Here is a 58,782-nt window from a genome sequence, read left to right on the forward strand (position 1 = left end):
TTGAAGAGTCTTTTGAGGTTATTTTAGAAACTTTTTTGGGTTTCGTCTACAATAGAACCCTCTGTCAAAAGGGCTCTAAATGGAACCAAACTTTTTTCCCAGAACCCAAAAGGTTTCTTAGAAAAGGTTCCTTATGGCGACCGTTGAAGAATTCTTCGGGAAACCCTTTTTTCATCCCTAAATATTTCCCACTCAGTAACACTCAGGCGTGACCCCCGGTGGTCTGTTTTCAAATGTTTGCATTTTAGTCATTTAGCTATATACAAGACGAGTCTCAAGATGTTGGATGGTCTTCATAATTTGACATTCAGTAAATATAGCGATACACTGAAGCTCAGTGGGAATTATTATTGTATCTACACTCTGACAAAAAAGGGTTCCGGAAGGGTCTCCCATAGGAGAACCCGTTATGGTTTCAGGAACCACAGTTTTTTGGTCAACACTTTTGGGTTCTATTTAGAATCCTTTACGGAAAACTATATTATATATTGACCAAAATATTATTATTTTTTTATGCGTTCTCCTATGGGGAGAGCCTAAAACCCTTTTGGAACTCTTTTTTTCTGAGAGTGATTTTAAACGTCTAATCCATAATCCCTGTTATGCCAGAATTTGCCGACATAAATTAAGTTACCTCAATAACAAATTGGATTTGCTGACAGCAACAGCTATCAGCCCTATTCTTTCTCTCTATTGATATTACTTTCTAGTAAATGTAGTCTGAAGGCACTCTGACCTATACAATACAAAATGCTGAGATAGCATGAGGTCAGTAGGTATACCAACCAACTAGTCTACCAAACTGGGGTCCAGCCTGTCTCTTATACACAGAGAAGAAGCAACCACATAGACCTCCCGATATGTAACGCTTGATGACTAACAGAATTGCTGGCAGTAGCCCTGCCCTGCCCTGACCCATTCCTCCAATCAAATGTCTACTTCAACTGGTGCAGCAGTTCACAACCACTGAAACCAACTTTACCAGTCTGAACAATGGTTTTCATTCTCCACTGGACACTAAAACTAAATCACGTTGTATTTGACATCTAAAATGACAACCTGATCCCTTCACAATGGACTACTTGGGGCCAAAAGTCATTCTCCCCAAAAAGATAATGACTTTTGTTTTCCAGTTGCCCTGGCACTTCTCACAAACCGGTCACATCACACTTCCCGCCGAGTTGTCACCACAACTGGTATTTATTGTGAAATGTGACACGATAGAAGTAGAAGTGTTTTTAAAATGAGGGAGGCTTGGGAAGTGAAAAGAACAGCAGTGGTAAACGTTTAGGTGAAGGGTTGCAGAGAAATGCGTAGAGAGTTCAGTGTGCCACTGGGAAGTCTGGAACGTGTCCTTCCTCATGTGTCCTTACAACTCGTTCTTGTGACTCTGTCTCACAGAGTCTTGGACAAGGATACTGTGAACAGTGTGACCAGAATGGAAAATGCACTGCCCCCACTTGACAATATAGTCAATATTAATCTAATGCAACCATGGTTTCCACACAGATATTACCAACAATCTCTTATCTGTTCCCAGAATGAGATAAAGAGGGTGATTAGAATTTATGAGCATATCTGTTTCCCAGCACTAGGGTATCGTTGAGGAGAAAGGGCACTAGAAACTCTACAGAAATACTGTCGATTTTAAAACCAAAAAAAGCAGCTGGTTGAACCACAGCACCCTATGCCAGGGGCATCAAAATCATGCCACGATGGCCCGACCCCTGGACGAACGCAAGGCGGTCCGCCCCTAAACCCAACACACTCAGCCCCTTGCCACAACACTCACTGACTTGGTATGCACCCCACGAGGAGTCTGACCAATGAGGTTAAAATGAAATCTGAAACCGCTGGCGTTAGGCAATGTGACGTTTGCCTTGAATCAACCCTGAAAGTGAGTGAAGTCACACGCTCATCACCTCAAGCTAAATCAAGTGTCTGAGGGGGCAGCTTTGGTAAACTGGAACGGTACTTAATGATGGCAATGTGGGGGTTTCCCGGAGGGATGGAGGTCAGGGCAAGGTGTCCACTTTGCATTTGGAGTCCAACGACAGCGTCCGCAGTTTTTTCTTTTTTTTTCTTTATATGAGGACACATCATTAATCATGATTATTATTATTTTTTTAACTTGGTCAGAATGTACCTATTCATTCATCTGTGTAAATTATGTGGGCGTAGCCGACAAAATCAAGACAAAGGACCCTTCAGGAAGCAGGTATCAACAGTACTTTGGAAAACCAGGTAAGTGGAGTTCCTCAGTAATGAGTCACCTCAAGTGGCCCATCCAACAGAAGGGTGTACCACAGACACCAGAATCAGGAAGAGTTCTATTGCCAAGTAAGTTTCACAACAAACAAGGAATTGGTTCTGGCATTGGTACAGCCATTTTGTACATAAGAAATAAAAATCGTAAGAATAGTGGACTGAACATAAAAACAGTAGATTGAGAATTAATGAATGAATAAAAGTGCAAGATTTGAGTTGAGGGTTGTGTGTGTGTGTGGGGGGAGGGGTTATAGATTTGTCCAGTTGAGGGTTGTGTGTGTATGTGGGGAGCAGGTTATAGACAGTTTGGTTCAAGGGGCATGTTTATGAGGCCTACTGTTGTAGGAAAGTAACTGGCCCTTCGTGTAATGAGTTGGACAGCCATGCCCTACTCACCTGCCAAGCCTCTGTTAGGGCCCCTCCTTGACATGTCTGGCAAATGTACTAAGGTTTTGGTGTTTAGGGGTTAAAACTATTATAAAAAGGGCACCCAAGGTGACAGTCAGAAAAAAATCCTGCCTTATAATTGTACGCTGTGATAGAGCAGGGGATCTAAATGGGACTATAATGAGCTTGATAAATGTTCATAAGCTCATTTCCCATTTTGATAGCTCAAAACTTTAATTACTGGGCAACTTCAACCTCACGAGGTCTGCCTTTGATTCATTTCTTACCACCTCTTTCTTTCCAGTCCTGTCCTCTTTTGACCTCATTCTACCCCAGTCCCTTCCTACTCTAAGGCCAGGAAATACACTTCCCCTGGTCTTTGTTTGGTCTGTTTACTGACGTTGCTTTTCGAGGGTAATCTCTCTTTCAGTCCCGTCCAGTTCCCCAGAAGATATACAGCATTCGTAGACGAAGACCTCACCTCACACAGGAAACCACTGCAACTTATGCAGAATGATCCAGCCTCTCCTTCATGTTACTTCCCGCTGGGCTTACAAACGGAAGTTGCCCTGGCTCAGTGTGTCCGCTAAATGACTAAAATGTAACCATTTAAAAATGGAGCGTCTGGGGTCACACGTGAGCATCGCTGAGCGGGAAACATTCAGGGATGTATTCCCATAACCATCTCTGAAATGACCATCCATCGATGCCAGCCCCCTTCACCACCTTCCCCTGCAGGCCTCTGACAACTCTGCCGTGATAGCGGAAAGGCTACACCTGATGAGGGGAGGATACCGAGTTCTTTCAGACTGACATTGGCCGGTTGCCTCGCCCTGGGACTCTACAGCACGGATAGAATATTTTCCAGCTCAATGCCAGAAACTGGGAGTGATGATTATCGGGATTCAGCTTGATGGTCTGAGGTTCCGCGGGTGAGACCACAAGCACAGCTTTCGACCGGGGTCCATACAGGCATCGTTTCTCTGGGTCTCGCCGTGTGGTCAGGAGACGGTCCTGGGGCAGTGTTTTTTCTGGGCCTTGTCATGTGGTCAGGAGACTTTCCTGGCACTGCTTGTAGTTCCTGAGGATGTTTGCCACAGATGAATAAGTCAGGAGGAGGGCAGTGACACAGGGTGTGTAACAGATTTAATGTAGGAACAAATGTATATGTATTTCTATCGTTGTGGGGACCAGAAAAAATATTGAAATCCATGTTCCATATCATCCAACCCTAGCCCTGACCTTAACTTAACCCTCACCTCAATAACCTAGCCTGTATGCTTAAACTTAACCTAACCTTGACCAAACTCTAATCCAAATCTCAATAACGCAATTGAATCAATCAAAAAAAAAATTATAAAGCCATTTTTACATCAGCAGTTGTCACAACGTGCTTTTACAAAACACTCAGCCTTAAACCCCAAGGAGCAAACAACAGTAGTGTTGAAATGTTCTTTATGTCTAAAGAAAATGTTTATCTTTATGTCTAAAGTTAAGCTATCCCAAATGTCTAACCCTAAAAAGAAACATAACTTCTACCAAGTGGGGGCTAATAACCCTTGTCAGGACTGGTTTGTCAGGTTTTAATGTCTTTGGGAGAACTTCTGGACATCTCATGTAATGTACATGTAAATCCAGTACACACCTTGGAACACACACCCACACGCACACATCCAGTACACACCTAGGAACACACACACCCACCCACACACACACATCCAGTACACACCTAGGAACACACACACCCACCCACACACACACATCCAGTACACACCTAGGAACACACACACCCACCCACACACACACATCCAGTACACACCTTGGAACACACACCTACACGCAGTTCCACACCTATTAACAGCGGAACATACCAGACATGATCGGTAACTTTAGATCCAAAATGCCACTCTCTACACACACTGCACTTCCGTCAACGACCCATAGGGGCGCTGTGGGGAGTAACATGCCATTAGGAACACCTAAATGTTGGGCAGGGCGTTGAGACTGCTATACGTGATATGTGTATTTTAGGATCTGTGTTGACCTAGGAATTATTGGACCCATAAAACTGTTACACATGAGAAATGCTTATTTATCAATTCAAGCAATGATCCAAGAAAGACACTTCAACATAAGAAAAATGCATATTTACGAATTTATTTTCCAAATGTAAACTTCACTAATTCATGCATACAGGTTAAGACAGCACAACATTGTTTTGTACAATCCTGTTCATTTTTCGTATTTTGCATAGGACACAGTCGTCACAAAATATCATTGTGTTTGGATCTACCGAGTAAAAAATAACATTGTGAAGAACAGCAGAGAGAACAACATCAGACACGTCAATAATTTGTATATTTAAGCGTACATTGATGTACAAATGAACCTGCACACTCGGGATACCTCCACACAGTTTTTTTATTAGAGCTGCATATGGTTACATTGCAGCGTAGCTGTGGTCGGCAAAGACAAACATGGAAACTGGCCAAATTTGATCATAGTTTAAGTATAGATTCTACAGATTTCATATTAATTTACAACCACTGGTGCGATGACATCAGGCTAACGACTCTACCACAGGCAACTATTGGTAATGTAGAAACAGGCTTTCTCAATGCACACAAAAAACCCCGGGGTATTCAGCCATTCAAGAAGCACAAACTTAACTCTGCTTCTTCCTGAAATTGCAAAAAAAGTTATCACAATGGGACGGTAGAAGAACTGGTTTGGGTTATTGTTCTACTGACGGTTTGCAAAGTAGGAAAGCAGGGACCGGACTTGAATGGATCAGACCAGTTCGGTTAGTTCTGATAAGTTAATGGGCGAGGACAGATGGCGACAGGCCCATTCAGTCGTATCGGACGTAATGTGTTTCCCGCCCACCACCACATTGACCTTTTGGGCGTTCGGCGTGTGACCACCTGAGCCCGGGCGGGCCAGCAACGAGGATCATTTAGTAGCTACACTGGGCCACATTGTCCAACCAAGCGGCGTAGCCTCATTTCAGATTTATTTTCACCTGAATCAAAACTTCAAGCCTCATATTTCTCCTGGCAGCCACGGCTGTTTGTACATCTGCCCGATCAAACGAGGTGTCAACAGATCCGGACCAACCAGGAGGAGAACCACAGCATTCCTACCCGTTCCAGTCGAAAAGAGTCCAGAGGAACTACAATGTAACCCCTCATACAGACTTCAGCAGTCCTAGTTGACGAATTTCACTGGACATCAGTCTCGTGAAACGGGACCTCTATTTCATTTTAGAAGTGCACTGCTTTTGACCAGTGAACTATAGACCACAGGGTGCCGTTTCAGACCACAGTCATTATTGGACATCAGACCATTAGTCAGTGAGACGGTGTCTTGCTGAAGTGCATACGAAATCATGAAGTTGTAAAGACCAAGGATAATGCTACTGCTTGAGCTCTAAAAGCAACACAACAAGGTCATCATTAGAACATATGGGAAACATGTCTTCCCAGACCTCCTGTTATCTTGTGAGTTCTCAAAGCCTCACTTCAATGGTAGTATAATGACTGGTGCTATTGTACCCGAAGGATCATTTTGTTCAGCATGAGCAAATTGTTCTGAACCCACTTAAGAAAAATTCTATTAATTTGAAAATCAGGATTTTTGGACACTCGTACAGAAATGGTTTGATGTCTTTCATTCATTAAGTTCCCACACACAGGTACCCCATTTATACCTGGTTCAATGGTGTGTTTTTCCTGATCTTGTCCAGATTCTGATAATGTACAAATGTTTAGATGATGAGGATGATAAATAAAATTACAAAATATTATCTCGCTGTCATCCGATTTGTAAATGGACAAGATTCAAAGGCGCCATTCCAGATCTACTTTAAAATATGACATTTGTCAAGGTGGAGAAAAAGCCTATTCATGACTTGAAAACCAACAACTCCGTGCAAAGCTGTGTGGTTTTACAATTAAATGAATAAATTGCTAATGTGTTGTTGTTGGCATTGGTGAACGGGCAGATAAGTAAAAATATTTTTTACTGCTGCATCAACTGCTGATTGCCCCTTTAACTGACTAGTAGAAAGGTCAACATCAGAGTTTTATTTCGGTTTTGATGTCGCAGAGTTATCACTGTCTGACAAAATCTGGACATGATCAGAACAAAAGGCCCATGTTGGAAGCGGGAATAAACAGGGCCTGAGTGGCATGGTCTCAAACAGCTACACCTACTGGGAAAAGCCCGTGAAGCCACAGTAATAGCAATGACATTCTGTGTTATTACGCTGTAACGAAGCGGCGTGTAATCATCAACAACCATCCGTACCTGAGGACTTTGGTGATTATCAGTAATATCTGTAGGCTTTGCTGTCAAATTCTATAATAACAAGTACATTTATTATCAGAAGGGGCTGTGGGGCTTGTTGTCAGTTACTATGATTATAAGAGTGGGTATAGAACATCAGGAAAGTGGTTTATGACTAATAATACAACCACATAAATCCACGCTATGACGCCACCCAAGTCTGACATCATGTGACATACAAAAAATTATTGTTATATCGTTGGCTGACATTATTAAAGGACATCAGTTCCCTAATCATGTACAGCCCTGTATCGGAATGACAGATCTCCAGATAATCAACTCCTGAGGTCGGAGAATGTCTTTAGTATGACCAACTGTCATCTTGTTTCCAGAGAGTAACACCACTAGATCGGCGCATAAATCTGCTAGCTAGGGATAAATTCATTATTATAAAGAAAAAAAAAAAAAAACTAAACAAACTAAGAAAGAGAGCAGAGGTTGATAATGAATCTATTACTTATAAGGTAACATGAATCACAGTCAAAAATAAAGTACAGAGTTCAAAATAAATACAATACATTAAATGATGGTGGATCAAATAAATTGGATTGATAATAAGTAAGCAGTACATGGCATGAATAAAACATTAAAGTCCTTTGGAATAGGAATTCACCTGTAAAGAGCATGTCGACATTCTACTACAGTTGATGGCTGTTATGGCTGCGTAACATTCTGAGAGGAAAATGACGCTTTGTCGAGCCGTATGGAGTTCTTCGGTTTCCCCCCAACGTCATTGGTGCTAGGCAGAACCCTTAGGTAGGGCTCTTAATAGAACCCCCTGTGAATTGTTCCACCTAGAACCCCCGATAATGGGTACCAAGAATGCTTTTACCCTTTTATCTAAGACGTTTATGCAACACAGACCATGTCAGAAACAGGACACACTGTTATAGATACAACCTTGTGAACATGACAGGAGACAATGAGTCTGTCATCAGTGAGATTGAAGTAAACACGTTTCAGTGAAGAGCAACGTTTTACATATTTGAGCTCTGCATCTTGTTTGAATGTCCTCACACAGGCATTGGCGACTAACAGAATTGTAAAATGGTGTTCGTGCTACACCGTCAAGGATTAATATAGCTGGGTTTATTATGGAATGATTACTAATTTGATTTGTTTGCCTTTGGCACGCATTTAAATCCTATGAAATCAGTCATACACCAGAATCTCAAAAGAACAACAGAGCCATTGTGGAGACTGTAGACTAATTACTTAATATTCAACTCCAAACGGGGTCTAAGAAGAAATGAAAGCATTGCATGTAGCGAAAATTATAAACCTGAAGTCTTTTTTAGAGGAATAAATGTTTCCTCCAGTTCTTGGGAGCCACAGTCATTTATTTTAGCGGCATGAGTTTGACCTTCGCCGTTGTGTGTTCACCTCCTGGATAGAAACTCTGAAAAGCCAAGAATGCATATTCTGAAAGTCATGGCGGAGGACATGTTGAATTGTAAAATATGCTCAGCCGAGATAAAAGGCTGCAGGGAGATAGTGCATTTTACAGCTGTCGTTTCTATGGTTACTCATCAGTGTCTGCAAGAGTATGAGATGACAAATAATGTTCAGAACAGTTGGGTTTAATTTCCTCTGAAATGACAACTTCCTGAATTAGGTCCCTGCTACATCACTTGTTTATCTTTGTGTAGTAGACAAGATTTACAGTCTCCAAGGAACCATGAAAAATGTTCTGACATCATGTTTAACATCAATCAAGAATGAGAACAATTTAATAATGTAGCAAATCAATTAAGAACCTGTGGACACGCATCAGTGATAATAACGAAATGTACAAAACACAAAATATCAACGTAGCAGTTTCAATAAAAAAAAATCAAATACTCATTATTAATAACAGAAAGCAAGAAAATAGGATTGAACTCTAACAAACCAATGTCTAGTCAATACAATAATCAAACTCTACAGCGCTGGTCAAAAAACACACCTGGCATCTCCCAGTTAATTCTACACAACCTAGCTGGGACTTCAGTTTCAAAGGGGTATGTTTCAAAACGGATCTCTTTGCCTCACTGTTTTTTTTTCCACTGTTCAGGTTAGACCATCTTATGTTAGACGGCCAGTAAAAGGAATATTGTGTACTGGAAAAGAGGGAAAAGGAGCGGCATGAGAGGATCCGCTTCCTGAATGAATGCTGACACTGACCTAGACTGAAGAGATGAAAGAACTACAATCATAACTGAATTGACTGATAAACTGTATGTCTGTCTGACTGTGCAAACTGTTTCCGGAGATGAAGAGGTATATGGCACGTTCTGACTGAACGGACGGACCCGACTTACAACAAACTGAGGTACTGTGAAAGGAGGGGTTTAGTTTGGAGATGAGGCCTTACAATGCATTAGACCGATAGGACGACTGCATCCCACAAAGTAGTGCGGAAAGTTTTAAATGTGCACAGTGTATATTGTATGTGAAAGACAGAAAAGTCCAGTTGGTTGATGACCATGTAATTGTAAAGGTACCTGGCAGCTACAAATACATTTAAAAATGTCCTTGCTCAGTTAATGCTTTATGAAACAAGTTATTTGTGGAACACGACAGGGCTGTCCCTCCACTTCTGTCTGGTTTTAGTATACCGCGGAATTCCGTGATGAGTCAGACACAGTGGGCTGAACCAGCCGTCTTCAAACGGTTAAAGGACAGTTCTAAGAGTTGTTCCACTGCGGTTTATGGCTGGGCTAGCTGGCAGCCTGCAGGAGTGATGCCGTGTGTTTTCATAAGGGGTGTTTTTTTTATGGAGGCGAGGGAGAAAAGCTGATTCTGGTTTCTTTTAGGTGACTGGGAAGAGAGAGAGGCCCATGGGGAGGCTATGGGCTGGGGGAGAGGGGGGGGGGCTGGGTCAAGGGGACAAGGCTGTCCATTCACAGGCCCGGCACCTGTTTCCTTCCTCCTATGAAGCGTTCGTAGAACTCCCTCCAGCTGGACTCACTCGTCTCCGTGTGTGATGAGCTGCGTGTGTGGGTGGGTGTGCGTGTGTTTGTGTGTGCTAGCCTGTGTGTGTGTGTATGTATGTGCGTGTGTCTATATGTAAGTAAAAGTGTACGTGTGCTTGTGCTTGTGTGTGTGTGTGTGTGTGTGTGTGAGAGGTTAGCCTTTTACTGAAAGCCAACTCTGAGGCATGCAACCAGTCCCAAGCCAAGGACCTCAGCTTAGACCACGGAGCTAAGCTAAGACCCTAAACAAGATTTATACAAGAGGAAGCAGAAACCCCTCAGACTATTTTGAACACGGGAGCATTATTTTAGCCTGGCCATAATTTACAGTACGTCTTTTCATACTGAGTGAAGACATAAGCACCACTTTCCTGAAAGCTAATTCGGTCCTCTATTCTCAAGACGACTATTCCTGAACATTTCGTTGGTGGACAAAGAAACGTTGCCGACGGAGCATGGAAACCCGCCCGTAGTTCTGTAGAAAGCAAAAAAAGCAATCGGCAGTGAGGTCACGTCTCAGCTGACGCCTCACTCACAACATGCTACGCCACTTTCGACCCGGCCCAACGGAGCTCGGGTCCAAGGTTTGCACTAGTTAGGGCATGGAGTGGCATTTGGGATGCCATCTTTTATTTTCATCAGTACGATCACAGGGAAACGCCGTAAAATATAACAACATCTTTATGAGAGGGAGTCCACAGTCTGTTTATAGTGATGAGATAGCGCTAAAGCAGCTGTAAAGAACATGCTGAGGTAATCTGCTTCCTACAGCTAACTGAAGTCAACGCGACTTTACACGGCTATAAACCGAGCACGGGGTTTGAGAATGTTGTGAATCAGAGGCAGGCTAGAGACAGTTTTAGTGGTAGACTACAGGTAAGTCCACACCCAAAACGACACCATAGCACCAGCTAAGTGCAGGACTTTTGCACAGAGCCTGTTCTAAAGTTGTGCAGTACATAGGAACAGTGCGCCACTTGAGACAAGGCCTAGTTATGAAACCTACGACTTCACGTGGAGGCCAATCGGATCGTCAAGTTTGAGAGAGAGAACAACTGCTGAGGAAAGAATTCTCAGTGCATCTGCAGGCAACCCACCACATGACTTGTTTAACCGCTACATTCATAAGGAGATTTTCACTCCTTGGCACTGTTCATCCTGCGTGACTATGTCAAGTTTCTGTACGTCACATTACTCAAGATTAACCCAGACTATCAACTGGTGTTTCCCGCCACGAGTGCCTATACTGTTCCCTCAACGCCTGTCGAGCTTCAGTAAGTCCATTCTCAGTGCGTCATTCTGAGGTAACCGAGGGGTGCAGTGTCAGGATTAAACGGATCCAAACCGAAAGAAATGGACGTCTCTCAACATGCCTTTCCTTGATGCCTGTCAAGCTTTCTCAGGGACATTTAGGAGCTGAGAGGGGGGTGAGCCAGTTTACAGGTTCTCAATGTGATCTCAGTGGGTGTTTCCTTTAACAGATTACCAGGGATAGATAGTTTTTTGATTATACCACAACAGTTCTTATAGGGATTCTTATAATCACCCTGCTAATCTCTGTCTACACCACAGATGCTACATCTCAATTTGATCATCCAGTCATCGCAGAACTTTACCTACACAGGTGACAATTCCAGACCTTCAGTGCATTCCAGGTTTAAAGAAGAATCAAGTGTTTGTAATTTCCACTTTAAAATCTCAGACATGATTTGCCCTACTACAGAATCACAATGGTTGGGAGCCACTGATCTACTGGAAACCAGGGACACTACAGATGCGACAAACATCATCAAGCATCTGACGCATTTGTGCAATCACATTGGTTCGAGGTGTCAGAGATGACAAGGGAAGCAACCACACACCTTTGCCGACTGAGGTTATGAAAGATCATATCTGACGGGGCGCTCTACTACACACTCTTCTTTGAAGACGCTTTATGTGTCACACACACACACGACTTCCTGTTACTGTGGTTCCCCGACACAGTCATGCAGCTCCTATCCAGGGCCCCTAGCCCATCTGCAGGCGGTGCCTGACTAGAGTGCTGAGACCATGGGCTGAAATATGTTAGAAATGGCTGATGTAGGAAACGGACGTCAGAGATATGGGCATGGAGCAGCTCAGTGTCCAACTACTATGTTTAGTAGAATGGCTTTCAGTCCAAGAACTGTTCCTATTTGCTCTCATGTCGTCACGATATAAATGAAATACAACTGTTAGAATGACTATTTCCAATGTTTCTCTGTGAAAACACAAATTTGTATCTATGAGGAGAGGATAGCAATTACATTTGAGTGTAAGGCTGGTTCATCTGTGTGTGTGCGTGTATGTGTGTGTGTGTGTGTGTGTGTGTGTGTGAGTCTGCGTGTGCTTGGATGTCTTCATTTTGTTCATTCTTTCAAGCTATCAAGGCCTTCCCTGAGCAGGACAGAAGATTCAACATGGGTTGAATTTCAGGGTAAAGTGATGTCTGTATTGTGCAGTCAAGTTAAATGGATAAAGAAATAAACTACTTTAGAATCCTGAGCTGTAAATGTGTTCCCCATAGCCATTTCATTTAGCATCCCATTCAATCACGTCTTACTCAACAGATTCTGTTTAACTTTAGGAACCAGAAATTAAATGAAACAATCTTAACAATCTGACGAGAGGCTTTAAAAACAAACTGTACATAAACATTTCTATACTACGGAAATATCGCCATCTGAGGCATTCTTTTTGTCTTTTTCTACTAAAATGATTGCACTAGAATACAATAGGCAGTATAGTAAATGTTGTACAAGACAGTACTGTACAGCAAGCAGACAAAGCATTGGCAAAGGTAGCTAGGAAACTGTGCAATACACGTAATGGGAGGTCCTAGTTAGGACCCTACTGACCAAAGGAACCAATCAGAGTGGTTGCTGGGGGTGTGTGGGTGTGGTCCCACTGAAGTCAGAATTTAGATTTTAGAACAAGGTACAGGTGATCCGTTCCCTTGACAGGTTCCCTTCTACCACCACTGTCATGGTAAAAAAGACTCAGTGAAACTGGGTTATGTCCCTTCAGCGGATCCCTTCCTTTGTCCACTGTTACGGCTCATATAGGCTACATCCATTGAAACACCAGAGTGGACTGAGACTTTCCATGGGAACCCGGTGGAAAACCCAAACCCTGCAGTGGAGAAGGTCTGAAAGAGACTGGGGGTGTGTCCTGTCTGGGGGTGTGTCCGGTCTGTGGGTGTGTCTTGTGTGTGTGTGTGTGGGGGGGGGGGGGGGGTCTATGTGAGCGTCGGAGGCGGAGCCTGAAAGTGCTGGAGGCGTGCTTTAAGGCGAGTTAGCTGGGCTGAGGGTGGGGCTGGGGGTGGGGCTCAGGGTGGGACTGGACGCGTCGGAGCGGCTGTTGTAGTCGCTGAGCGATCCGGGGTGCGTGCCACCACCAACCACACCCATCCCGCCTCCGCAGCTGTACGGCCTTTTCAGCATGGCGGGCTGGAATTCAGAGTGGCGGCGGGCGTGCTTCATCAGGTGGTCGCTCCGCATGAAGCGCTTTTCGCAGAGGGGACAGCCGAACTTCTTCTCCCCGGTGTGGGTGCGGTAGTGGCGAGCCAGCTCATCGGAGCGGGCGAACTTCTTGTTGCAATCAGGCCAGGTGCAAGGGAACGGACGCTCACCTGAAACATGACGACAAGGAGAGACTGGATCAATGTCACTGCGAAGTTAGGAGTCACGCCTGGCGCAAGGAAAACGTGACTGAACGACAAACTAGACAAGACATACAGGCCTGCGCAGTACAACACGACACACAGCTGGCGGTGTTGTGTATGTTGATTAGGATAACGTCTACCCACCACGTCTCCTTAATGCAGATGGAGATTTCAGGGGATTGGCTGGATTTGCCATCTGATTGGCTAATTTGTGTGCATATTTGTGTGTGCTGTTGTATCCCCACTCACAGAAAACATATAAAAAAAAATAACAAAACAAATTCTACTTAAAATAGATGTTGTGTGTTTATCTCTTCACAGTGTCTTATTGTGCCATGAGGTTTTTGTTTCGATAGTCTTTCAAAGGTCCTTTTGCTGATGGAAGAGAGCTTAAAATTATCACTGCTCTATGCAATAATGCGCAGTGCCATGAGTTTGTTTTAGACTTGAGGACTGTGAAGAGACCCCTGGTAGAATGCTTTGTTGGGTATATATGGGTATCTGAGTTTTTTTTATTTGTAGAAAAAACATATTTTTGGGATTTGTAACATGTTACAGTGATATTTCTCCCAAAACACAGAAGAGAAACCGTCTGTCTCCGGGGAACCCTGAGAATCCTGTGGCAAGAACGAGCCTGAATAACTAGAACAACTGACACAGAACATCTATTCATGACACGTTTTGTCAATTTAATTTGACCATGACAACTGCAGATTCAATGTTAACCCCCAGAGTTTAGCCTCCTCGGCCCGCTCAATGCTCACACCCTTTAAGAGTAACTCTCGTTGAGCTTCAGTTCTACAGAATGTTTTCAAACAAATACAGGGCTCTTTTCAGTTTTAGAACCAGTATGTAGAACCAGGTTGTTGTTTAAATCGACTCTGTTACTATCGGCAACCCTTTGTTAAGAGTCTCAGTGAGCTAACTGCTCACCACGCTGTCATGTAGAGTGAGTAATCATCCAACATCAACATACTAACTTCTTGCAATACAAGTGGCAAGTCATTTTTAAAACTATTAAAAAGTATTGGGCCAAGATAGCCACCCTGAGCCACCGTACTGTACATCTCAGACATTAGAGAAGCTACTGATGAACACTGTCATGAACAACAATGTATTATAACATAAAAAGCTGCACTTAAATTATATAATAAATCTCCAACTAGCGTCTTATCATTGTTGAAGTATATGAATGTATGCTTGTTTATGTTCAGATAACAAATTCATTCAAACCATGACAGTAATCAGCCAATGGGCTTACAGTAATTCTGTCCTCTATGTCTATAAAGAGGTACAGCCGGAAGTTATTTGAGATTAAGTGAGATGAGCTCAAGTTTGTAAGACCGAGTCTGTAACATCATGAAAACAACTATGAAATGGTGTAAAAAAGTATTGAATTACTCTCTCCCTTGACAACCAAGTACGCGATTATTATTTCAACCACTATAAGAAACGGCTGATTTCTAACATTATCCATTTCCTTTAGCCAATCATCAATTATCTAAGTAGGTGAGGTACAAGTTCAGTGCTTTTATCTACATGCATACTGACATTTTGTCATTTTTGGACAAGTGTAATTGTATTTGGTCAAACAATCCTCACAAATAGGAGGCAGAAAACCGATTGGTTGGCTGTTAGAATTCGTAAAGGTGCACTATATTTGGGGGAGTTTTTATCAGCCTGGAGATCTGACCTTTGACTGCTGCACTCTTGTTGACCTCACGACAAAGAGCCAATGACAGTGAACGTAACCTCCCTAGCGACTGTAAACACTACATCCCTGATACCTGCTGGGAACACAGCCCTAACCCTATTCCCCACATGGCTGTGGTCAGTAGTACAGTGTGTAGGGAATAGTGTGCCATTTGGGACAGAAACCCTGACTGAATAGGGGGAATGTTGTCTCACTGACGTCCTCTGTGACCCCAGGCGATACTTAGCATGCACATCTAGCTTGGTACAGTCTCCTGACTGACATTATCTGAGAAAGCATCAGGGGAAATGTAGTTTCGGGTTATGAAAAGCCATGTGTTACTCACGGAGAGAACAGGCAGTCCACAAAACCTTTACTATATACATTACCTCAGAAATGGTTTAGCATTTTTACTTCAGAAACTTGCTTAAAGGGAAAAAAAACACAACCATGCTCATAAAAAGGTTGTGTGGACGACAGATTAAAATGTGTAGATAGAAATGCAGAATGCTTCTTCAAAGGGGGAAAACGTAGACAATGAAGCCTGGTTTTCCAGCCAGTAGGCCTGTAGTTACAGCAGTAAATCTCACATAGCAGGTTTAAAATGGTCTCTTATGGAGTTTTGTTCATGGCCACCTCAGTCTCAGCCTCAATCCGGTCCGCAATTCAGTGGTTCTCTCCACTCCCACATGATAATGATCTCCGCGACACAGCGCTCCTAGATCCCGTTCCGCCGCGCTCCTATCAACTGTCACGGTGCAGGAGAAGCAGCCCCCCTATTTACACGTCACCCCCGCCCTGGCCCCAACCCTCCCCAGGTTTCCCTCACCCCTCCCCGTTTGGCAGTAAAACTGTGTTTCAGCACAGTGCCACAGGAGACCAGATGGCAGACAACAAAAGAACACCACTTTACTTTTCCTGCTCAGCACTTAATAGCCGGAGTTCCAAATGGCAACCTATTTTCTGCACTACTTTGGACCTACACGCCCTAATTACGCCACTAGATAGTGAATGAGGTGCTGATTGTGCTAGAACCAAAGCACACAATAGCGAACAGATAATCTCCATTCCATCAGGTATATAATGTAGGCCTTTAAATTATCGAAAATAAAACTGTACGCTAAGCATAACAGACTGAGAACAAGACTTAATTCATTTGGTTTATGTATAATATGCTGTCTTTGGGAGCTAGACAAGACCACGATCTGAAGTCATGAACTTACCTGACATCTGAGCTGCAGACCCAAATAAGCGGACCAACACATTTGGATATTGTTATTTCACTGTCTTTTGGGATAAAACTGTCCCCAGCCAACTGCATTGCTAGGTTACAGGGATCAGGGAAGGCAAAGCTAGACTCCCTAGGCTCAGAAATGTTCTCAAGACCAGGGGGTTCTCAGTCTGACAACAACTCAAGATTAAATGGATTTTGGCTAAGGGATTCATGGAATTACTGGGTGTACAATACAGCGTATGTTTTTAACCCCTGGGCAACATGGGTCTAGAAGGCTCAAAGGGACATTCGATTCACTGTAAATGACAATTTAAAAGTATGTTTTCTCTCTGCGTCATGAAAAACTGGTTGACTAAAATGTTATCAGATTAAAAGCTGCAGCAATTTCTCTTTGCTGTCAGCAGGTCGGCTTTTGAAATGTTCCCTCCCAGCGCCCAAGACCAGGTTTGTTCAGACACGCACTGCAGAGGTCATAGTAAAACTGCAAAAGGCACAGTAAAACTGCAGAAGTCAAAGTAAAACAGCAGAAGGCACAGTAAAACTGCAGAGGTCATAGCAAAACAGCAGTAGTCAAAGTAAAACAGCAGAAGTCATAGTCATTTTTATATAGACAGCATTTTCTTTATCTCACTCAAGTTCTCTACTTTTAATCACATTACAGGGGTCCAAAGCCCTCCAAAACCTTAGACAAACCCCACTCTAGAATACAAGCATACACACACACACACATTTCAGTAAGGCTCAGACGTCCACGATCTCTCTGTTCCTTCCACAACGGACAGCTGCCATCGTCTCACAGCGCCGACTGGTCATGCCAGCTGCCACCAAGCTTCTCCGGCCTGACTCATCCTGGCGACACAAAGAGCCATCAGGTGATTACTTGAACATCAGACCACGCCCCCTCGTACCGGCAGGCACAGGTAACAGGTGACACGCGGGCTCCGGATGACCTTAAAAACCCAGCTATCTTTTATGCCGGCGCCAATGACAAATGACACCTTCTCCACTACATAGAACACTCCTATCCATAGGGATGTAATACAGGAGAGGTGCACTGGAGGGAATAGGTTACACAACAGCACGCAACTTCATTATTCAACAGCCTCTCTGAGGTGTCTGTCTCGGGGGAGGTGACGGGACTGCTGGGATATCATGATATCATGACTCACGGGACACACTACCAAGTTAGCATGGTCGCTAGGTTGCACAATTCCAGGAATTTTTACGTAATTCCATGTTTGTTTGTTTTCTGGTCAGAAGACTACTGGAAAACACAGGAGAGAATGAGCAGGTTATCTGGAATTAACCGTGTACTTCTGGGAAATCTGCTCCGCAGGCTTGACACATGGTTGGGAGCAATGGGGACACACGAGATAACACAGAAACGAGACAGGAATGAAACCTGGTTGGAATGAGGGACACGATGATCCCATTTATTCATCTGAACACACAGCATTGTCCTGGCAACAGCTCTGTGCGTTATTCCACAGCACGTATGAGCACGTATCTGCCCAGCTCACATCTTTCTTTAGCCAGATAATCCACTCAGCAACATCTGTCACTGTTATAAAGGGGGTGCGGGGTTCCATAATCTAGGTCTCTGGATGATGCTGTGGCACAGCTCTTAGACTGCTATGTTTCCATGAGTTTATTGCATTTTATTCTTATTGTATTATTTATTAAATGTCTATATTATACATTTTGATCTTTCCCCCCTTTCATTGTTTTTAAAGCGTATTTGCATTTTGAAAGTCATTTTAGAAAAGTAAACTACACATTTCAAAGGCTTGTTAACTTCTTTAGGTGTGAAGTAATTAGTATCTTGGTAAACCTTCCTTTCAAAGTAGCTTTCCCAACTCTGCTGGTTATGAGTTATGACTGGTAACTCCAGAGTTACAGGGACAAGGGGCTCATTACTTTAAGTACAGGGTGTTCTTCATCTGTGGATATAGAGACCTGGAACCAACATGAGTGTGGCGAGACGGGGAGACAGTCCCCTATGGTCAGACACTCCCACAAGGCCAGACACATCCAAACAGTCAGACACACCCATATGGTCCGGAAAACCCAGCTGGTCAGACACACCCACATGGTCAGACACACCCACAGGGTCAGACACACCCACACGGTCAGACACACCCACACGGCCAGACACACCAATATGGTCAGAAAACCCCACATGGTCAGACACACCCACATGGTCAGACACACCCTCACTGTCAGACACACCCTCAAGGTCAGACACACCCTCACAGTCAGACACACCCACACAGTCAGACACACCCACACAGTCAGACACACCCACACAGTCAGACACACCCTCACAGTCAGACACACCCACACAGTCAGACACACCCACACAGTCAGACACACCCTCACAGTCAGACACACCCACACAGTCAGACACACCCACACAGTCAGACACACCCTCACAATAAGACACACCCACACAGTCAGACACACCCACACAGTCAGACACACCCACACAGTCAGACACCCTAGTGATTAGTGCATTGGGCCAGAACCCGCAAGGTCAGTGATTTGAATTCCCCAGCAGACAAGGTCAAATAGCAGGCATTTACCCCTGAGCAAGGCCAAATGACACATCTTAGGACATACAGGAGCAATCCTAACTCCCATATGTGGCTACAGATAATGTGTCTGCTAAATGACAAAAAAAAACATGAATGCAAAATGATCAGACACACCCACTTGACCAGACAGACCCACAGGGCCAGGCACACCCACAATGCAGGACACACCCACAAAGCAGGACACACCCAGGCAAAGGCAGCCAACTGGCTCCAGACCCGGAGCAGTCAAACCCAAACAGAGAGCAGCACACCACTCCCACTCTGGCTGCGGTTCTGGAAAGAAGGAGGGCGCTGGCAGCGCTCGGCACGCGCTAAACTACTGACTTTTGTTCTGCCCTGCCTCCATGCCACATTGTACCCAAGTCCCAAATGGCACCCCATTCCTCCATGTAGTGCACTACTTTTCCAATAGGGCTCCATGAAAAGCAGTGCGGCACGTAGGGACTAAGGCGCCATTGCCTATCTCTCCACTGTGGCTCCACTCCGCCCAGATCATAAGTGTTATTGCCTCAGAACAACTGGCTAACAATAAAAGCCAACGAGCGGGAAATGTCCCAGGCTAACAGTAGGCGATCTTCCCTGTCGTAATTACACACAATCAGAGCGGGATGGGGATAGCTGTTTCGGCGACAAGACAAGAATGCGCACATACGCACACTAACACAGGCACACACACTCACGAGCATGCGCGCGCGCGCACACACACAAACGCACACGCTTGCGCGCACAAACACACACAGACACACGCTCACACACTCAAGGACTATTGTTTACTGGTCAGGATGGTACAGACAGCAGATCAGAACAGCTCTCTTTGTCCTTGAGGAGGGAATGGTGGGGGGGGAGCCCCAAAGGAAACACAGTACTTTTGCACTAGGAATCTGGTCTGGAGTGGTGTAACTTCTGCAGGGAATAGGGTGCCCTTTGGGGCCAGGCAAGGCCATTGGGGCCACAGGGTCCAGGACAAATGGATCAGCAGAGTACCAGGCAGCTTCCACACGTTGCTGGCCAACCCCTGACAAACGAACAACCTTCTAGAAACACATACATTGCCTTGTGTGACCTCTGTGAGAGTGTGTGTGTGTGTTTGTGTATGTTCCCTGTGTGTTTGTGTGAGTTCACTGTAGGTGTGTGTTTGTTTGAGTTCGACATATATGCGTGTTTGTGCGAGGTCCCTTTAAGTGTGTGTTTGTTTTATGTTTTCCTTGTCATTAGAGAACAAGGCTCCTTGATGACGTCTTAACTGCCTGATAAGAGGCCCTTTTCTGGATCTATGCCACGGCAGGCAGGCACGCAACAGACACGCAAACACCCGCGGAAACACACAAAAACACACACAGACACTTAGACACACACATCCTGATGTAAGAGTGTTACCATGGAAGTGGGTCAATGTGTTCATTCTAAGACTGCCCCAGATGAATTCCTCCCTGATCACCCCCGGCCTTGCCATTCTCAAGCCTGAAATGTATGTATGTAAGTGTGTGTGAGTGAGTGTGTGTGTATGTAAGTGTGTGTGTATATTTCAGTGTGTGTGTGTGTATGTAGGTCTGTGTGTATTTTAGTGTGTGTGAGTGAGTGTCTGTGTAAAGTGTGTGTGTGTATGTAAGTGTGTGTGTATATTTAAGTGTGTGTGTGTGTGTGTGTGTGTGTATGTCTGTGTGTATGTTAGTGTGCGTGAGTGAGTGTGTGTCTGTGTATAGTGTGTGTCTGTGTAAAGTGTGTGTGTATGTAAATGTGTGTGTATATTTCAGTGTGTGTGTGTGTGTGTGTGTATGTAGGTCTGTGTGTATGTTAGCGTGTGTGAGTGTCTGTGTAAAGTGTGTGTGTATGTAAGTGTGCGTGTATATTTAAGTGTGTGTGTGTGTGTATGTTAGTGTGTGTGAGTGAGTGTGTGTATGTAAGTGTGTGCGTATATTTAAGTGTGTGTGTGTGTGTATGTCTGTGTGTATGTTAGTGTATTTGAGTGAGTATGTTTGTTTTTGTGACTTGTCAGGACATTTTGTCCCCATAACTATACTAAAACCTGAACAAGGTGACTTGTGGGGACATTTTTCATGTCCCCACATTTCAAAAGTCATTTTCTGGCTCAGGGTTAAGTTTTAGGGTCAAACTTTAGACTTAGAATTGGGGTTTCTTTAAGGTCCAGGTGTTGTTGGTTAAGTTTAGGGTTAAGGTTAGGCATTATGTCTAGGTAAAGTTTAGCCATAAATGTTACTTTCTTGAGGTTAAGGTTAGGGTTAGGGTTAGGTAAGGTTAGGGTTAGGTTAGGGTTAGGGTTAAGGTTAGGGTTAAGGTTAGGGCAAGGGAGCATGGAATTTTGTTTTTCTGGTCCCCACATTTCACAAAAACCAGTCTGTGTGTGTTGTCTGTGTAAAGTGTGTGTGCGTGAACAGGTTTTACGGTATGAATGGGGACAGAAACATTCCTATTTAGGAAAAAGCTAAACACTTTTGGCTTACGTGTTAGGTTATTACAAGGTTATGGTTTGAATTTGGGTTAGAATTTGGGTTAGGCATTAACGTTTAGGTTTATGGTTAGGCTTTTCCAGGTTTTGATTTGTAAAAATATATTTGTTAAGTGCAATCAAGTCTACATTTAGATATATGCGTAATACGTACGTGTGTGTGTGTGTGTGTGTGTCTAGTATCTTATTAACTCTACCATGGCCAAACAGCAGAATCTCTCCATAAGCCTAACTCATCATTATGTCAGAAGATGTCTAATTTAAATGCCCTAATTAACACTGAGAGGCTGTGTTCGTCCCAAATAGCACTCTATTCCATACTTAGTGAGCTATTTTTGACCAGTGCCCATGTAAACTTATATTTTATTCTAATATCAAACAAAAGGGATGAAAGAAAAATACATAATTCTGCATTCCGAAAATATATTTTTGGGCAAAGTAAAACAAACATATTTCCATATTTTCCATATTGGGAAGTAGAGCACAGAATGTAGAACGTGACCCAGGTTGTAAGGCCAGTCAGACCATAGGAGGTAAAGTAGCACAGGAAGTAGCACAGGACGCCACACTGTCAAACCATCTGTATGGAGTTCAATGGTATGTCGACATAGTTTAGCCAATTAAAATACTTTACTGTTAAATGACATCAAATTTAAATCGGAATGTCCATGATAATCATCCAGCAACAAGCTCCAAGTTCAGAGAAGGTTAAAAGATTACAGACCAGCATCGGAGCCGTTCACTAAATGAAGGGTGCACTTGTAATCTTCGGGTCGTTGGAGGTTTGGAGTCAGCTCCAAGCAAAGGCTTACTGTTGAGACTGAAGAGCAATCTCCCAAAAGATAGAGTTAAACACCCAGCCACGTCAGACATCCTGCATAAGTCTATGAAGCCTATAAAAGTAGATTGTAATAGCACTTTATATAGAGGAGAACATGCTGACATTACAAAGCACACAGAATATTACATTTGAGAAACTGGATACATATCAGCACTGTAACAGTAATGTTGTTGGACTGTGAGGGGTTTGTTACAGTAATGTTGTTAGACTGTGAGGGGTCTGTTACAGTAATGTTGTTAGACTGTGAGTGGTCTGTAACAATAATGTTGTTAGACTTTGAGGGGTTTGTTACAGTAATGTTGTTGGACTGTGAGGGGTTTGTTACAGTAATGTTGTTGGACTGTGAGGGGTCTGTAACAATAATGTTGTTAGACTATGAGGGGTTTGTTACAGTAATGTTGTTGGACTGTGAGGGGTTTGTTACAGTAATGTTGTTGGACTATGAGGGGTCTGTTACAGTAATGTTGTTAGACTATGAGGGGTCTGTAACAGTAATGTTGGACTGTGAGGGGTCTGTTACAGTAATGTTGTTGGACTGTGAGGGGTTTGTTAAAGTAATGTTGTTGGACTGCAAGGGTTTTTTTACAGTAATGTTGTTGGACTGTGTGGTGTCTGTTACAGTAATGTTGGAATGTGCGGGGTCTGTTACAGTAATGTTGGACTGTGAGGGGTCTGTTACAGTAATGTTGGACTGTGAGGGGTCTGTTATAGTAATACTGTTGGACTGTGAGGGGTCTGTTACAGTAATGTTGTTAGACTGTGAGGGGTCTGTAACAGTAATGTTGTTGGACTGCAAGGGGTTTGTTACAGTAATGTTGTTGGAATGTGACAGGTCTGTTACAGTAATGTTGGACTGTGCAGGTTATGTTACAGTAATGTAGGACTGTGAGGGGTCTGTTACAGTAATGTTAGACTGTGAGGGGTCTATTATAGTAATGTTGGACTGTGAGGGGTCTGTTACAGTAATGTTAGACTGTGCGGGGTCTGTTACAGTAATGTTGGACTGTGAGGGGTCTGTTACAGTAATGTTAGACTGTGCGGGGTCTGTTACAGTAATGTTGGACTGTGAGGGGTCTGTTATAGTAATGTTGGACTGTGAGGGGTCTGTTACAGTAATGTTAGACTGTGCGGGGTCTGTTACAGTAATGTTAGACTGTGCGGGGTCTGTTAGAGTAATGTTGGACTGTGAGGGGTCTGTTACAGTAATGTTGGACTGTGAGGGGTCTGTTACAGTAATGTTAGACTGTGAGGGGTCTGTTACAGTAATGTTGGACTGTGCTGGGTCTGTTACAGTAATGTTAGACTGTGAGGGGTCTGTTGTTAGCTTGTTTGCAGTACAACGATACAATAGGCCTTCCTGGCATTCAAGTACTAAACTTTGTGAATTATGTGTTTCTATCTGCTACATCGTGTTAAAGTGATGGTGTGGGTGAACCAGAGAAGACTTCAGTGAGTCAGACACACACACACAAACAGACACAAAGAATCTCTGTGAGTCTTTGACTCCTTCAATCTCTCACTGCAGTGTCCTTATTATGTCTCACAGTGAGGGGGATGGCACTGTGTGTTGTGTGTACGCGCATGTGTTGCGTGTGCGCGTGTGTACACGCGTGTGTTGTGTGTGTGTGTTGTGTGTGCACGTGTGTGTTGTGTGTGCGCGTGTGTTGTGTGTGTTGTGTGTGCGCGTGTGTACACGCGTGTGTTGTGTGTGCGTGTGTGCTGTGTGTGCGCGTGTGTTGTGTGTGTTGTGTGTGTGCGTGTGTTGTGTGTGTTGTGTGTGTGCGTGTGTTGTGTGTGTTGTGTGTGTTGTGTGTGCGCGTGTGTTGTGTGTGTTGTGTGTGCGCGTGTGTACACGCGTGTGTTGTGTGTGCGTGTGTGCTGTGTGTGCGCGTGTGTTGTGTGTGTTGTGTGTGCGCGTGTGTTGTGTGTGTTGTGTGTGCGCGTGTGTTGTGTGTGTTGTGTGTGCTGTGTGTGTTGTGTGTGCGCGTGTGTTGTGTGTGCTGTGTGTGTTGTGTGTGCGCGTGTGTTGTGTGTGTTGTGTGTGTTGTGTGTGCGCGTGTGTTGTGTGTGTTGTGTGTGCGCGTGTGTTGTGTGTGTTGTGTGTGCGCGTGTGTTGTGTGTGTTGTGTGTGCGCGTGTGTTGTGTGTGTTGTGTGTGTGCGTGTGTTGTGTGTGTTGTGTGTGCGCGTGTATGCGTCACAGGAATCATGAATGGTGTAATGCCAGTAGGCTGGGTATAGAAACAGACAGTGCCTCCGGGGAAGGGAACATGTTACACATTCACTGTTGTCAACCCAACCAAGGCATTCCTACTGACATAGTGAGGAATCAAACACGTCTTCGCCTTCACACACGACCCGAAACAAAACTGCAGGAGGGCTCGTCTTTCGTGCTAACTGCTTAACCACAGACCATATACTGTACTGTTTATATCACCGACAAAATATAGATATATTTTGTGTATACAGCTAGCTATAACCAACAATAGCATGGAAAGAACAGAGAGAACCACAACTAACAACAACAGAAACAACAAGACGATGTAAACAATACCAGATGTCTCGTGTTTACAACCGTCCCAGTCTCCCCTTCCTGGCTGGCATTCAACACATGCACTTATTCGAGAACCACTTAAGAGCAAAATCAATGAGAACTTGCTGAACAGCCTCACCGCTAAATAGAATTAACCCTTTAGTCTAACTCAGGGTTTCTCAAACTATGGGTCAGGACAGAGAATGGGTCATGGGCCATTTGAGGGTTGAGTGACATAAACACACACTAAGATAATTTATAGTGGTAGTTTTAGAAGGATGGCTCTTTTCTCTATTTAAAAGAACCTTCTTATTCATTATCTGGTCTGAAGTGTTTCCCTTTGGGAATCAAACCCACAACCCTGGCATAGGTTTCTCTACCAACTGAAGTACACCCAAAGTTGCCATACACTACTCTGTACGATGTTGCTCCTCCCTGGTCAGGTTGACTAATTAATACATTTTTGATTTAACCTTTATTTTTTCAGTGGATGCTCTCTTCCAGGAGTCACAGTCCTCGGGCATTGACCTAGAACCACATTTATTTTCGGAAGTGTGAGGAACCGACTGAAACAGAGCTAATGTGTGCTTGCCAAATCTCGGGGTTCTACAACGTTAACAGAGTATTTCGTAGGGGAGCCTGATGCTCGTTAAACCCAAACATCTTAAAGCGCAACAAATTACACAGCAAGTGGCACACTGTCAACCATGGTGTGGTTGCCAGGCAGCACAAAGGTCCAATTAACTGAGCCATCGGATCTACAATGGCACAAGTCCCAGCAGCCAGTTGCCTCTGTAACACTGGGGTTTTAGTGAAACTGGCTCGGAGGAGACACACAGCGGTGTTGGTTCCAATGAGGGCCAGCCTAGTCCCGCACTCCCCACCGTCCGCCACCACCCCTCCATCTGCTGAATGTTCCCTTTCTTCCGCAGTGACATGGATCCCAGACCATCTGATTCATTACTGTGTGTGTGTGTGTGTGTGTGTGTGTAAAACAGCCCGCCTACGCGCGCGTGTGTGTGTGTGTGTGTGTGTGTGTGAGCGCATGAGTCCAGGACTCTGAGTCCCGTCCCACTACATGGTAAATACAAAGATCCAGAGGACAGAAAGATCCCTCTGTGTCGGCCAGACTGTGTCATTCAGACGATATGTGCTACTGTTTCACACCGCCTGGCTTCTGTTTGCCTCCGCCCTGTGAAGGCGTCCGCCTGTGAAGGCGTCCGCCTGTGAAGACGTCCGCCCCGTGAAGGCGTCCGCCCTGTGAAGGCGTCCACGCGTGAAGGCATCCGGCCTGTGAAGGCATAAGAGGCTTCCTGTTCCCTGACACAGGCTGGCATCAGGGGCTCTTTGTCTGTGTGTGTTTGCGTGTGTCTGCATGTGTCTATGTGTGTGTGGGTGTGTGTGTTTGTGTGTGTCTGTGTGTTTGTCTGTGTGTGTGTGTGTGTGTGTGTGTGTGTGTGGGTGTGTACTGCATGTCTGCATCTGTGCTGCCAGCGTATGTGGTTCTGCATGCATTGTGCGCGCATGTCTGTCAGTCGACACACAAGCCATAGCACGCCTACACACACACACACACACACACACAACCCCAGCATTTTTCTCCCATCCAGCTGCATAGCGGAGCCCAAACTGGGTGCTGCTGTGTGACACAGCATGAGAATGAATGGGCAACTTCCTAACCGTCTCATTAGGACCACGCGACAGCGGTCTGAATGCCGGGCCTCAACTCAAGCCGGGACTTCACAGAGCCTGACCTACATCCAGCTCCTTTAGCCTGGCACACTGTGACAACAGTCTGCCTTGTGGCAGTGCACAGGATACCATGGAGCTCCATAGCGATGGAGGGCAGAAACACCGGGACAAAAACAGGCATTTGGCTGTGGGCGGTCAACTACTAGGTCTGTTAACAACTCCCACCCGGAAACCCACACGCCCCAAAGCCAATCACGTCCCTTTTGTTGGCAAAGAGAAACACAACAAATTTTTGTTTGCGGAGTGAAAGGAAAAATGTTATCGTTTTGGAGCTACTTAATGGCATTTCTTCAGATGTTCCATGTCTTAAGCGTTCAAACTGAAATGGAGGAGCTGCTTTTGTTTGGGGGACCTCGTTCTGGGTTCTACATCCGCCTTTGAAAAGAGGTATGACAGATGTTGGAGGTTTCTGAGAGAGTGCTTTGTAAACAGAGTGGTTCTCACATTTTTTGGGTACAACTACAAAGATAAGTCCTAAAACTGTCAGCAGAGGAAAAGGCAAAGTGAAACACAGCATGTAATAATATATGTGTAGCTGCTGCTAGTATATAGACTGTATTCCCATAGTCCAAGACAGATACCTAATATTTCTGTAAAGGAATCCGATCTATCTTGATTTTCAGTTTCCTTACTAATTCAGTACAGTGAGGTTAAAATGATAACTTGAAATCAAGACAAATAACAAGATTTTCATAAGGACATGCATCTAGAGTAGTGATTTCAACATAACTTACAGTATGTCTGAGTGGTATGACCAATAAATATAACTGATTCATTTTTTTGTGTTTTTCCATTTAGAACAAATTCCTGGTTTAACAGTAAATGATTGGAACTCAGTGTAAATAGACATGGACTTCATAATAGCTGCAGAGAAATGCAGCCCTTTTTCATCAGCACGAAAATGGATAGTACGATGTTTCACATTATCTCAACTAGAACCGAACCCCATGGTCACAGTACCCTGAGTTCCACCATGAAAACGGCCCCGAAAAACCCAAGCAGGAATCGGCACTCAGGCCTAACAGCATAAACAGGGTAATTAAAAGGGAGAGTTCAATAAACAAGTTATTATCCAGGGCTCTGTTATAATCATTCGCCAACAGTGTGGTTGGACTTACCGTGCTGAAGCCTGGTATAAACCCTGGGTGACGCAAAGAAGAATACAGCCGTGTGTTCACCAGTGACTGTGGAATCTTTGCTATGCTGAAGAAATTATTTAGAAACTGGCCTGTAGTTGTCAGGTTTACTAGAGTCTCCGGCCTGATTGAGTAACAACTCCAGAGTTCTTTTCCAGCTAGTTAATTTTCAACTCGCCACGTGTTGTGGATCGGACATTTTCGGCAGTGGTCATTTGATCCATTAAGCCAGACAAGCTCAATCAAGCACACATAAAAGTCTATATTTCTTTCCTCATTTAGTAGGTTTTATTTGTTTTTTGTTGTTTGAAGCGCAGAGGGCCCGATACGAGCCCACACCACAATGAAGTCCACGGCGCAGAAACACCTAAGATTAACCACCGGTTAAATATTTAAAACTGGTTCAAAAGAAATCTAGGCCGCATTGCCTGACCCTGGACTCTGTATCTGTAACCTGCTACTACCTTTTCGGTGAGACAGCAGGGGGTGAGAAAGGATGAGACAGGGAACAGGCCGCACTGCTCTATTTCAGCACATCCACAAGAGAGAGGAAGAGAGAGAGGGCCAGGGAGAGGGAGGACTGATGGAGGGAGAGAGAGGGAGAGTGAGGGAGGACTGAGCGAGGGAGTGAGAGGACTGAGAGCACTGTGAGAGACAGATGGGAGGAGGTGGACGACACAGTATTCAGAGCAGGAGGAATTGCGTCTTTGGCAGGCTGACATCCACGGCGTCTCAAACGGCGCCCTACTCGCTGTACATGCAACACGCACTACCTCCCGAACCAGATCCCCACGGAACTCACCAGGCACCGGACGGAAAAACAGAGCACCACAGAGGGGAACAGAAGGGCGTTTGGGACGCGGCCCACCCTGCCCAAGCACCGCCGCTCACGCTGCCTGTTGCCGAGCAGAAACAACGCTGATCTGTCCACTCTGGAGGCGGCCGGGGGTGGATGACGCCAGGGATGAGGCCGGCATGTCATCCTAATTCCTAGGCAGTGCCCTCCTTTCGGGGGAAGTGTACTATGCGTAGCGCATGATGAATTAGGGTGGCATTTGGGAGGTCGTCCCTGTCACCTCATCCAGGCTATTTAATAAAGCTTCCAGGGCATACATGTATGTGTTTGGGGGTTAGCCATTGGGGGGGGGGGGGGGGGTGAGATGACCAACTGGCCTTTGTCTTAGAGGGTCGGGGGGTGGGCAATCATACCATGACAAAGGGATGACACAAAGCGGTAAACAGACTGTGAAACATGTTATTTCAGCCTTTGTCCGTGTGGCAGATCCCAAGCACAGGGCAGGAACCCGGAGGAATTAGGGGACCAAGGGAAGGAACGCTGAAAGAGTGGAACAGTCCAGAACTTCTGTGTCGCAGGAAAGGGGTTGTCACATTCGTGTGAAATATGCTGCCTCGGTCACAGTCGAAGCTGACTGTATAAACTTCAGCCATGGCTTGATTGGTAAAATTTGTTTTAATGAAAAAGCAAGAAGGTCCATAGCGTCCATCATGTCTCAATGTATTTCGTAATATTTCATAGGAACTGGGCCTCGCACTAACCCACAGCACAATAGTTACACATTAAATTAAACAAAGGAGGATAAAATCACTTGGCAAACTTTGTGTTTTGCCACGGCCATGTTATTTATATTTAGCTCAGGTCAGAGAAAGGCCACCCTGCTTGGAACACATATCCCGGTAATTGTTGGAGGTGTACTATCCAATTGAAGGTAAAATAATATCACTGTAGATGCATTATTTTCTCTCTTCTCCATCCAAACACACACACACACACACACACACATCCCCTTAGCAGAACGATCAGTGTAGCTCCACAGGGAACATGTCTCCTCCCATTCCTGGAAATCACACAAAGGCTGTCTGGTAACATAACCCTCCAACCTGAAGTAGCCTTCTTGATGCTGGCCTGGGTTTTATGAACCAGCTGTATCCGTCTGGATAACCGGTGCCCTCTGCACAGGTTAATGTGTCATTACGGACTTTTACAGGAGCACAAAAGCTGTAGAAGTTGTTTTCGAAGGGCCGTATTGAATCCCTGTGTACATGCTTGGGGACAATAAAACTGTTTTTATCAAGTAAGTCGTTTTTTAACGTCAACAGCCGGGTAGCCGTTATGGGGCCAGAAACATAAAACAGACGACAAATGGCTTTTATTTTTAACAGACTTCTTATGAAGGAAACGGGCCGTTCCCGCCGAGGCTCTTCAACTGATCTGAACACAGGTTTTAGATTCTCCCCTCGCCCGTCCCAACTGGCACCCGTGCGCCCCAGGCAGTGCACTAGAACCTGTTGGCACCCTGTGGGGCGCTGGGCAACGCCAAGTGCACTGCCTGGGGAATTAAGGCACCATTTGGGACACCTGGCGTGTTTTTAGATGCCGGTTGAAGGAGAGTAAGTCGGCTGCCATTAATTCTTAACTGACACCCTGAGCCGTGCACTCAGCTAACTGCTCCGGGCTGTTGTGACTATCTGTTACAGCAGACACTGTTGGAAGCTGCTCAGACACTGATTATTATTTTCAAGCAATTATCAGCAGACAGTCTGGTGGATTACCCCATTGAAACTCAGCTATGGTCCTGACTGTGCGACGGAATGAAAATAACTCGTCAGAACACTGCTAGTTACAAACGCCCCGCGCCATTCGAGCCGACTGACCAAATGGGAGGTGAAACAAAGACGCTGCAAAGTTAAACCAACTCCATTGAATGTTAACAGATCGAGTTCGGGCCAAGTGCTTAAAAGTCCAAATAATCGAAGTCGTAATAACACATTTATCCATCTTTACTTATAAAGGGTGTGTGCTTTTTGGCCACTGGTTGTATAAGTGGCACAGTAAAGCTCTAAAGGGTCCCCGGAAATGGTGTAGTGCTGTGGGTCTGTATAGGCTGATAGGTCCCCCCGTCTCATTAAAACCACTCGCTTTCAAACTTGGATTTCCATGGCTAACTAAGGCGTATAGATGATGCACATATAGAAAATATGTCACACATTCACCCCAAAATGAGAGGTTTAAAAAGAATGTTGTTAATCAAGAAAGTCCCTAACCATCTTTAATCAGTTGTTTCCAATTTTTTAAGTTATTGAAGCTAATTGGACAAAAACGAGCTTGCACTCACATTAAACACAAACACTTTTTGAAAAGATAAGGATTTACAAGCACTAAAATGGCTTTGCTCTAACAGGGAACTGACTCCTGTTTTCACAGTATGGAGTGGAAAGAAAAGTGCTGAGAGCAGAAGTGAGAGAGGGAGAGCAACAGAGTGGGGGAGCAGGGTGGGAGAGAGGGAGAGCAACAGAGTGGGGGAGCAGGGTGGGAGAGAGAGGGAGAGCAACAGAGTGGGGGAGCAGGGTGGGAGAGGGGGTGGGTGAAGCCAGAGAGAGAGAGAGAGAGAGAGAGAGATCTTCCCGGGGACAGACCGTGTTGGCTCAGCCAGGGCTGAACTCCAATGACCCACATTCTCTGATTACCCAACGAGAGGAGCGCAAGACGGAAAACATATTATCTGACCTGGGCGTTGCACTGCTCAGTCAACAGCCAGAAGAGGGAAAACGAGTGGGGAGAGAGAACTGTGGAGGGGGTTCAGTAGAGAGAGAGAGAGAGATTAAGATTAAGCCAGAAACAGCAGCAGAGAGGGAGAATTAGTAGGTGACAACTGCAAACTGTTGCTTTCACTTCCATGTTGCATAGTTTCTCTGTGTGCTTAAACAGCTGTGTGAACACCAAGCCAAATACAAAATATGCTGAAACCTCTCAACTGGAAACAAACTCCTCAATGTACAACAGACCCAGAGCCACTGACTCCACTGCTACAGCCCCAACATAAAAGACCAGCTGCAGCGTTCTTTCTTCACTTGAACGTTCAGGTTCAAACGTCACCAGGTTAAATATAATCCATAAGCTACTTAATGGACAAGATCAACAGAGCATAAAGGAGGTGCCTTGTGCAAAGCCCGGTGGCTATCCTCCTGAGGAACAGCGGAGAAGGGAGCAGTGTTTACACCAGACTAACTGAGAGTCCTGTGAAATAACCAGGCAGAATAGAATCTCTTCTAAAGCATAAGACGTGTTCCAAATGGATCCCTATCCACCCCGTAGGGTCAAAAGTAGTGCCCTATAAAGGGTAATGTCCAGGGTAATGTCCAGGGTGCAGTTGATGTGTGTTTTTTCAACAAAAGCAGGAAGTAACCTTACACACAGACACACACATAGATGGCGCTGTGTTCGGGACACTGCTGTTTCCATGTGGGCTGCTGCTACAGATACCTAACAACACGACCTTCACAGATGAACGTTGAATGAGCATACGCCGCAGACAAATATGGCTTATCAGGTGTATTTCTCTTGTTTTCAGGTTCAAAATCATCCTTAAAATGAGGTACATTTTCCTTAACAAACGAAAGTTAGTTAATACCACTTGGTTTTAGAAAATATGCCTTGAATATCAGGTAATTTGTCTTGTTCCATTGGCAGATTATTTCACTTATTTCAAGCAAATATCTCCTCAAACATAGTTACATTTTCTTATTATTTAAATAAATGTTTTGCAGCTTATATCCTGGTTTAATACAGAGGTTTGTGCAGAAAAACACACAGTCACTGGCAGACTGCAATATGCTGCTACAAATAACTCTTATGCTTAACTTTAGTTAACCTGTAAATACTGTACTGACTACAGGGAGACCATGTTCAACCACAGTCAGATTGTGTCTAAGTGGTAATTCAGCTTCAGTCTTCTCTACAAGTGGAACACAAGCTGAGCTCCTAGCCATCTAGACAAAATGTCTGCTTCAACCCATTTGTGGTGCAGACTGCAGTCTTGCTAACATGAGAGTATAAGGGTAGGATGACTCATTTTCAGGATTTCACACGCAAAGGATATGAAGAAATATTGTTATTTGAAGTGCAACATGCATGAATTTAAACCCACCTCTGCGTCACAAGACTGTGGAGAAACTACAGCGACCACACTGGTAAAATATGCTGATCAAATGACAACATTATGTACTGCTTGTGCAGTGGGCTACATAGCTCCAGCCCAGAGGACCCCTGCTGGTGTTATGTTGTGGAAAACACTCGTCATCTCACCTACGACAGCCCTGCTTTGTTGTAGCGATCATATCACTGCACTTCTCCGTCAGCATCATTTGGCTACCGTCCACAAAGAAGAAATGACTTCAAATCTATCTATTGTGCTGGAATGTCTCCGAGTTTGTTTCCTTATGCACTTTTAACCTACAAAGGAACATTTCGCTGCAGTGTCTTTGATCACCCGAGATACAGTAATCAGGGAGAGACTTGTCCTGGTGACATGAAAGGAGCTTGCACGCCAACCAGTTCCAGCCTATGGCAATTAAGGGCAATGCTAGGCTCCTAGTAACAATTGGTTTTGAGGTCAGGGGGCGGGCTGCTTAAAACATGGCTGGGTTTCCATCTGATAGTCCTTGAATTCATCCTTATAACATGCTCTATAGAATAAAGATAAAGGACATTATGTCCCCTGGCTAATCATATAAAAAAGGGCATCTGATCCTGTGGAAAGGAAGACACTTCTTTTCCACAGTGGGTACTTAGGGTCTGAGGGCGGGCCTCTGAGATCAAGGCTTTGCATATAGTGCTGGTATCGTACGTTGACCGAGCGGATAAAATATTAATGATGGTATGATACACAGCGTCTTAACCCGTGGGGGGAGAACCTGTTTCTTCTTGTGCATCTCTGGGGTTCTCTATCTGTGTTCTGAGTTCAGCTAGCTGAGTCTGTTGCCGGTCAGATGAGCTGGGAGGCTGGCATTGTGTGAGTTGGGTCTGATCTGAGGAGGCAGTGTGTGAAGCTGGGTGTGTTCTGAGGCCTGGTCTGATCTGAGGCTGGGTGTAATCTGAGTCTGGGTCTGATCTGTGGGTGGGTCTGATCTGAGTCTGGGTCTGATCTGAGGCTGGGTCTGATCTGAGTCTGGCAGTGTGTGAGGCTGTGTCTGATCTGAGACTGGCAGTGTGTGAAGCTGGGTCTGATCTGAGTCTGGCAGTGTGTGAGGCTGTGTCTGATCTGAGACTGGCATTGTGTGAGGCTGGGTCTGATCTGAGGCTGGCAGTGTGTGAGGCTGGGTCTGATCTGAGGCTGGCAGTGTGTAAGGCTGGGTCTGATCTGAGGCTGGCAGTGTGTGAGGCTGGGTCTGATCTGAGGCTGGCAGTGTGTGAGACTGGGTCTGATCTGAGGCTGGCAGTGTGTAAGGCTGGGTCTGATCTGAGGCTGGCAGTGTGTGAGACTGGGTCTGATCTGAGGCTGGCAGTGTGTAAGGCTGGGTCTGATCTGAGGCTGGCAGTGTGTGAGACTGGGTCTGATCTGAGGCTGGCAGTGTGTAAGGCTGGGTCTGATCTGAGGCTGGCAGTGTGTGAGGCTGGCTCTGATCTGAGGCTGGGTCTGATCTGAGGCTGGCAGTGTGTGAGGCCGGGTCTGATCTGAGGCTGGCAGTGTGTGAGTCTGGGTCTGAGGCTGGGTCTGGAGAGAGAGGGAGCTGTGGTGCTGGAGGGGGTGTGGCACATCCACTGCACAACAAAGAGCTTAGAGTCAGACATACTAAGAGAAGAGTGAGAAAGACCTCTCTCTCCCTCCAACTGTATTTCTACTCACTCTCTCTCTCTTTCCCTCCACCGATTCCTATATCATTTATTGTTTACAGTGGTTTTCACTTCATCTTTGTGATTTCTGTACACTGGTGTAAAATATATATACATCCCATTCTTTAGAAGTTGTATGTGCTTCACCTACTGGTAATAGATAACCTATACACACAATCACTAAGTTGAGCGTTTTTCATAAACGCACCGAGAACGATGTCTCTGCATGCTCAACTTATTCACTAGTCAGTCAATGCAGACAAGATGGGACAGTGTGATTCATCTCCCTCATTCACTGTATAAACGGTGGTTTAGAGAAGTGAATAACAGAAGAGGAACATCATGTGTTCGTAAGTGTTTTCCATGTTCGCAACGGCAGACGGTCAATAAATAACTAAAGCGCGCCCATATGTGACACGTTTTGCATTGCGTTGGCCCGCATCCAAGTTAGGGTCATACTCCACTATTCATACTCCTCATAACACTACCGGTGAAATTGAGATCAAATAATTTTATCAGGTTAATATTATACCCTGATTATTCGAATATTGTTCTCTAACACGACAAAAAAATGTCCCTTCAAGAAAGGTCGCGTGTTTTTTTATAAATGGAACTGACCTGTGTGTGTCCTTAGGTGCGCTTTCAGGTGGGAGGACTTTCCGTAAACTTTTTCACAACCTGAATAATGACATTTGTGCTTTTTCTGAGGCGATTCGGGTTCGGATCGTCCTCTGACACGTTTACCGGCTCTCGGTGCGCGACCGGCAGTGTTATGGTCGGCGGCGGCGCTCATATCGATAGGTGTGGCTGTACTCCCATCCTCACTGACTGTAGCTGGCGACACGCACTCCTCTTTTATTTTTGCCTGCTCGGCAAAATTGGTAGTAGCCGTAGATGCCTGCTGGTTAAAATCCGCAAGAATCCTGGCCACCACGAACAGGGAAGAGTTGTCTTTGACCAAGGGGTCCCACTCTTCTCCATGGTTTCCTGGAGAGCAGGAGGACGGTTCGGTTTTAAACTCTCTGTTGTCTTTAGGATGTACGATAGCCCGGCTGGACATTGACACAAGGCACTCAGCGGCGAAATGATCCATATCCTCTCAAATTGAACGCCAATGCGATAGTGGTGACATTCAAATATAATATGACAAGTACGACGACAGGACTTCCCGCAGGGTCGATCCCTTTACACTATGACGGAGGTAGCTTCGGTCTCAGTATTCTACCAGCAGAAAAACAACTCCCATAGTAGATCTAACCGGCTTTTCCATAGAATTGCCATCCATGGCCGCAAGTGGATGAAAAACCAAAACGCAAACACGTCGATAATGAATCCCCCTTCCCGTCTCTGGAGATTAGACAGTTACGAATTTAACTTTTCTTTATTTTGCCAAATGAACATACTCCATCCTCGCTACAGTTGCCTGCCTGTCTCCTGCATTGTGACAGGTCAATGTGCGGACTAGGGCTGTTTCCATGCTGTGGGCGTGGCGGCCCTAAGCATACCGCTGTGTCGTCACTGCAGCTGCTTCATCCATTGGATACCAGAGCGCGAGGATCGTGCCCTGGTTAAACTTGTAATGCAAAGTTAGCTCCGGGACATAATGTACCGTAACAGCTAGAGTGGTGACGGCTGGGACACTACCTGCTAGTAACTGCTCTTCCTTTGTATTTTCTAGGAAAAAAGGTTCAGCATAAGGAAACGGCACCAAATATAGACAATGCAATGGTGGATGACAAGACAGTTTTAGCCCATAATGTGCATTTAAGCTGCTGTGTGAGATATTAAATAGAGCATAATTTGTCTTAAGGCTTCAATGTGAGATATTAAATATTATTTTAACTCATTACGTGTGTATTATTATTTAATAAAATAAAATATCTGAAATATTTTCTTATACAACCTAGCAAATGACACTCTTTATCAATCTCTTATCTTCCCCTTCTCCCTGCCTGACTCAATTTCTCTACGTCTTCTCTCTCCCTCAACCCCCTCAACTCTTTTCTTCCCCTCAAAATCCCTCTCGACTCTGAGAACAAAGGTAGAGTTATTTTTTCTGTACTAGGTACATAACTGTATGTCCGTCTGGCTGTTTGCCTCACACACACACACACACACACACACACACACACACAAAGTTAGAACCCAAAGTGAGAGGATATCCCTTGCCCTCAACTCCCCCAGACCCAAACAGCAAATGGACTGAGACACAGGCCAGCGGCTGCACGCGGCCTCAACAACATCCGAATTCCCTGCTCAGCGCGCCACTGTTCCCTTCCGTGGAGTCTTATCACAGGTAGTGCACATTTACTGCACTGACTAGGGAACAGGGGTTCAAAGCTCTGTGTTTTTTTTTTTTTTTACAGCCTCCAGTTCTGACTAACTGGGGTCAGAGTGTACTGGCAGGGCACCCTGGGACATATGGCATAGCGACTGCGTTAACGTGACCGAGTGATGCCGTGGACCCAGGCCACCGTCAAGGGTCAGCATTCGTCCCCGGCCGTCGGCTGAGGAAACCTCCCCTCACATTGCCACACCGGCTTTTATTTTCCGAGTGCCCCCCGGGGCCGTGTGTTGTTTTGCCCGCTTGCTTTTTTTTGGCACCTTGTGAAAGATAAAATATTGATCCGTGCTGAATCGAAAAAAACTAACTGTTGACCGTCCCTCATCGGTACACAGTGTCCTTTCCTCCGGGCTAAGGTGGGTGTGGGTGTGTGTGTGTGTGTGTGTGGGGTGGGGGGGGGGGTTGGGGGTCATGTGTGTGTGCATGTAGTGTGTGTGTGTGTTTGTCTAGTTTAATTTGTTTTTATGGGAGCACACTGTTTGCCAGTGGGCATGTCAGACTGCACTGTTCCCTGCCTCACTGATGGGGTCAGAGTTCAACAGGCCTTATCAAATGAAAGGAAGTCATAAAGTAGGAGCACTTCCTGATCAGGATGGATACTGTTGTGCATCCCAAAAGATAGCCTATTCTCTTTATAGCGCACTGCTTTTGACCAGAGACTTATGGCCCTACATATGTAGGTATGGTGCAATTTGGGAAACAAGAGATGACATTCTGCTGAGGTATGGCCTGCTGGATGTCTTATGAGCTCCAATAATTATTGTTTTATACCAGTTGTATAAAGTGAAGCCAATCACAAACTCTGTAGTAAATACAATAATCATTGCTGTTAGACTTCAGGCTTTTTTCTTTTCTTTTTCTTTGCTGCCAATCATCCCGCTGTATTTGAAAACTATGTGTTTCCTGGTTTTACTTAGACCAGTTGCAAGCCTGTGCTCTGGTTTGACGCAGAACAGTTGCTAAGCTGTGCCTAGGTTTGACTCAGGACAGTTGCTAGCCTGTGCTCTCGTTTGACACAGAAGAGTTGCTAGCCTGTGTTCTCGTTTAATGCAGAACCATTGCTAGCCTGTGCTCTGGTTTGACACAGAACAGTTGTTAGCCTGTGCTCTGGTTTGACACAGAACAGTTGTTAGCCTGTGCCTTAGTTTGACGCAGAACAGTTGCTAGCCTGTGCCTTAGTTTGACGCAGAACAGTTGCTAGCCTGTGCTCTGGTTTGACACAGAACAGTTGCTAGCCTGTGCTTTGGTTTGATGCAGAACAGTTGCTAGCCTGTGCTCTGGTTTGACGCAGAACAGTTGCTAGCTTGTGCTCTGGTTTGACGCAGAACAGTTGCTAGCCTGTGCTTTGGTTTGATGCAGAACAGTTGCTAGCCTGTGCTCTGGTTTGACACAGAACAGTTTCTAGCCTGTGCTCTGGTTTGACGCAGAACAGTTGTTAGCCTGTGCTCTGGTTTGACGCAGAACAGTTGCTAGCCTGTGCTCTGGTTTGACGCAGAACAGTTGTTAGCCAGTGCTCTGGTTGACGCAGAACAGTTGCTAGCATAAGTCCTGGTTTGCATAACGTGCAGAGAAAACCCACTGTTACACCTGTTGTTGTCTTCATGCTGTGCTCTGGTTTCTCTCCTCTGACGACATGTATGACTGAGAGCTGGTGTGTGTGAATGTGAAAGCATGCTTGTGTGTGTGTGTGTGTGTACATGTGTGGGTGTGTGTAATGTGCGTGTGTTTGTGTGACAGACAAAAAGGAGAGAGAGATGAAAGAATGAGCGATTGAAAAATATAGAAAAAGAAAAACTTTGGTGGTTTCGGTTCTCATCAGGGTGTTGCCAGTGTCAAAAGGTCTTCTGGGTTGTCTTGCACTCAATGTTCCGTACAACAGGATGTGAAGAAATGGGTGTGGAGACCAAAAAGATTTCACACACTACACTTTCTAGAATGTATTGTTTTGTCTTAACTGAATAGGGATAACATGCCTTTGTGCCAGCGTCTTTTCAAAAGCACCAGTTTTCAGCCCATATTCATCCAGAATTACTTACAAGAGCAATAACGGTTGGGTGCCTTGATCAAGGGCACATAAACATATTTCTTTGCATTTTTGTCTCTGGGATTTGTACCTGCGGCCTTTGCGGTTACATTCCCAATACTTTAATCCCAGGGCTGTCTGCCAACCCATGATTTTTTAAGAAACACATCACAGATAAAAAATGTTGTTTCCCTCTATTGCATGTCAAATTGAAAATGTTTTCCCATGATCAACGGATTAAAAAAAGCCATAATTATGCATTGTTATCTTGAGAACATTGCTATCTTGAGAACAACCTATGGGTGTTTCCATTAGAGACTACACAAAATGTCATCTTAAAGGCATCGGCCAGACAAGTGCAAAGTCCTGCAGAACTGAGCTCAGGGCAATCACAGTGATGTGATTTTCCTCTTCAGGAAAGCAGAGACATCACACAGCGCGGCTGTCCCCACCTCAAAGGTGGTGAACACATTCATAGTTAGGCCATGTGGAAAAGGTGTTAGACGATGCAGAAGGCCCAACTTGGTAAGTATTGAAACCTTCAACACTAAGGTTTGCAACGACTTGATCTTTGCTGTTATCAACTAAGGTAGACAAGCTATTTTGAGTTAACCAGACGAAGGGCCGCTGGTTCAGGACTTGCTGCCTCCAGACATTCTCCTGGTCAGCTGTAAGATTTGAATGCAGAATGTCCCATTATGACGGACTGTGTGCAATTATGTGAGTCATATTTGGGCTGAAGCTACACAACGAAGCCCTGCATTGTTCCCACGCTCACGCGCAGAAACACACACACACACACACATACACCCACACCCCCACACACACACACACAGGTATCTGCACACACAGAGACATACACACACCAAGTTTCTCTTCTCCCTCTTCGCACAATGCTTTCGCACGGAACAAAACCCAGATTCAGATGCTCTTTACGCTCGTTGCATAAGAGCCGTTTTGTGGCCCCCAGTGGTGGCGGCACTGACTGGGGTCTGTGCAAGGTGGGCCCCAAGGGAGGGAGGGGGAGGGTTGGGGGGGTAGGAGAGAAGTCCCTGACAGGCTCCTTTCATTCACACAGTGTGAAGCAGAGATCAACGCTAACCCATCCTGATGCCGGAGACCGGGGACCTCAAGGGGTCTTCAGGGGCCTTCAGCCGTTGCCCATTCATGCGTCCGATACACTTACACAGTTAGGTCACTAATGAGTCCACTCCTATAGATAGCCACTGGCCACTCATGCATGCAGTGGTGAGGTAGGGGAGAGAGAGAGAGAGAGAGGGGGTGTGTTTTTGTGAGTGTTACAGAGGACCATTTGCTGAAGTGACCATGGCAGTAGTTTTAATGGGCACAGTGGGCCAGTGTTTGTCGTTTGTTATTCATCATTATGCCGGGAACTTCTCACGTGTTCAGTAACCGTTCAGGAACCGACGAAAATTGTGATTGTGTGAAATGTTTTGACTTCTGTTAAGTGGTCACATTTTCAGGAACCTTAAAAAAAAAAGATTTATCTCCTCACTTTTATAAATGTTTGGTGTTTTCCTTCACAAAAAAAGGTCAATAAACTTCACCATGAAGACAAAAAAACTGCAAGATGTGAGTGCCCACTTGTCAAAACATTTAAAGAAAATTGTTGAAATTACTGAGTGTCCTCAAGCTCCTTTCCAAGGTTCACTTGAGTATCTGGGCAAACTGCTCAAGGCACAGTCCCAAAACAGATATTGTCTCGTCCTACAGTGACAATATCATGGCATTGGAGAAAACGAAGGAAAACTAAGTCCTTATCAAATGAAAGCCCCTGTGCCAAGGCCACAGATAACATTGAAAAAGAGTATTTCCATTTAAATATGTGGTTTACAAAAAAAAATTATGCCAGGATTTCAGCATGTTGGGAGGGAAGTACATACAACCCTACGTGATTGAAACAAATCAAATCACTTATTGGTTGTCATTGAGCGGACATACTAACATCATTCCATCTGTGTTAATGTCAGCTCACAATTCAAGCAGACACCTCAGAGAAAATTAGCTGGAAGAACAGCAGTTCCCAAACCAAGCACACTTTCGGGACTGGATAGTGCTGGAGATACCGCAGGCCTTTTGAGAACTGGGCAAAACTGCTTTTGAATATTTTACCATAAAGTCATTTAACATTTCTTATAAATGATATTTTTACGATCAATTGTGTTTGATTTTCTTAATTACTTTATGCATGTCTTCGTTCAGTTTTTGGATGTGTTATTCTTGTAATATAATGCAGCAGTGACACAGACCTTGGACTCGGTTGATTTCTCTTTAAAAGTAAAGGTAAATAAATACATCTCTGTACAAGTAATGCGAACGGTTATACAAACTCATCTGACCCCCAAAAAATAATTATTTTGGAATTGGATCAAAAGAACTGTGGCTACTCCAAAAAGACCCAGAGATATTTCAAAAAAGACGCATAGATATTCCGAAAAAAGACCCGGAGATATTCCAAAAAGACCCGGAGGCTAAAGCCCGGAAACCCTAACAACGCCACTGCATCAAACTAGAAGTCCACATCAACCCCAATGCACTCAACAAAGCCAAAGCCTATCAGAGGGATCCAACTCAAAACTATCCCCAGTATTCACTGCCAAATATGGATATTGGCAAGTCCAGCTTGATGAAACGAGCAGCTGAAGAACACCATCGTAGACAGTTTATTCTTCAGGGACTGAATGGAGTGAGATCACAGGCGACACAAAAATAGAAAAAACAGTACATCATGACGGAAACCTCGCAGTTCTACACACAGCCCAAAAAGTAACTCTGAAATGCAACAAAACGAAACACAGGTTAAAGTTGCACAGGGTGACTATACATGGGTCATCTTCTCACAACAGAGGGCTGTATTCTGACCTGGAGAACATAACAGCTGTTGCAGACACCAACCCAAGTCAAGTCACTTTTTATTATCTTGCAAGGTTCAGGCCCGGCTATATTATGTGCACCAGCCGCTTAAATGGCTTACTGACAAGGACATTTGTAGAGGCTATGAAATTGTGCTTGAAGCCCCAGTTCTAAAATATCAGACCTTTTGCAGTGTGAATCCACCGAGTCAGGCCTTTGACCACCTCATTTCAACTAACACTTCAGAGTCAATCCAAACACATTCGACATGGGACCCAATGTTTCAGACTCTGCTTTGGTTTGCACGGAGACACAGGAGCAATTAGCACCTCCTGTTTAGCAATTATCACATTCTCAAGGACTTCTCTCACTGGGAGCGCTGCGTATACGACCGGTTTTGCGCACGCATACAAAAACACCATGGTCTCCTCGCTGTCGAGAAACCCGTCCCTCACCCTCTCTAACCTAGAAAATGATGTTGCTCACTTGAAAGAGATTGAGATCAGCACTATAGGGGATCTACTGTATGCAAAGAAGGGATGATTTGCATCCTTTAACCAATTGAGGGAAAACTGACTTTCTTAGAAATGTGTTTTTCCGATATCTTGAGATTAGAAATTATGCAAACACATTGGGGGAGGGGGGAGGGGCATGAATGGCGTTGCAAGCGGCATCATTGCACAACCAGACCTTGAATCTGGCTCGCTGATTAGCCCAGAGGTCCCATGGAGGGAGGTCCGATTGGCCAGCTCCCGTCTGGGTTTGCAGGATTAGTAATAAAATGTGGTTGCCTTTGACATGCTTGAGTAACCTCTTGTCATGGCTTTGGCGTCTGTGAGATTATTTGAGGTGGAATGGAAGAGAGTGTGTTTCTTCCAGCGCATACATTTTACAGTTGAGACTTCCAGTCCAGAAGGGTGTAAAGACCATTGAAATAGTCGAAATACAAATAAACGTGATGGAGGTCTAGCTCTGCCAAATTTTCTTTTTTATTACTGGTCCGCCAATATTTCAAAGATTTTCTTGTGGTGTAATGCGCCAGGGGTTAACTGGTGTACTCTAGAAGCTGCTACTTGTCTTTCTTCTTCTATTCCTGCACTTGTCTTTGCTCCTTTGTCAATGAGTCCCTCCAATTATACTACAAATCCTATTGTGCCATCAACTTTAAAAATCTGGACACAATTTCGACAACATTTTCAGTTGGAGTCACTATGTTTTAAGTCCTATTTGCAACGATCACTTGTTTTTACCACCAGCTATTGATCACACTTTTAAAAGATGGAAAGATAAGGGCATGGCCTGTTTTTCAGATCTTTTTATTGATAATTTTTTTGCCACATTCACCAATCTTATGTCCAAATTTAACCTGCATACTACAGGCTTATTCAGGTATTTTCAACTCTGCAATTTTGTTAAGACTAACTTCCCTAGTCTCCCTCAATTACTAGAAAATTCTCTGGTTGAGAACTTATTGTCAGCTCCTATAGGTGGTAGTCGTATATCCTCTGTCTACACCATGTTACTCTCATCTAATATGTCCTCTCTCTCCTGCCTAAAGATGACTTGGGAAAAACAGCAAATTAAGTTTTCGGAAGAGCTATGGTCTGAGGCCCTTGCTAGGGTTAATTCTACTTCTGTATGTGCTCGGCTAAGTCTGATTAAGCTAAAAGTCATCAAATTCATCTTACCAAAGCTCGACTCCATAAATTGTTTCCAGAAACAGAGGACTCCTGTATCAGATGCTCATTTTCTCCTGCCGATCACACCCATATGTTCTTTAACTGCCCAAAACTGACCTCATTTTGGTCTTCCTTTTTTGACTTCATGTCTAGAGCTCTGCTAATCTCCATGTCCTGTAGTCGCCGTCTTTGGTGTGTCTCACTTGTCATCCATCACGAGACAGAAAGCAGAGGTTATTGCGATTGCTTCTCTTATTGCTAAAAGGTGCATCTTGTTGCATTGGAAGTGTCCAACCCCCACTCCTACTACCTCTTGGTTAAAGGATCTGATGTCATTCCTTTCACTTGAAAAATTTAAATATTCAACGGATACATTTTATAAAACTTGGAACCCTATTTTAAATCTATACGACTCTGTATCCACAATGGATTCTGACTAAATATATAATGGGTGAGCAAGTTTTTATTTTATTTTTTATCTAGGTATGTTTTTCATACAATTGATAACATACAATTACTGTTTTTTGTTTTCTAAAGTGTAATCGCTTGTAGAGACTGCCGATGTTTTCTAATCCTCCTGGGGGTGTGGGGTGTGGGGTGGTGGTTATTCTGTTGTTGCTGTGATTCTTTTTCTTTTTTCTTTCCTCTTTTAGTTATATGTTGGACAGGAATGTGTAAAATGATAAAAGTGCAGACAATGTATTTTTTTTCTTTTATGCTTGTCTCTTTAATGGTTTAATGTAAACATTTGTCTGTATAATAAAAATTGTTATAAAAAAAAAATTAAGAAATAATACAAGGAATACAAGTGAGTGGTGCACCAGAGGCGTTAATAGGATCACAATACATTCAGGGTTTTGCCCCCCCCCCCCCCCCCCCCCCCGACTGAAAGTACAGGGTTTTGAATGTACATGAGGAAAATGGAAATGTGCATGCTAGCGGCCTACACGTCTACAATGTCATAATACAAGATCGGAAGTATAGACGAATAGATCAGGGGCAATGTATTATTATTATTTATTTTGGTCAATTTCAGATCCAGGGCTATTCATAAAAGATCTGGGGCTATAGCCCGGACGCCCAGGCCTTACGACACCCCTGGGGTGCCCAGACACTAGAGTCCAGCACACAAGCATAAGCGGAGCAGTGAGCAACAACCGGGCAAAGAGCAACAAACAGGCCAAAAACATACAGTATTGTTTGTAAGATTATTAATCTAATCAAAGAGAAAAATACTTCTTTTTTTTTTTACTCTTCCCATGAAAATGTTTGATCAAGAAAGAGAACTATTTTAGAAGGTTTTTTAAGTATAATAACCAGAGATTTGGAGAGCACTGAAAACCTTTTGCAAAATAGACTTATTGAACAGGGAGTTCAAATTGCTGTTGAAGAATCAATCCTTGCCAAACGCAACCTAAACATAGGCTTCAGTAAATACCGTGTCAGTGTGTGTTCCCATAGCAGGTTAAAGTTGAGAAGGCTATTTGTAACATTGTGGAAGGGGTTCTGAACGTCCTTGAATACTGAAGGTTCATATGATCCTGCCTCTCACACCTACCATGTTGGGTAGTCTCAAACGCAGCTTCATTTATAACAGCTTAACCATGCACAGTAAAACCTGCAACTGAGAAAACTATTTAATATTAATAAAAAAATGTATCTATTCAAACAATCCTGCACTTTTTAAAAAATAAATTGTATGTTAATATATCAGTGTTGTTCCTGCCAGTCTGTGCCTCCTTACGCCCTTTACATGCTTAAAAAGACATTTGGACAGGTGGTTGGGTCGATGTGTAAATCCAGTCTCCCAAGTCTCCAGTGCATTCAGGGCAATACAACCCTCATGCCTGACGGAAACAATCTCCTCCCCCATCAGCTTTGGCTAATAAAACCGCATTTCTTACTTAAAATCTCTTTCACCAGCCGTCACAGTCAGGAAGAAGCCTACTACTTTGCTGTTGTCATTCTGGTCAGTCAAGTATGCAATGCCTACACAACATCGAACAGGGCCAAATATTACAAATATTAATCTAAATGTTATGTTTTGATAAGACGCACCTACTCCACACATATAGGTAATTCCCAAAGTATTTTTCATGCTGTGGCTATGTGGGAGCTATCCTTTAAAAGAAGCTAGCCTCTATTAGCTATTAACTGCTCTTTGTATGGAGACTAAGATCCCACATAGACAATTAAAGTGCCAGAACTAAAGGTCTAGAGCACTGGCCACAGTTCAGCTGAGGATGTTCCTGCACTTACTACTGTATATATATACCGATCAGCCATAACCTTATAACCACCTGCCTAATATTGTGTAGGTCCCCCTTTTGCCGCCAAAACAGCTCTGACACGTCAAGGCATGGACTCCACTATACCTCTGAAGGTGTGCTGTGGTATCTGGCACCAAGACGTTAGCAGCAGATCCTTTAAGTCCTGTAAATTGCAAGGTGGGGCCTCCATAGATCGGACCTGTTTGTCCAGTACATCCCACAGATGCTCGATTGGATTGAGATCTGGGGAATTTGGAGGCCAAGTCAACACCTTGAACTTGTTGTTCCTCAAACCATTCCTATACCATTTTTGCTTTGTGGCAGTGCACATTATCCTGCTGAAAGAGGCCCATGCCATCAGTAAATACCTATGCCATTAAAGGGTGCACATGGTCTGGAACAATGCTTAGTTAGGTCGTACGTGTCAGATTAACATCCACATGAATGGCAGGACCCAAGGTTTCCCAGAAGAACATTGCCCAAAGCATCACACTGCCTCTGCTGGCTTGCCTCCTTCCCATAGTGCATCCTGGTGCCATGTGTTCTCCAGGTAACCGACGCACGCACGCCATCCACGTGATGTAAAAGCAAACGTGATTCATCAGACCAGGCCACCTTCTTCCATTGCTCCGTGGTCCAGTTCTGATGCTCACATGCCCATTGCAGGCAACAAACTGCAATGCACTGTTTGTTCTGACACCTTTCTATCAGTACCACCATTAACTTCTTCAGAAATTTTAGTTACAGTAGCTCGTCTGTTGGATCAGACCACACGGGCCAACCTTCGCTTTCCACATGCATCAATGAGCCTTGGCCGCTCATGACCCTGTCATGGGTTCACCGCTTTTCCTTCCTTGTACCACTTTTGATAGGTACTGACCTCTGCGGACCGGGAACACCCCACAAGGCCTGCAGTTTTGGAGACGCTCTGACCCAGTAGTCTATCCATCACAATGTGGCCCTTGTCAAAGTCACTCAGACCCTTACGCTTGCCGATTTTTCCTGCTTCTAAAACATCAACTTTGAGGACAGAATGTTCACTTGCTGCCTAATATATCCCACCCAATGACAGGTGCCATGATAACGAGATTATCTGTGTTATTCACTTCACCAGTCAGTGGTCATAATGTTATGGCCGATTGGTGTATATTGTCTGTCTGCCGTTAAGCAACAAGAAACTCTGGAGAGTAAAAATTTACTGGCAAGGAGATTTATTCTAATTAGGTTCCCTTAGCTGTACACACAATGAACGAGGACTTAATATTATGACGATGACTGAATATTACACAGTGTTAGTCAATCTCTGACAGGGGTTATTTTGATAGAGTACATCACTAGATTAGCCTTTTATAAACTATGCTTAATTCTAAGTGTAAATTGTCACGGGATTCCTCAATCATATACCTGGGCTGTGTATTCCAATAAAACTGCAAACAACAATCACAAATATTACATATGGCTTCTTCAATTGTTACCTATAGATAATTTGACATAAAAAATAAAATAAAAACAGCTGCAATGGGCCTTAAAAGACACTCTAATGAAAAAAAAACTATTATGGGAATTTTTTTTGAAAAAACTGCTGCTTCAAACATTACAATGGAGCCTGCATCCTCCCTACCCCCACCCACAGACCGGGGGGAACCCTGGACAAAGTGGACATCAATAAAAGAGCTACTAGGAGCTCCCATCTAGTATGTCCTTTAGAATATATTTGAGTGTATGTTGTCCGTGAAATAGCCGTGGCCTGTTATTTTTATTGAATAGGTGAAATAGCTAGGGATTGTTGCAGCTATGGGTTGTTGTGGACAGCACTGTGAGAGAAAATACAACAGCATTGAGGCAACAAATAATATTATTTTCTCAGAGGAATCCTATGAAATAATCTTTACTTTCAGTTTGTTCAATTTATAACTGGAAAAGAGAGACACGGTGTTGAATGTGCAGTGGTCAGCCTACACGAGCCGATAGCGTGTAGGCAAGGCAGCGGGAACATTCTTCTGGGGCTGGGGGTTGTTTTGATTATGCGTGCTTGCAACACCCAGCACTGTGAACGCGATGTCAGCGAGTTCACGAGTGGGCGCGGTTCAAACGGGGGCTGCTGACTTGCACGCGGACAGCACGTCTACACGAGGAGGAGGATGGGGGGAAAAAACATCGCTGCTCAGACGTCGTACATTCAAAGTATTATGTATTTAATTCGTGTATTTATTTTAGGACTTCAAAGACCAGTGCGGCCGTTAACTTCCACGTGCGATGAGGCAATAATAACTAGCTGCCCGTTCTCTCGTGACGTTGACAGAACCACCCAACAGCCTCGCAGAGCGAGAGAGGTAGATCGATAGTGGGAGAGAGAAAAAGCGACGTCACTTTCTGCTGTTCATGACGAGCCTTCTTAAATGGGCAAGGCTGGAGAAAAACAACCCCACCGCGCCAGTAATGGATGCCGGCAAGTGTGATCCCTATCAAAAGTGTAACTTTCACAGTTCATACACAATTCGTTCTCAGATAGAGTCCTTACCTCTCGGTGACTGACTTTAATGTGATTCAGTAATCCATTCAAATGCGGTTACCGAAGGGGAGTGTAATTATTTTTATGAATCAATCTGCCAAATTTGCTCAGGCCATGTCATACAGTCATACGGCTAAGCCATACAGCAATACAGGCATTCTCGCGTATGCTATGATTTATAATTCTTTCTAAACGAGCTAAAGATGGAGTTGCACATTGTCTAATGCAACAACACTTCCCAGTCGACGTTGCCTGTCTAGTGCTGGTCTGTGCGCATTTGCCGTCACAACAGTCAAACCACGCTCAGTAATTATCCTCATACTGACCCAGTTCACTGGCCCTGCCTTTCTCAGTTACGAACTAAACTGCAGTTAGTGGTGAGCAGAGGGCCGAGTGTACAGATGATATAGGGCTCGGGTTGCGGGTTACGGGGGCTGTGTCTACGGTGGGCTCGTGGAGAGGGGGCTGGGAGTGCACACTGCATCGAGGGCTTGGCTTAGCTCCAGAGCCAGGGAGATCTAGCGGGGTTGGGCGGGCGGTATCCCCACCGTGGTGATGTGCGGTTAGGGTTGTGGGAGGGGAGGAAAGGGGGATGGGTTAACCCTCTTATTAAGGAGTGGCACCATGTTTCCTGGAATAATACAAAAGATATCGAGGGTGGGCGAGACGTCTCTCTTTCCGACGTTCCACAGACTGCGTTGTGTTCTTTTGTAAATTACGTGTTTTCTACGAGAATTAGGTCGGGGAAAAAGCAGAACCCAACATTTCTGTAATGTAGCATATAGGACTTACTGCTGCTCTAACAAGAACCCAAAATGTATATATAAACAACTCATTATGTGAATTGTTAAAGACTAAACACTTTTTCAGTCATGCTGCTGAATAAAAAACAATTGTGTACAGCAATCTGTCCTCCATGCGAAGGTCTGCGCTCCGTTATCACTTAAACGCAGCCTACAGTAGATTAAATCAGCCCATGAAGTATCAACCCTTCAATCATCAGACTCATCTAAACGACTGTTCGTCTGTGGCGGTTGGTTTGGTGGGTCTATTCAGGCCAAGCCAGTACTAGTCTCTCATACATCTTGCCCAGACAGCAGGCACCATGCAAATTACAGTATAACCCAAACACACACATACACACACGCTACCAGTGAGAAACTAGAGCCTTCATAAGGTCACACTAGAGAAAGGACCAGCAGGGTGACGTGTGAACTGTGAATAGAAGGAGACCCTCCCTTCAATCAACCAGAGGATGCTTTAATGTACTTCAAAGCTAAAACTGTGGCTGTATGTGACACGTTGAGACGATGTGTCTGTCCCACATGGCCTTCCACGTGAGACGCCCCTCCAAACTTGCCTAAATTGAGGATGCAACCTGACACTTCTGTAAAATTTCCCCCTCTGGGTTGTTTACTGCTGTCCCAAGACATGATTTACACATGGCAGCTATGGCTTGAATGCAACACAGCCCTTTAGCCAGCTAGCTGCAGTCCAAGATACTCTGTATAGAGAAGGGGACCATGCATCAGCCATATGTCCCCTGGACACAGACACAGATTAGCCCACTGCTCATTAGCTAATACACATGAGCCGAAATAAAGCTGATCATGGCAGAGTCGAGCAGCAGCGGAATTAGGTAGTGCATTCACAGGGCTGCTTCACGTGAAATGTCGTCTCAGCGTCTGGGCCCCCTGGCCTTCCCCTTTTTCCTATTTACACTAATGCACTAGGGCAAATGTGGGTGGAAGCACCCATAGGTTCTTCCTGTCCACTTCGGCAGATCTGAGAACAGCTGGTTATATGGACTTTGCGAAAGCCGAATCTCGTCTCCATTCTGTAGCCCCATATATCCTCACCTAACTTGCAAGCCCCTAGCTACTCACCCCCTAGCTTATAGCCCCCTAGCTACTCACCCCCTAGCTTATAGCCCCCTAGCTACTCACCCCCTAGCTTATAGCCCCCTAGCTACTCGCCCCCTAGCTTATAGCCCCCTAGCTACTACTGGCTTCTTGCTCCTCCCAAACTATTATCCCCCTGTGTACGAGCCCCATACATACTAGGCCCTTAGCTCCCATACTCTAGCTACCATCCTCTATCTACCATACCCTAGCTACAATCCCTTAGCTATTGGCCCTCTAGCTACAATGCTCTAGCTACTATCCTGCTAGCTGTTAGCACCTTTGTTGGTTACCACCCCACAGATACCATCCCCCTAGCTACATTACTACCCCTCTAGCTACCATTTCCCTTGCTACCATCCCTTACCTATCATTCTCCTAGCTACAAGCCCTCTAGCTACAGTACTTGCTACTAGCTCCCTGGCAAGCAGCTACCATTCCCTAGCTTCTAGCCTCATAGGAACCAGCCCCCTTGCTACCAACCTCTAGCTACAAGCCTCCTAGCTTAGCAGCCCTAACCTACAATCTCCCTAGCTACAGGCCCCTGAGGTTTAAAAGCCCTGGTGTACTGGCTGTGTTTCGTTTGGTGTACAGTCAGTCCTTCCTAACCACTTCCTAGAGAGTTGCTCTCCTTTGTGTTTTTTAATTCAAACCCAGTTGAAAGTAGCCTGATTGAACTCATCAAACAGCTAATTATTGGCCCAAGAAGCCCTGGATTAGCAGTGGAGCATATACCTGCAGAACAGTAACATTCTGGGAACAGCCATAGAGTACTCAGAGTACTGCTAAATAGACAGCTATTAACCCACAGCCCAGGACAGCTAAAGGACAGGACAACAGAGCGGGGCCATCATGCTTCATGCTTCCCTTTTAGATGTCACCTGTGAATGTGGGTTTGTCTAAAACTCCCCCTGTTGCCAACATATTGCAATAATTGGGTCAAGGTCGACCTGTGGAGCTTGGCATCTAGTCTGGCAAATTGATGGAAACAGCCTCTGTGATGGGTTTAGAGGGGACACCCTTCACTCCTCAGAACACTGGGCCCTGAGGAACGGTACCCAGGACGTGTCGGGAGACAGAGCTCAACTGAACTGTGCTCAGAACTCGCTAATATGGCCAGCAATAACCCAACAATTATGCCTGGAACGAGGAGAAAGGGATGCTATCTGATCCGGTTTCCTGTGGGCTGAATGAAACCCTTATTCCATGTGGGCTCTGGTCAAGAATAGTGCACAAGGTAAGGAATAGGGTGCCATTTTAAACATAGATCTATTCTATACACTAAAGAGTACTGCATTTTAGATTTATCCACCCTTATCCAGTGCTACTAGCAGTAGTGATTGCATACATTTCTGACTTGGTCCCTCATGGGAATCAAACCCATAACCTCTGGCTTTGCAAGCACCATGTTTTTCCATCTGAACTACACTGGACCTATTTGGACAAACGATACACATCCCTGGCATAAGAATAAATGCTAGCTTCTAAACAGTGTGAGCTGAGACTCCCAAAAACCTGACTTCAGGACGTTTGTGTTGAAAATCAAACAGAATTCCACTCCACCAGAGGGTCAAAAATATGATATGCAAACTTGACTATGGATATAATGTACTTCATTGGAATGTCAGTCAGAAACATACTCACTCCCAGAGAAAATGTGTTGACAGAGATTTTTGTTGATGTCCAAATGGTGTCCCTATTCCCTATGTAGTGTAGTACTTTTTGAACAAATGCCCTACAAAGGGACTAGTGTGCCATTTGGGATATAACATTCTTCACACTTCAGCTGCTTGAGGGCAAAACTTAAGCTTACTTTACAATAATTTAAAATGTCATTCAAATGTATATGTTATTCTAAACTTGAGTGACTTTCAACTGATGCAGTTCACCGATAGCTTGGAGCCCACACCTGGACTCGAATTTCTCACCGGCTTGTTTTCCCCTCTTTCTTGTTTTCTGCCTGTGTACTGAATGTGAATAGTTTGGGATTTTGGAAATCAAGCCATTATCTACTTCCCTATAGTAAGTTGAAGTTCTCAATACGTTTTCCAAGTCTCTGCATCCATTATGAATAAAGTAAGAGGTTGTTTCACAAGCCAATGCTAACCATGCAATGTCTGGAAGGCTACATGAACAGCTAGCCTGCTAATGCCAGTTAGCAGTGGAACTCTGTATATTGGGATAGCCCAGAGCAGTGGATGACTTTTTCTCTGACCCTCTAACCCCCTCTGTCCCTCTCAGTTTAAAGGGCTTTATTGTGGGAAACATTTGTTTACATTGCGAAAGCAAATGGAAAATATCAAATAAAAAGAATAAATAACCAAATTGGGGGATGAAACAGAACATTGCACTCACAAAAGTTAGCTATTTACAGTCTTGTAACCATATGCAAATAGTTGTAAGGAGGAATGACAGCGGGAAATGGATATTGTGTTCAAAATATGGTTTGGATTTCAATGTTTGTTTTCAGGTTATTGTAGGCCTGTGTGATCTGTGGGAGAAGATTAGGAAATTCAGTCTCCACGTAATGTTTTGGGAATTCTACACGCTCTCGGGAAACTTGCCTCATTTATCAAATCTGTGCATAAACCATGCATGTAATTATTTAGAAAATGTGTGGGATAATATAGACAAAGTGGGGGATTTATGAATATGAATGTATAAATATATATATTTTTCAATGTGTGACTTGTAAGAATGAAAATGTCGGAATTAACTGGATACTGTTTTGATTTGAGCATTTTTCCATTGGGAATTCATGCAACAGGCAACAGTATTTCCTTTAAGAGCATCCGTCCATAAACAAGGAAGGTGGTCGTAAATCCAATTACCCCACACTCAACTATGATTTGCAGACATTATTTTGCAGATTTTCAGATTTTCCAGGAGTGATTCTAGAGATATTTCACATTGAACTGTATTTTGATGGACTGTTCCTTTCTTTTCTTTGTGTATTTTTCTTACTGTGTTAGTGCTTCTTTAGAATAACTGCTGATGTTTTGGATCTCAGTGCAATTGGTTGGATACTGACAAGTTCTTAGGGATTTACATTCCTTGTCAGATAATTTGTTTTTGTGGTAGATTTTATTAGGTTTTCGGCTGACATTGGTGTTTATTTGGTACGTTAGCTGATAGCTTAAATATATCGATATTTAATAGAGTTGGGTTTTGGTGCATCAATGTTGAACATTGTTCTGTTTAAGTAGGTCAAGATTTCTCTGTGGACGGAAAGCAGTGTTAATGAACTGACAGTGAATGCTGTGGGACTCTGGGTCCATAGATATACTGCATGTGCTATGGATGAACCTATTGTAGAAGTCCCCTTGAATCCTGTCATTTACTACAGACCCAGAATGTAACGACGCATCAGGAGTTCTGAACCTTTATTGTTGGTCATCATAGTTGTGACTGTTTCAGGGAGGAAATATTGGCACCCTCGTTGCTGTCCCTCTCCAAAGTCCTCCTGGTTGTGTTGCAGATCAAGATGATACCTGACGATTCCAACTGCCACTCTGCTGACCCCCCCCCCAGGTAAAGGTTTGTCATGGCATTCAGGACACCACAGATAAAAGCACATCCATCTCTTTCACTGTTTCTCTTCCCAATGTTCTCCCTCTGAATTAAATTTAAATGGAGTTTGCTGCCACATAACTAATTTACTTTAATCATTAACATCGCCTGAGCAAGTTAAATGAACTATGACAAATAAACAGTAAAAAATAGGCAAACCAAAGTTTTAAAATATTTTTGTTTTGTTTAGTGAAAATATCTTTGTTAGGTATTCTACAAAAAGAAACAAGAAAGAAAAAGTAGTATGCTATTGGTCTCTATACTCTATATTATGCTATAGCAATTACAATAAAGAAATTCCTAGATGAACTCTTGTCTGCACAAGGGCCGTTTAAGCATCCCGGCATGTGTGCCAAAGCATTGTACAGATAGAAGGAGAGCACGCTCTCTGTCTCCCTTCCTTTCACCTGCTGGTAGTACAGGGTACTCATGACCAAACAATCCCACCACCTCAACAGTTCTTTTCCCTGTTGTAGTACGTGATAGACCAGCCATTTGTCATTGGGACTACGCCCAACACCTGAAGACCACACCCACCACCCAAAGACCACACCCACTATCTAAAGACCACACCCACCACCTAAAGACCACATCCCCCACCTCTCACAGCCACGTTACGGCAATTTAAATTCTGAGCTCTGTGCACATTTACTTTGCGGTAGACTCCCAAGATCAGAGCCCTCCTCCTCCGACTCCTTCTGATCTTCTATCCTGCCCTGGTGGCAGTGTTGAGGTTATTGGGTAGACCAGACTAGAAGTGGAAATTCCCAGAGAGCACTGAGTTCATACGTGTCTCAGCATGCTCAGAGAGACTGAAAGGATCTGAAGGAGACAGCCTGGCCCCCCCAGACCCCTCATTGGCTGCAGATAGGCATGAAGCATGTCTCTATCACGGACGTGCACGCTCATCTACATACATGTGAAGACGCATGCAAGCACAAATGCACACACACACTCATCTCTCTGCAGTTTTTCTTCTCCAGCCCAGACACACACTTGGGCGCTGTGCCAGAGACCACTTCTGTCAAACGATTGATGGGGGGAAAAGCCCAAACCACATAATTAACTTCTTAATATCTGTTTTCCTACAGATTAATTTCTCGGTAATGGATGTCAGTGTGATTGAACGTGTTTATATTGCTCTGTGTTTGAGGATGCTGCAGTGAATAGAACTTCATACCGCGAAATCCTACGGTTCATAATCAGTCCCACTTCACACAAGGCCCAATGGAAATTTGACGTCTGCATTTAACCCAAACCCCCCCCAAAAAAATTCTCACTCAGTGCCTGTGGAGGACTTTGGGTGAACTCTCTCGCTCAAGGATGGAATGATAGATTTTTCACTGTGCTGACTCAGTTTGCGTTACTGGTCAGATGCTTCAACAGAAGCTCTGTCCCTTTGCTAAGCTAGCTAACCAGGCTGCCAGTCTCTTTGTGCTGTATCACCAACGTCTATACACCAGGCTGGTCTAGGGGTCAAACTAGCCTTGGTTACAAAGGTTGCTGGTTCTAATCTCAGAGCTGGCAAGGTTAAATATCTGTGGTTCTGTCCTTGGAGAAGGCAGTTTACCCTAATTGTTCCCAGGTAGTTTTCAGCAGCAGGTAAATCTTGTCATGATTTTGGAATTTGACACACTTTTTTTTTTTTTATCATTGTAAACTGACACACCTAATTACTCATATGCTTACTGGAAATTACGTAAATTAAAAACACAGTAGTTATAAATGAAACTCCCCAACTCCCCTTCCTTGGAAAAGACTTAGAAAATGGTAGAACCCACACGCACGTTCTATCATTGGGCAAGCAATAGCCAGTTTCTACTTTATAAATAGCTGTGTGCATGTGGGACTCCTCTTTGCCTGCCAGATGTTTTGCCTGCAGTGGCCCCAGACGGTCCGAGTGTGATAATATCATATATGTATTTGGAGCTGTAGCTTTTCCTCTGGGTCGTCTGGGAAGGTTGCATGAAGGTTCGATAATGAGTGAACTGCACTAGGCTTAGTCCCAAATAACCCCATAGGACTAGAATAGGGTGCAGTTTTTAAAGGGCTTGGTCAAATGTAACATAGTAGGGAATGGTGCTGCAATTTTGATGTGGGCTCTTCTCAAAAGGTGTGTACTAGGGCTCTAGACAAATAAAGCTGATTAGGGAAGAGGGTGTCATTTGTGTATTTATATAGTATTCATCTATATTCATCAGTATCTGGCTCTGTCTGGGCCACTATTGCACCAGAGACACCTGCGGGATACAATATAGTACTAGTATCCAATAACTTCTACTAGTATGACGGTAAAGAATTACCCAGTAACAACTGGAATAGGTACTAGTAATTTAGGAATATGTGGTTGTATCTAATCAAAATGTACTTGTACAAGTAAAATAAATAAATTCATTAACAAAATATAGACACCTTTTAGGGATGACTAGTAGGTTCCAGTGATTGTGTTCGAATGGCGTACTGTACCACTATGGCCAGCAGAGGGCGCACATTACCAACTGCTTTATCTGGTGTCTTTTGAAAACAAATCACCTCTAATTTCCAGACATTTTTCCTATTTTTACATGTGGCCTTATTTTCACTCTTTTTCTGCTTATTGTTGATCCCCTAAACGTTTTTAAATATTTTTGTTTGGTACAGACATTGATTCCCTACAAGTTGTTTTGTAGGTGAGAACCTGGCAAAAATAACTCACTTCCCAAAACGTTACTCACTGAAAAGGAAATCGGTCCTCACTTTGGAATCTTACTACACACACACACACACACACACACACACACACTTGAGTAGTGCACATATGTGTCCATTACCAAGCAGGAGGTCAAAGTTCAGAAAACAGGAAACAGAGACATCCAGTCAGCAGCACGACATATTTTAATATTGGATGTAGTGACCACTATGAACAGCAGGTGGAGTAACTAGCCCACAAGTCACCTCTAATTTAGACCGTTCACTCATTTTTACGTGCAGGCTCTTTTCAGATGAACAAAAAAAACAGTGAACAAAATATTGTTGCTCATCAGCTTGATCTAACATTAACAAATCATAGGAATTAAGTGAATTAAAATTGTTAAAAGGAAAAACAAATCAATAAATTAATCAATAAATAATTACTCTATTTTAAAGCATGCGTGACACAATTATTGGCAACCATGCATTTAGTACTTTGTACACACTCCCTTTGCCAGGATGACAGCTGAGTTGTTTCCTATAATGTTTGATTAGGTGGGAGAACACATAGGAAGGAATTAGAGACTATCCTTCCACACAGAAACTCTTCAGATCCTTCAGTGTCCTTGGTCCTCACTTGTGGACTCTCCTTGTCAGCTCACCCCACAGGTTTTCAAGGGGGTTTTCAGGTCAGAGGACTATGACGGCCGTTGTAAAAGCATGGCTCTATGGTCAGTGGACTGCATGGGTTTGGAGGAACGCTTTGGACCGTTGTCCCGCTGAAAGATCCAACGACGACCCAGCTCAACCTACTAGAAGAGGCAAACTGGCTTTGGACTAAAACTTCCTGGTACTCGATGTTCATGTTGCCATGTATAACAAGGTTTCCAGGGCCATTGGAAGTAAAACATCCTCATAACATCACAGATATTTCCCGATGGGGATTCGGTTAAAGTTTAGTCTCCGTGGCTATTAGGCTCAGTGTTAGTCTCATCACACCATAGCATCTGAACCCAACCAAAATTCCAATGACATTTAGCAAACTCCATGGTCTTACATTGGTGGTTTGGTGACAGCAGAGGCTTTCTTCTGGCAACCCTCACAAAGGACTTGTTGGCATGGACGTGGTGTCTAACTGTAGTTTTGAAGATGTAACCAACTTCTGCAATTCTATAACTGTGATCCTTGGATATTGTTTTGCCACTTGAACCATCCTTCTCACTGTACATGAGCGGAAAATACAGATGCGCCCTGTTCCAGGCAGGTTCATCATAGCTCTAGTTCTTTTACATTTCTTTTTTATTACTCTAGTAGTTTCAGACACATAGCTGTCATTTTATAGCCGTTGCCAGATTTGTGAAGGTCAACAACTTTTGTTACATTTCATTTGTGTGTTCCCTGGCCTTTTTCCAATGGAGTCTGATATTTCACCTCATATTTATACCCCAGCGAGTCTGCCAAAGCAATTTCGTTTCATGGCATAAGAACGTATTTCTTTCTTTCATGGAAAAACAACATACTTTTTTCTTTCATTCATGAATGACATTGATACAATAACTATCAATAAAGATGACAATAACTAACTTTTTCATCAAGTGAAACGACAAGAGAATTGTGGAAATAAAATAAATATTTTGTTCACAATCGATTTGAACTTCCACGCGAGACACACTGTCTTTAATCACAACGCCACGGCATTACACATTTTGCTAGTCACTAAACACTATTGAACATTGTGATAAAATGACTAACGTTTCTTATTAAGTTTCCCTCCACCACAAATAGCATTTATGAACTGTTTTGCTTCTGCCACTGTCCGTTTTAACAGCTTATTAGCCAGTTATAGGCTTACTAGTATCCACTAACTTCCTAGGAATAATCATAAGAATTGAGCAATTGCTAGCGAGACAGAAGATGAACGTTTCCATGCCAGAAACAGTCGCAATATAACCGTATACAGTTTTAGGCTCACTATAACGTAACTACTGTATGTTAAGCCAGCAAATGTGGTTGTCTATCCTGACCCATAAAGCATGCACAGATGTGTACTTCAAAAATCCACCAGAAACAGTCGCAAAATATCCGTAAACTGTCTTATTTCAGTCATACTATGAAGTAGTCACTGGAGGTTTTAGCCCGCAAAGTTCCATCTATATAGAATCATGCGTACATCGCATCGTCTGCAAGGAGATCAGAAACTCTGGGCCTATAGTTTACCGGTCCGCTTCTCTAACCACTACGCTATTTATCAAGGTGTACAGACTCAGTCAGTCAGTCAGTCATATTTTCACAGTGAGCCAATCGTTCCCAAGGACACTGTATTTACAGATCCCCTGTCTTGTGGAGCCTCAAAAAGTATCCCGGTGAAAAGGGCCCAGATCAGGGAGGCCTCGGGCACAAAAGCCTCTGTGCTTCACAA

General features: G+C 44.2%; 1 protein-coding gene across 1 annotated transcript; it reads right to left on the reverse strand.

Moving 5' to 3' along the window:
* Positions 1-4,791: 4,791 nt before the first annotated feature.
* Positions 4,792-36,014, reverse strand: klf13 (Kruppel-like factor 13). The gene is made up of 2 exons (XM_010888578.5): positions 35,139-36,014; positions 4,792-13,608 (listed from the first exon to the last, which is right to left on the reverse strand). The coding sequence occupies exons 1-2, from the start codon at positions 35,611-35,613 to the stop codon at positions 13,262-13,264; spliced, it is 822 nt and encodes a 273-aa protein (XP_010886880.2). The 5' UTR covers positions 35,614-36,014; the 3' UTR covers positions 4,792-13,261.
* Positions 36,015-58,782: the final 22,768 nt, after the last annotated feature.

The sequence above is a fragment of the Esox lucius genome, chromosome 2 (assembly GCF_011004845.1).
Source record: "Esox lucius isolate fEsoLuc1 chromosome 2, fEsoLuc1.pri, whole genome shotgun sequence".
NCBI lineage: Eukaryota > Metazoa > Chordata > Actinopteri > Esociformes > Esocidae > Esox > Esox lucius.

What these genes read in the sequence shown, in the direction of transcription:
- klf13 (XM_010888578.5), bottom strand. Translation starts at nt 35,613, where the DNA reads ATGGATCATTTCGCCGCTGAGTGCCTTGTGTCAATGTCCAGCCGGGCT. An exon ending in GCACCTAAGGACACACACAG is followed by an intron (nt 13,609 to 35,138) that starts GTCAGTTCCATT and finishes GTCATGTTTCAG; the next exon opens with GTGAGCGTCCGTTCCCTTGC.